The sequence below is a fragment of the Lissotriton vulgaris genome, chromosome 1_1 (assembly GCF_964263255.1).
Source record: "Lissotriton vulgaris chromosome 1_1, aLisVul1.2, whole genome shotgun sequence".
Classification (NCBI taxonomy): Eukaryota; Metazoa; Chordata; class Amphibia; order Caudata; family Salamandridae; genus Lissotriton; species Lissotriton vulgaris.
The window spans coordinates 308,278,591-308,350,679 of NC_141685.1; positions in this window are offsets into that span (position 1 = coordinate 308,278,591).

Sequence of the window (72,089 nt, forward strand, 5' to 3'; positions counted from 1 at the left end):
CACGAAGTGGTTGTAGGAGTCACTGGGCCCATGAAGTCACATGCGTTGCAGGTCGAACTCCATGAGGTTGAAGTCAGGAGCGCCGGTGTCGGCAGGTGTTGGGGCTGTGGTGTGAAGCGGAGTGGTGCGACGTTCAGTGATGAAATGTCACAGTGCTGGCAGCTGCGTCATCGCTGCTGAAGTGCTTTCTTCTATAGAATCAAGGTTTTGGTGCAAGACTGGACAATGCAGTGTGCTGGACCCACAGGTCGGCAGGCAGTGGCATTGGTTGATGAGATGGTGTCGATGACGCTGGCGTCAGTAGGCCAAGGGTGCGGTGTCAAACAGGGTGGCACATTCAGTTCAGGCAGCAGCATCAATGTCAGCTTGGAGCATTGTCAATGGAGAGACCCGGGCTTTGGTGCGAAGTAGGACGGTGCTCTCCACGAGCAGTGTCCACAGGTCATGGTGCAGGCAGCAGCATCGGTAATAGTGTTGTGGCATCGGGGATACCAGGATGGCGGTGTGAAGCAAGGCGGTACCTAGTGCAGTGCCCACAGGTCACGCTGCAAGCAGCAGCTTAGTGGCAGCTCTTCTTCCTGGCAGGTTCCTTAGTCCAGCAATAATCTAAAGTTCTGGAGTCCGGGCCCCAATATTTATACCACATTTGCCTTTGAAGTTGGTACAAAGAAAATTCCTCTGGCACACATAAACCAGTTCTGCTTGGCTCAGGCCAGGTTTACCACAGGTGGTGGAGACAGCTTTGTCAGGTATAGCATCCTGGCACTGGCCCACCTGCCCAAGTTCTATACCCTCAGGTTGACATGCGACTGGAGTGGGCTCTCCCACACCCTGTCCTTCTCCCTGGGGATCTACACCCAACCAGCTGGACAGTAGACATGAAGCTACTCCCAACATGCCACCCGGCACAACTAGATTGGAAACCAAATAGGACAAACAACAATTGTTGTAGCACATATTCATGTCGCAGAAAAGCTGGAGCTCTTACAGGGTTAATGAAACTGGCTTGGTATACAACCCTTACAACAAATCTTTTACCACACACTACCATTACAACGCAGTCATTACAACGCATACCTTTACAACGCATTGCGCTGGGGGGCGCTCTGGGATAGGGAATAAGTTTAATTTACTATCCAACACCTTCCCTAGTGTCCACGGGGACTGGAGTTGGAATAGTAAATTAAACTATTCACTATCCAGCACCCCAAAGCGCTATGCGTTGTAATGGTATGCGTTGTAAAAACCGCGTTGTAATGGTATGCATGGTAAAAGTATGCGTTGTAACGTCATACATCCAACTGGCTTTGGTTAATCCCACCCTACGGGTCAGTTGCTGTAACACCCAGCCATATCAGAGAAAAGCTTGAGATCTTACAGGGTGAACGAGACTGGATATGGTTAACCCCACCATACGGGTCACTCATTACACTCATGAATAGTACTTCACTTTAGCCAAACATCGAGTGACCAGCCCAAAAAAATAACGCAAGGGTCTCAGCAACAGTTAAGACTGCACCGCGCCTAAAGGAGGCTCACAATGCATCGCTTTCTGCCTTCTTAATAGGAGCTTGCTGGCAAAAAATTCACATAAGCGCCACAGGAGATAAAATGTTAAGACCCCATCACATTAGTGGAGGAAAGGAGTACCTTGCTGTCTTCGTGAACTGGACTTCTAAGCAGATGCAAACAGACAGGCAACGCAATTGTCAACTGAAACAGGAGCTGCAGACAGGGAACTGCACGCTAAGGTTACACCATGTAGTTCGAATCGTCGCCAAATATTTTGTAGTAATCAAGATCAAGACATCAAGCTGATGAAGGTAAGTTTATTACCACAATTGAACCACACAGTAGCGAAGCCCGGACACACAGGAACCCCTCCGTTGCCAGCAATGAATACATCCATTTAACTTCCACAACTCCCATCCCACGTTCCATCAGCACCTACAAAATAGCATTCTACTTAGAATGCGCAGTGCTGAGAATTCAGTGGTTTGCAGGTTCATTACATAAGATAGAACAGTGATGTTAAGGTTAGGTATGGTAATAATATCGTACTTTGCATTAAAAGAAAACTTTGAAATTCACTTAAAAAACAAAGGTTAAAAAGGGCGTTAAACTTGGTACAAATGTCAGTTAAAACATTCCATTGTAAACTATTGAAACCACTGAAGCTCACCAGTTATTTTAACTATAACTCGTGTCCGAAAGTAACTATAACTCACACTCCTGCCGTGTAGAGTGTTATAATGAATGATATAATTTGAGATGTTGCAGTGATGTTATCAATAGGGTCATAGAACATGTCATGAGTGGTGTAATATGTGAGTTATCAGAAGTTTCAGGACATTTAAATAGGCTTCCACCCTGATTGAAGCAGGAGGATGACATCACACCAAGCATTACATGGGGACAATCTGCTTTCAGGCAATAAACAGCAATGTATAGGAGTAGCTGAGGCGAGCCTTAGTTCAGTATTCCAACCCCGTGCATGGGGACACAGGGTACAATAGTAATCGTGGCATGCACCACTCAAGTGCATTAGCTGAGCATGGGCAATGGCAAAAGCTGCAGCAGAGGAAGGGGGAGCACAAAGGGTACTGCAGTGGGTTCAACAGGTGCTTTGCTGCCTTCTGGATGGGTTTTCATTATAGAACGACCATATACATACATATAAATACATCAGGTATGAGTGGTCTATTCTCAAGAAAAAGCCGCACCTGGCACTTGGGTTTGTTATGAGCAGCCTGGCGGAGTAAGAAAGGAACAGCCAGAGCTCTACAAAGGCTCTCTGAGGTGTTCCAATATAGGAGGCTATGTGGAGGAAAAAGGAGCAGAGAGGCACTGCGATGACTCTGCCACAAGCTTGAGTATCGTATGAACTGCCCTGGAGAAAAAAGCGTGCCACAGTGGGGTAGAAGGGGTAGGTGTGGGGGGGTCTGTAACTGCTCAATGCATGTCCAGATCCTAAAAAAAATAAACAAAAAGTCAACCATCAACCATGCATATATGTGAATGCACACCAAACACCTTTTAAAAAAAACTTCTTTTTTTTACTTAATTTCTTTTAAATGCCATTATATGATGGCTATTGAGTATGTGGGTGAAGGCATGGTGGTAGCTTGTAATGGTTTGTATTTGCCAATGCTTGTAAAGCTCTTTAACAATTTTAGCGAAGCCAAAATTAGTGAACCAGCATAGATAGCAGGCAGCAGTAAGTGGTCAGCAAGGGAATCATCCTGTACTGGGAGAAAGGGAGGTGCTGAGTGGGAACCACAGAGACAGCAAGGGGAGATAGAACAATGGAGAGGGAACAAAGGAGACTACTTAAAACCTCATGTATCCTTCCACAACATGCTATGGCTTCAGGACAGCCCACCCAGCCAATTGCGACTTTAAAGGTTAATAGTCAATAGTTAAAGGAGGCTGACCAAATGCAGACTCAACGTGTACTGTTTGTAAGTATATGTATGTACATATGTATGTATGTATGTATGTATGTATGCATGTATGTATGTATGTATGTGCATGTATTTGTGTGCTGGTGACATGAACTGCATGACAGACTGCTGAAGCAGTCTGCGGACGAGACATACAATAGAAATATTTCTAAAATCTCTCTCAGGGCCAACACTGGATGGCTCGATGTTATGGCTAGATCGTCGGCATACCCCAACATTTTTTTTTCATGCCCATTTAACGTCACTGCCAAAATATTTCTATTCTGCTCTATCCTTCTAATAAACAAATCTACATATAGAGCGAAGAGAAGCGGGGAGCAGGGGCACCCCTGCCTGTTCCCTCGCCCGATATTTATTATACCGCTCATCTCCCCCATAATTCTCAACCTTATTCTCGGATTATGGTATAATGCCCTCACAGCTCCCACATAGCCTTCCCCTAGATTTAACTTTTTCATAACTGCCCAGAGGAACCCCCATGAGACCCTATCGAATGCTTTCTCTGCGTCTAGTAATACTAACGCCATAGGGTCTCGTGAGGCAGCAGTTCCATCGAATAATGTAAATACTCTTCTAATATGTTCTGCTGTGCCTCTACCGGCCATAAACCCGTGTTGCCGAGGAGAGACAACTTTTCCAATTAAATTTCCGAGCCTGTTAGCCAACAGTTTTGAGAAAATTTTTACGTCGCTGTTCATTAGACTAATTGGTCTATAAGACCCGAGACTGGTTGGGGGTTTATCCTTTTTCAGAAACACCACCATAGTTGCCTCCCCCCAGGATTCCGGGGGTGTCGCACCGCTTTGTATATTAGCTATAAGATTATACAAATCCTCCTCTATTTCGGGTAAAAACTTTTTGTAGAATTCCAATGGGATAGAGTCTGTACCTACCGCTTTTCCTGCTGGTAAGCTTTGAATCGCTTTCTGCATTTCCCCCCTGTCAAATACGATCTCCAAAGCTTCCCTATCCTCCGCTGTTAGTTTCTCTAGTGTTACACTTTCGAGATATCTATATATTTCCTCAATATCTATCCCCTGATCAGATTTATATAAATTTTGGTATAAACTCTGGAAACTAGAACATATACCACCTGGTGTTGTTTCTGTACCCCCATCTTCCAGCCTGATTTCAGCTATATCCCCTTTGGTAGCTGCTTGACGTGTTCGAATGGCTAGTGTGCGGCCGATCTGTTCACTGTATTCATCTTGTTCTTTTTTCCATGCCAGATATTTCCCCGCAGCCTTGGACGCGAATATCTCTCCTCCTGCTGCCTTGGCTATAGCTAATTTAAATGTTATTTCCGTTAAGTCTAGTTTGGCCCTAATTGCTCCACTAAGTTCTTCTTCAATGATAGCAACTGCCCTTAACTTCCCCTCTAGCTCCTCCCTTTCTGCCTTGCTACGTTTGATTGAAAAACTAAGTGTCTCCCCCCTTACGCCAGCCTTCATGGTGTCCCAAACTATAGCAGGTGAGGCAGTCCCTCTGTTTATTTCAAAGAACCCTTTTATCCATTCTCTCATCCAAACTACCTACTTATCTTCCTGAAGCAAGGCTCTCTCGAATGTCCATTTTGTCATCTGCTTTTTTTGATTATGTAGTAATAAATCCAAAGTTAGAGGGTTGTGATTTGACATCACGCAAGGCAGCTTATTAATATTAGCTATAGATATAATTGAGGGTGATACCAAAAAATAGTCCAGCCTTGCTAGAGCTTTATGTGGAGCAGAATAGTACTGCCACCTCCTAGATTTCTTTGCGTTTCCCAGATATCCACTAGCCCATTATCTTGCATCAACTGTACCAATGCCTTGTGGCTTCTCTTCTTCCGTCCTAAGAATCTTGCTGGGTCATTTTTCCACAAGCCATTTAAACCATTAATATTTAGATCCCCACAGATTATTATTGGCATGGGCCAGTTAGACATTTGTGCATTCATAGAATTAATAGCCTCGGGGTCGTCAATAGTAGGAGCATAGATCGAGCAAAGTGTGAAATTAAACCCCTGAACCTGGCATACAAGAATTACCCACCGACCATAAGCGTCTACCTTCTGTTTATTCACGATTACGCACCCCCTTCGTGCCAATACCGCCACCCCTCGCGTCCTTGTCCCTTGTGTCGTATATGCAATTAATTGGTATCCCAGCTGTTCTAATAAATTCTTTTGAGAGACCTCGATATGTGTTTCCTGCAGGCATATGAGATCCGCTCGTATTGTCCTTAAATATTCTCTCAGTCCCCTTCGCTTTTTCCCATAATTTAATCCACATATATTCAGAGTGACTATCCACATAAGTAATCCTGTTTTAGCCTCCTTCCCCTTCTTCCTGCCCTCTGCTCTCTGACCTTCTCTGTATCTTGATGTGATGATGTTTTTCTCCCCTTTTCCCCCGCCACCCCCCCTTTCTCCCCCCGTCCTAGAAAAACCCTCCTCCATCTTACTCCCCCCACCTATTAGAGCAAGCAGACCGAAGGTCCCTGTGATGGAGTCTGGCCATCGGCTTCCCTCTGCCGGTCCTTGTCTACAGAGCTTGGTGCTTTGTTGAGATACATCTTAGAAAAATAGATCATTTCACATATAACCCCTATCCCTCTATCTTTCCCACCATATACACACCCATCTGTGCTACCCTTAAGAGGGAGAAAAAGAAAGAGAAGATAGCAGACAACAAAAAGAAGAAAAAAGAGAAATTAACCAAATATTTCCTTTCCATTAATCTATGTGCATATCCGGGCATTTAAACGACACCTCTTACAGGTACATCTTAGTTACCAAACATTGTCACTAGCTGCTTCCCCGGTACGCAGTGTGTCCATATAGGCTCTGGCTTGGATTTCAGGCGTAAAGACTCTAGTGGTGTTTTTATGAATTATTTTCAATTTCGCCGGGTTCATCAAATACGCCTGAAGGCCCATCTGATGACACGGATCCACTAGCTCTCTTAGTCTCCATCGTCTTTCCATAGTGCTATGACAATAGTCAGGTGTTGTGAAAAAGGACTGGTTCTCAAATGACCTTCTAGTATTAGGTCGTGTTTTAGCATAGATTTCTTCCCTTAACAGGAAATTACCGAAGAGGATAAATATAGCTCTGGGTCTCTGCACCCCTCCTTGATGACTCTTCTTCTTCATGATCATTGGGAATCTGTGCACTCTTTGAACCTCCTTGTCCAAGTCCCAGTGGTTCAGTTCTGGAAACGCACCTCTTATCATTTTCAGGACATAGGCTCTGATATCCTCTCCTTCAACGCCTTCCTCAACGCCTAGAATCCTCAGATTATTTCGCCGTTGGCGATTTTCTAGGTCCTCAAGTTTCCACTGAACGTCGACCATCTGTTTTTCAAATCCATTCAGTCTGGTCGTATCCTTTACTTGTTGATCTTCCAATGTACTGGTACGACCCTCCAAATGGGTCACTCATGCATTTGTCGTTGTACATATCTTTGCGACGTTTTTAATTGCCCCTTGTAAATTCTTTGTAGCAAGTCGTTTTTTTTCCCCTCCATCTTTGTGGCATCTTGCAGTTGTTTTATTGAGCTTAAGATTAACTGGAGCGTCGGTTCCACAGCCGCCATGTCATGCACTCCTCCCTCTGCAATATTCTCTGTGCAGGTCAACTGGGTTGCAGAATAGTCCCATCTCAGAGGGGCTTCTGTTTCTGTACTAGCGGTGCTGACTCGCCTCAGGCTGTTGCTAGCCTTCTCCTGTGATTGCGAGCTTCTCTGTCGCCTTAAACGTCTTTTCCTCCTTGCAGCTGGTGTCTTATTTTCCGAGGATCTGCTTTCACCTTCTGAGCTTAAGTCCGGGCTGGAGTCTGTATGGATCCCCTCTGCGCTTTCTTCAACATCGGAGGGTAAATCCTTAGGATCCTCAGACCCATCCGTAACAGAGTAGAAATTGTCCGCTGTCTCCAGGTTGTCTTCTATACCACTTGGACCACTTTGCCCACTTGGGCCACTGCTTCTAACGACCATTTGCACCATTGATTCCATCTGCAGCTCCGATTCGGTTGGGAGCACTATGTCTCTAAGATTCAGCTCCTCCAGACCAGACTCCAATGCGACGTGAGTCTCCATAATCTCCCCCCATTGAGCCTCGGATTGGGCCCCCTCTGTCCCTGTCCCTGTCCCTGTTCCTATTCCTGATGATGTCAATGATCTCCTCTGTATGGCTGTTAAGGTGGGGATTTTAGAGATCTCTCTGGAGGTGACTATAGGGTTGTCCGCCTTTTCCTCAGCACCTGATTTTGGTGTGCCCGCCAGGCTGGAGGGGGAGAAGTAGCCTGTTATAGCCTTGGATGTTCCTGTGTTCAGGGTTGGAACCAGTGTGCTCTGCTTTTTGCCCCTGGTTTTCCCGAAGGTACTTGCCACTTCACCATTCATATCTTTGCCCCCCACTGCCCCACACTCGCTGGGGATCTTGCTGGTTTCCTTTCTTTTGTCCTTGCATTTGGCAGGCTCCTTGTGTGCTACAGGCTGCTTGCCAGGGACCTCCACATCAGGTCCTTTCCCTCTCCCTCCTCGGGCATTTTTGGGGGCCATTGTTCTTGCCTCCACCTCTACCTCTCTAATGCCGCGCCTTGACCCCTTTGCCGCAGAGTCCTTTGTATGGTCACCGCAATCGCTGCAGCTGCACTTACCGCCTATGTCGCTCTCCCAGCTCCTACTGCTGCCACAGCCACTGCCACGGCTACCGCCAATGTTCCTCGGGATCTCCCGACTTCCCGGGGCTTCTCTGCACCGAGCTTGACCTGCCCCTTGCGCTCTGTTCATTTCGCGGGATCCACCCCGTGCTTCAGCGACTCTGCCCCAGCGCGCGCCGCCTGATCCTGCTCTCCGAGCTCCGCCAGAAAGCCTGGCTCCGCTCCGCTCCGAAACTCCGGCTCCGCCCCTAGCGATGAACCAGCGGCTCAGCTTGACCCCGTCTGCTCGGCAGCGGCGTCCTCCCAGCTCCGCAACGAGCCTCTCCACCGACGCTACTATCGCCAGCATCCACTGCCAAAGCTCCTCGCAGGATCCCAGACACAGGTGAGCACTCTGACCCATTTCCATGGGTGGGAGATCGGGATAGTTGGTCTCAAACTGCACCACCTTCTTTTTTCCTTCTTAGACCGGCATGGGAAGTGATCCTCACCAGCCGCCTAGCCAGACGCCATCTTGCTTGGGGTATGCCGACGATCTAGCCATAACATCGAGCGATCCAGTGTTGGCCCTGAGAGAGATAGAAGAAGAAGCAGCAATATATGGGAATCTGTCAGGGTATAAATTAAACAGGAATAAAACCCAAGTGGTAGTAAATCAAAAAATATCTATGGTAGACCCAAGAATAATGGAGACAGTAGTTTATTTAGGGATCAAGATAACATCTGACTTGTCAAAAGTGGTGGCAAAGAATCTGGATCCAATTATAAAGAAGGCTAAAACCGATTTTGATAGGTTGAATAACCTACATTTGACAACAATTGGCAGGTTCAATATTGTAAAAATGTTGTTCTTGCCAAAAGTCTTATACCTATTTAGGACTATCCCCTTAAGATTTAATAATAGCTGGTTTAAGGAGCTAGAGAGAGTCACAAACAGCTTTATATGGGCTAATGGCAAAACATGTTGAGGCCAAAAATTCCTGTCTCTGTCGAGAGAACGTGGAAGGCTAGCACTACCCGAATTTAAAATCTATTATTGGGCTACAGTCTTGCAATACATCAGAGGGATGCTAGGCGGAAATGTTATGGATAGATGGAGAGGTAGAGAAGGGGTCCCGGATGTATATGAACTATTAGTCAATGACTCTGACAGGTGGCTTTTATCATATGATGAAAGAAGTTATTATAAGAAAGTACGGTTTAAGACCCCATGTCAGTGTGGTCTGGGATCAGGAAGAAATTAAAGATAGGGAGGATGAATTATTATACACCTCTATATAGAAACTCCTCATTTCCCGCGATCTTTCACTATTCAGTGATGAAGGGCTGGGATATATATGGGGTTAAAATTTTAGGGGATCTTAGAGGGGCAGCTGGCTTAATGACATTCGAACATATACAACGGCTATATAATCTGGGAAGCAGAGACTTCTTCAAATATCTGCAAGTTAGGTCTGTTTTAGTAAAGAAGCAAGTGGGGGGAATTAACTTCCAAAGAATAGAACTTATGGAATATTTAAGAGATGAAACTGGATGCTCCATCTCACAGCTGTATGGTGAAATCTGCAAACATAAAGAAGACGATTGTAATAACAGGTTTGATAAATGGAGAAATAAACTAAATCTATCAGGGAGCGAACTGGAGAAATCGCTTATACTGTCAAACTCGGTGTTGAGAGTAGCAAATTTCCAAACCCAACAATACAAAACCTTCTTTGAATTGTATTACACACCCCACAAAATAGCTCAGTGGGGGGGGACTAGTGGGGTAGTATGTCCAAGGTGTCAATCCCCTCATGCGGATACCATACATATGTTTGCTTCATGCCCCGTTTTAGATACATATAAACTGTCATTGGAGCAATTCTTTGCTAACTCTCTGGGGATGCATATAATTCTAACAGATGAAGTAATGATCTTAGGGGTGACAAAGGGGGGATTGGATGTGATGCATCACAAATTTTTGTATCTAGCAATGACTCCCAGCAGATTATGTATTGCTACTCTTTGGAAAGACCCAAATCCGCCAACACTGCAACAACGGATCTCCCGGGTATTGGCTACATATATACTAGAGAAAGCCCTATATGAAAAAAGGGGAAGGAAAAGAAAAGAAGCCGGGAGAAGGATATGGGCTCCAGTATCAGAATGGAAGCAGAGTCTAGGAGAGATGTAAATCAGGCATTAAATAATGAGTCTGATTATAAATGGAATGTTTACTGATTGTATTATATTACTCAAGGACACATTTCTCTATTGTAAACGCGGATATCGCTCTTTCTTTTATGTCGGAAATTATTGGATTTGAGAATATTGATGTAAGGGCTATATTATCTTAATTTTTCTCTTTTTTTTCCTTTTCTCTCTCTCTGGAACATGTACTTCTGCGTATTCTTGATGATGATGAATAAAACATTTTTTTTTAAAAAAAGAAATATTTATAAAATATTATTCAACCCTTCCTCCTTTTTTAACTTTTTTATTCCTTTTTTCAAATATTGTTTTAAACATTGAGTAAACAAAATCAATACAAAAAGAAAAATGCCTTATATATTCACTTCACCAGTTATCGAGAAATGTTAGAGATATTGGCTTTGTCAAAGATTAACACCACTCTTTTTTTAAAGCAGATTTTATTGGCACTTGAGTCATATACAGTCCCTGAGGGTCGCATTTAGAGAATTACACAGTCATATAATTACATTGTAGTGTTCGTTCCCTCTGCTTTGGTATCTTTTCAAACCAAAAAAACCTCTCAACAAAATTAACTGATTTCAACTCCCATTGCCCCGAACAAGTCACTATCCTTCTAAGTTTATATTTTCCAGCGTTGTGCCTTGACTTCTTGCTCTATATGTACTATCTGTGTCTGCGCGTAGTGAGGGGATCTTACAACCTGCGTTCTACCTTATTCCATCTGGGCCCGATTCCCAGAATGAACTTAAGACTCAATCCTAAACTTACTACTATTTTGGTATTCACAGAATGCACTTACTACTTTTGGCATTCACAGAATGCACTTACTACTTTTGGTATTCATAGAATGAACTTACTACTTTTGGTATTCACAGAAGTTAGGCTTTTGTCTTAAGTTTGTCTTAAGACAAACTTAAGACAGACTTAAGACAAACTTAAGACATATTTAAGACAGACTTAAGTTAGGATTTTGTCTTAAGACTGTCTTAAATCTGTCTTTAGTCTGTCTTTAGTCTGTCTTAAGTTTACCTTAAGTCTGTCTTAAGTCTGTTTTAAGTCTGTCTTAAGATTATCTTAAGACAAAATCCGAACTTCTGTGAATACCAAAAGTAGTAAATTCATTCTGTGAATACCAAAAGTAGTAAGTGCATTCTGTGAATACCAAAATACTAGTAAATTTAGGATTGAGTCTTACGTTCATTCTGTGAATCGGGCCCTTTGTGCCTCCAACTCATTGACCATTTCCAGTAGTGGCAAATTAGCTAGGGCTAGCTCTGTCTCATCTAAGTCCAGAGCCCTCATGTCATCCAATAGTTTCCCCCCTGCTCTCGCAGATTCCAGGTTCCCTATGCCTCGATTTGCTGCTCTCAGCAAAATTATATTTTCTGCATCTGCCCACTTCTCCAGCTCTCTCTTCCAACATTCTATTCTGGGACCCCTTGCAGCTTTACAATTCCTTGTGATTTCCCTTTTGGCTAGTACGTATGCTAAATCTTGAACTCCCGGTGACCTTTGTCTTGGACGTGTGCGCCGGAACTAGGTTAGTATACAGTGACCTGGTGTATGTGGGACCTCTTTGTCTATAGTGTTCTCAATTATTGTTAGTACCTCCTTCCAAAATCCTCTCAAGCTCGGACAATCCCACAGCATGTAGAAAATATGTGCCTCTCTCTCCCCACATCGTGGGCAGGCCGCTTCCTGGATCCTAGTCCCTCTAGAGGCCGCCTATCCGGCATTGCGGGGAATAATTTAGATTTCCGCCAGTTCACCGGATTAACACCACTTTTACTCATTTTCATTGACTTTATACGGGAAAACATATTGAGGTAAGAAGGATACACTACTTGGAATTTCCTGTAATACTAGCCACTCAGTTCCTTTTATTGCAATAATATGAAACAAATTTCCACTTGTTCTGTTTTTTTTTCTACTGAACCCCATATTTTGTGAGGGTGAACTGCATCTCCAATGATTAAATATTTCGATCTAAATTACACAAGGTGACCCCGCACACTTCAATGTAATGACTTTATATATGTGGTCACATTGACTCGCCAATTGTTCTCCCAAGAATTCCAAAGTCAGATTTCTTCTGTAAACAAGTATCTTGTTTTCTAATTTTGGGATCTAGGGGATTGTGTCCCAGACCTCCAGCACCCACACATATGCACATTATAGGGATTTTGTCACCAGTGCGGGCAAAGTAGCCTTAATCCCCTGTTCTGGCTTGAATTTAATATTTCAATCTAACCTGAAATAAGTATGCTGCACATGTACAGAGAGCTTTAATGTCATGTTTCGAGAAGATCAGAGAAAGGTCTGCTTCGATTGCACACAGAGGCTAGGAATTAAAAGCGTTTTATGCCTGGACAATGTGCTTTGAACAGAAAGATAAGTTCCCAGTGCACACTTTTCATCGGTCATGCACATTAGCTAAAATAAATATTGAGCTATCAGAATGGATGGATTTTGGACTGCGGTCTTACAAGACACGGGTGAACCGAGATCTTATGCTAAAGTTTTGAACTGCTACACGTTTAGCATTTTGTTAATGTGCATCTTCTGTTGTTTTTTATTCATACTTTACTTTTTAGATGATGTTATGTATACTATGCAGTTATATATCATATTGGTTGATATATATTGGCTTCGTATATTAATCTACTTTTCAGTAATTCAAATAAGCATACAGGAAATCCCAGGAACTTAGAACAGCACAATCCCTCTCCTGCAGGCTGCTAGCACTTGACATGCCATATACTTACACAATGTAGGTGGGACAAGGTCAGAGGCCATCTTCAGCTCTGCCAGCCACAGCCCCACCCATGAAATGAACACTGGAGCAGAAGGGACAAGTCCCCAGTGTCACAAGCCAGTGCTCGAGAAGGGTGGCAACAACAGATCATACCAGTCTGTTAGAAATGCATTTTAAGAGCAAACAGATGAAACACATTTGATTTGTGTAGGGTTATGTTAAACTAGTTTCTGGAAGTATGGGGGGATGAGAAATGAAAGAAATGAATCTGTACTGTCCGCTTACTTGTACAGCTGTCTGGAAAATGTGATCAGCATGCAGATGCAGTCTCTTAGAAGATTGTCTGGTAGTTACTCCATGATGAAGTGATGAAGGTATCATTAGTTCTAAATTAGGCAAAATGGCTGTGGGCCTTTCTTCTGTCGGAGGACGGTGATCAGACCACGGCATCAGCGTAGAGGAGAGACACCCTGCCACTCCCACATGAGGATGATTTAAAGGATGTCAGTACTAGGGTAAACAACCTTTACAACGAAACTTTTACAACGCACTACCATTACGACGCAACTTTTACAACGCAAACCATTACAACGCATTGCGCTGGGGGGCGCTCTAGGATAGGGAATAGGTTTAATTTACTATCCAACACCTTCCCTACTATCCACGGGGACTGGAGTCGGAATAGTAAATTAAACTTGTCACTATCCAGCGCCCCAAAGCACTATGCGTTGTAAAGGCATGTGTTGTAAAAACCGCATTGTAAAGGCGTGCGTGGTAGAAGCATGCGTTGTAACGTCATACATCCCAGTACTAGCAGAGCACCAGTGATGAATGCAGAATGACAGGAAGGCTTACGTCAGACATTCTAAAGTTCCACAGATGTGTGACAAGTTATTCGAGATGCCAGAGGGTAAAAAACAATGACAGCTTCTCAGGACACGTTGTTGGTAAAGGTGGGTGGGGGACCAGCAAGGACACTGCAGTAATGACAATTTTAAGAACAGAGGGGCACATTAGGATGCCGGTGGGATCGCCATTGACAGGCCGTCGGTTGCAGTCCCGCCAACAGACATCCCTTCGGCTGACCGCCGCATTAGGTTGCAGGTGGTCGGACCCTTATCTATAGGGAGATGGACCCTGCCAATGCCAGGATCTACTGATCCCGACGGGGCAGCAGTCAGAATCATGATCCTGAATGGAGGCAGTGCCAGCTCAGGCAACGCCGTCAGGATCACAATGTCCATTCTCCACAGCCTTTTCATGGCAGTCTCGTGAAGAGGCTGTGGAAAAGGGACTTTGGGGTCCCAATAAGGGCCCTCTGTGAGCCACTGCTAAGTGGCCATGGAGGTACATGGTGCTTGGCACATGGTGCATGGATATTTGAAAAATGCCTTTTTTAATGCTGTTTGTTCTGTGGCCCTTTTTTGGGCCGCAGCAAAAGTTTAAAAAGGCATTTTACGACCACCTACACAGTGATCTGATCAAAATATGGCAGGTGGGAGAGCCAACTCCTTGTCAGCCAGTCTTAATCCCACTGTGATGGTGGTCGGACGCTTGTTCGACCAGCATCGTAATGAGGCCTTGAACGCCCAAGCAATCATGAAGGAGGGCTGCACTATAATATGACCATTGTGCCATTCCAACTTTTGACATCTTGCAAACAACTTGTGTTAATTACTGTCATGTGAAGCTGGAGAGAAATAATTTTTGTCTGAGCTCCGTCTGAACCAAAGATTGCTTCATGATTTGTGAGCTAAGCCCTTTTCTCTCCCCAAAGAATTGTGGGGTCACTGGGAACTTGGTTCAGCCCTGGACCTGTGTTATTCTGGCACCAAGATGACAGGAAGTCTAACGAAGAAGCTATGGCCACAGCATTGCTAAGCCTAGAGGGAGCCGAGTAGTCCAGACTACAGGATCTCTCAGGAGTACTTGTGAATGGGTTCCTCAGGGAACCCAGAAATGGTTTCAAACTGCTGCACTTTAAACACAGAGCTGGAAACTGGCATCTCCTAAAGAACCATTGGATCTTTCTGCATGTTGAACCTGCAAAGCGACTAGAAGGGGCAACGTTCTGGCTCCCTGTAGCGAGATAGTAGTCTAGACTGGAAGTCTCCCTCCTAAGAACCAGGCCAGTAAGAGTCCTTGGCAGCCAAAATTGTGTACCCTTTCATGTATTCTCCCTTGGATTGCCTCTAGGAGGAATATTGTTGCAGTATTTTGGATTTCATCGGATATTTGCAATGGAGGGATAGGTCCAGCGGTTCTTGGTGTCAGCCCTGGAGTATTGAAATGTAATCCTTTACTGTGACACAATTTCTGCTTTCACTTGCTGAGTGTGATTAAAATATAATTGTCGTCTTATAGCTTGTTGTAGTGGGACACCATATTTAAACAGGCTTTCGCAAAGCCAATGTTCTCAGCTCCAAAACGCTAAGCGATTGGCTTTGTCTAATTTGTTTTGATGCATGGGTACACACAGCCAGTAATCTTGCAACAAATTTCTATTAAAGGTAACCCACTTCAACATTGTCTCTGATGCTTATACATGTGGCACAATGCATATGCCTGTATACATTATGACGAATGAGCATGCATCATAATGCATGCACATGTGTGCATTGTGATGCATGTGTATGCATATGTTGTGACATATGTCTCTGTAAGACCTGGGGTCACCAGCTCTTAAGGGGGTAGCATGGCTCGAGCAGGAAGGCAGCCAGGGGCTTGCGTGTAAAGCAGCTACTTAACGCACTCATCCAATGAAACACACAGTGACGCAATAATGGAGACCACAATTGTAGTTGAAAGAAATCAAGATCTTTTATATAAGCTTATGAATAGAGCGATGCATTATTAATTCATCAGCATTTTAGGTAAGCATTTCATTAAGACATTTCATGAATCACGTTCAGGTTACATTTCCTATGAATGGGTGAACATTTCTAATAATTAGCTCATCTAGCAGTGAAACACTCACTAACCCCGCCTGTCGCATCAGACTCTCTGACAGGCACCGGGGTAACTGTATAAACCTGGAGGATCCTACAAGAAGCGACTATAGTAATGCATTTAAGTAACACATCAAACCTCTCATGGACGCTTTTCCTTAAAGGTAATAAAACATATCGGCAAGTACTTATCAGTCTAACAAAGAACTCCAAAGAACACAACCTTTAGTCATTTGTGACAAGCCTTTCTTCTTGTGAATTCCGGTCGGCTTGTGACCTAGATCAGATCATCAGAATACTATGGAAGCCCAACTCTGCAAGAAAATTCAGTACAGTGAATTGAATCTCCCTCTCATTTCAGGCTTGTAAATATGGTGCACTACGAACATTTCAGCTTGTAAATATGGTGCACTATGAACATTTCAGGCTTGTAAATATGGTGCACTAAGAACATTTCAGGCTTGTAAATATGGTGCACTACGAACATTTCAGGCTTGTAAATATGGTGCAGAGGGGGAAGTGTTTAATCTTCCAAACTCTTGAGGCACATTAACAGGGGGCCAACAGGGCCCAGTCTCAGTTAACACCGGGGGAGGGGCGCCCTTGGGCCAACTCGGCCTACCGCCCTCCTCCCCAGGGGGTTACCTCTCTTCTTCGACCCTCCGGGGCCCTTGCGACGATGCTGCTGCAGGCCGTCCCTCCCGTAGTCTCACTCGGCCTGGCGCTGGGAGAGCAGACAGCTGTGGGGCAGCGGCGCACGGGGGCGGGCCGGTCGGAGGGGGCTCCAGGGCTCCACGACCCCCTCCGGGAAGAGTCGGCCCTTCCCCGGGTGCTCCTCAGTCACTGCAGATGGACCCTGGGGTTCCCTACCACTGGGCCAGATCAGGGGGCTAGCTTGGGACACCTCACCCAGCTTAAGAGGCAGCACCTAAATCCTGTCACTCCCAGTAGCATAGGTTCCTCACTAGGCCCTCCCGCTTAAAACTCCTGTGTGGGTGTCCCAGGTCAGTGATGCCCCAACTGACTAGAAAGTTTCCCTCCCTTTCCTTGGGCCTCATTATGATGGAGGATTTTCCGCCTCCTCCGGGCCGGGGGAAGCCACCTCCGGCCCGGAGGAGGTGGAAAATCCTCTGCAGACTCACCAAAGACCCACCGCCGCATTACGATGGCTGGTGGGTCTTGGTTACTGTCCGCTGCTTTTCCGCCGCTGTCGGATTACAACCGCGGCGGAAAAGCTCTCATTTGACTGGCAGTGTCTATCAGATACCGCCAGCCAAATTAGGAAGCATTTGTAAACATGCTTTTCCGCGGCGGTTTTTCCGCCGTGGAAAAGCATGTGTACTTTTGATTTTGGGGGCCCGTTGCGGGCCCCCAGGGTGTTGGCGGGTGGGGGGTGCACATGGGGGGTACCTATGGTACCCCCCAGCATTTACTTGCACAAAGCGGCAGGCACCGCGCGATGCCTGCCGCTTTGTGCATGTAAATGTTAAACATGCACTTTTAACATTGCGGCGGGTGCTGCTTGAAACAGCACCCGCCGCAATGTTAAATATCCAGGATGTGACCGCCAGAGTGGCGGTCACATCCTAATCGCACATGAGTGAACGCCGCAGCCCATGCGGACGTTCCCTCATCCTCTGGGGTCGCGGACGGACGCAAGTCCGTCCGCGATCCTAATGAGGCCCATAGTGTCAGTTGGCAGTTGGCAGTGGCAGTTGGTGCCTCCCCTATTCTGGAAGGTTCCAGGAGCTTCCCTCGTTCTAGCTATGGGCAGGCTGGCAGGCTGGTATGGCAACATTGTTTAAGGGTTCCAGCCAGAGTGCGCCTATACAGACCACACTGCAGTAGCAGGGGTCAGTGGCAGCCATGTTGGGGGAAGAGAGCACCTGCACCCTGGCATTGATTAGCAATGGGACGGTGCCCAGAGTCCTAAAGCCAACAAGAAGTAGGTGGGAAAAATGAGGCAAGGGCAAAAAATCACAGGGAAAGACCACCCTAGGGCTGACAGGTCTAACAGTCTCCCAATTTGTTATTTTTTAATTTACCATTTTAACATGGTGGCAGTCTTGCAGGAACGGTATATTACAAGTTTTAAAAAAACAATGTGCACACTAATGCTAAAAAAAGGAAGCTCACTTCCCAGCAGGAATTTGTATCCTCAGAGCCCTGGTAAAAACATTTAAAATGGAGAGCATGATGAAAGCATGGCGGGAAGATGTGGGGACTCCAGAGTAAAATAAATAGAAGTAAGAGAACCAGCAGCACTTTGGGACTGCCAGCACAGTGTCAATAATTGAATAGTTCTTGTATAATAATATAAAAGAATAAACAGGGTAGCAGAGGCATGGCTCGGGGTTTGGAGCATCGGGGAGATAAATATAAAGAGACCACACAATGGGTGCATGGGAAAAAAGACAGCAAGGAAGCATATGCACTACAATGGATGGAGTGCTGAATGCAAAAGAAACAAGGATTGACATATCCAAAAAGACTGGCATTAGTTTCTAGCCTTTTGGCTTTGTCAGTGCCTGTTTTGTTTTGTCGTGGCTTTTGCAAAACATTTTTGTTGGGGAAGCTGTTGTGCCCAAATCAATCTTAAAAGAAAGTTGGTTAAAGGAAAAAATATTTTGGGGGGCGTGGCTAGGACGGCAGCGGAGATGGCTGCCTAAACGCATCGCTCGGCAGACAGAGGAGTGATTAAGACCACCCTCAGGAGTTAGAATCAAGTGATTGTAACCGGATCAACGGGTCTCATCTCACCTTAACAAGCAGCTTCACATGGAAATTCGACCTGAACCGCAGGAAAGATGCCTTACTCGATGTGATGCTGGGCGGCCCGGGATTCCAGTGGAAGAGCCTTAAGATGGCGGCGCACCACTCATCAAATTCCGAAGAGCCCGATGCCAGTCCTGGACGTGCGGACCCTGACTCACCCAGGACGGTTCTATCCCCTGTTCCCGCACCAGCGACGCTGAAGGTGGGTGCTTTGGTGGCTGACGGCGAACGTTTAAAACCACACAACCATCTTTCACGTAGTGCCTGACTTTAAAATGGCGGACATTACAGACATCCTTACTCAGCGCCGATCGGCATTAACGAGTCTTTGATATGCCCAACTTGAACTTAAACCCCATCAGCAACTATTCTAAATCCCTCAAACCTAGCACGGGGAATTATCACTCAAAACGCTTTAAGGACACACTACTCAATCAGGTGCTCCAGAGTTGAATAACGCACCCGGAGTTCTCAAAAAACGCGGCGTAACGCTGATTGAGCCTTTCCCAACCTGAGCTCTCTTCCAGCGCTGCAGACCCTGGTATATCTGCCGGCAAATGCTTATCATCCTGCTTCTCTCACACTGACGTTAGTAAGGTCTCCAGACTAACCAAGAAAACCCACCAGATCTGCTATGATCTATTCTGATACTGCCACCATCGATGCCAGCGCTACTAAAATGGCGGCGTGATCTACTGTGCTTCCCCTCCTGGCGCACAACATCAATGACGCTATCCATGTGTGAGGTATCTAAATCCTACTGCTGAAACAATACGTGGACACCAAGAAGAGTCACAAGGTGTCTGATCTCAAACAATTTTGCAGCGAGACATCATTGAGTTCATCAGCTCACCAGCCCGTGTCTCTATGACCTGTGCCTAAACGAGACACAACGTGTCCTACATCTCCTTACGTGTTCCTTGGCTTTGTATCACGCTAATGGCAACATAGCAGATGTGTAGTTTGTTCTGGGCCTGATCTTTCATGTAAATCGGCGTCACTTGCCTAATACCTGCCGCAAAACCTGCCTCAACACTCAGCCGCTCAAACATTCACACTCAAACTCAAACTCAAACACTCCAGCCTTGTTGTTGTTAGTCTATAATTCCTAATATCTTAATTCGCCTGATTTTACAGCTGGAATAGGTTAACCATAGAGGACCAAATCGCAGTCTGATCATATCGCTTGTTGTCTTATTCGACATACCATAACTCTAGACGTTGTGTGGTTACGTTACAACTGCGACACTACGTTCTGCGACAAAGCTCTATCACCAATGACGGCTATCACACCAAACCCTTCTGCAAACACCACGGCCTGACCAACAATGGCTGAAAGAGAAAGCAGGAACAACACTAAAAAGGTACGTCCGGAGCCATCACCTTCAGAATCCCCTATCAAAGCTAAATCGGACATATTCAGCCACCATGAAAATGATCCTAAAAAACTTGCCGAAGTTCATGACCTTGCCAAATCTACCAAGAGCAATACTGACACCATGCAGCTTGAGCCTACAGCAATCAGAGCGGACATGAGCACCAAGAATAAAAGCATCAGCGAGGCGGAGCAACGTTTTAGCGATGTGGAGGATATGACCTCACAATCGTCAAAGATAATAAAGCATCTCCAATGAACTATTGACGACCTTAGAAGACAAAACACCGAACTGGAAGAGCGTAACAGGAGAGGGAACATTCGCATCTTTGGTGTTCCAGGGAATTCAGAAAAGGATGCAGATTCATGTGTGGCATTCCTAGAGGCCTGGATTCCAAATATTAACGGGGATCACATTCCAGCATGGCTTTGAACTTGACAGGGTGCATAGAATACCGACCTTCAATGTCCAAGGGAAGAAGGGCCCTCTCCCCTTGATCTGCTAACCACTCAGATACCAACACGTCGAAACCATCCTGCAGTTCGCAAAGAAAAATCACCATGTCCTTGTGAAGGCCAACAAATAATATTCATGCAAGATTACTCTAAAGAAACTGTTGAGGTGCGGAAAGGGTTCCTCCTTCTGAGACAAACTGAAAGCAAAAAATATCCAATTCTCCTTTGTTGGACCCTCAAAGTTTAAAATTATTGAAAATGGCAGACCACTTTTCTACTCCCCCGCGACTTGGCGCAGCACTTGGAATGCTGTCCGATAAAGAACATGGACCTGTCAAGTGGCTCATCCAACAAGAGGAACACGGATTCCCAGGATTCTCCCAATGCCTGAAACACCTCATTATAGTCCGTCATTGGTATTGTTGTATGTTTTACTATTGTCTTTATCCATAATGACACGACTGTTTCCTATACTTGGTGTTACATTGTTAACGTTTGCTGCCTTGATATTATGGAGCTTATTGGCCATTCTTTATCCCTTCAGGGCAATTTTTAGCAACCTCTAGCAATTCTTAGTACTGCATTACATTGTTGCTAAGTGTTTTTTCCTGGGCCAATCTGGTTCGCAGATACAGATAATGTAAGATTTATAATAGGTCTTCTCACCCATGGGCACTGTTGACCAAGCTCGTGCCACCTATTTTTGCTCTAGATGGCAGGCTGTTCTTTAACTTGTTATCACCTGCATTCCTAGTTGTTCATTCTTGATCTAAATGAGATATAGGCCTCTGATCTTATTTTTCCTGAAGTAGTATTGTGTTTCATCCAACCCCTCTGTGCTGCCCCTAGACGGTACTGCCGTCGCACCTCCTAAGTTCGAACACTTGGGGAGGGAGGGAGGGGAGGGGGTGGGGGGTAAGGGAGGGGAGGGGGTGGAGGGGGTGGAGGGAGGGAGGGCTTGAGATTGGGGTTATTTACTGTACTAATGGTTGTTTCCTTCTGCTTTGTTTTTTGTTTCTTTTCTTTTGCGAATGTTATCACTTCAGTAGTACCTCACAGGTCATGCTCTAACCTCTGGTACCAAACCAGTCTTCACAAACATCCATACACTAAAGGGAATCCACGAACTCCTCAAGTACTTAGTCACATACCGCGCATTGAACGACTTTCAACTACTCCTTCAGCGACCCCAACTCTCGAAATGTCTAAAACCCATTCCCTAGCAGAAAATCTCACTATAGTCTCCTTGAATATCAAGGGCCTCAACCACCCAGTGAAAATATGGAAGGTTTTTGATTACCTTTCTAAAACTAAAGGGAATGTCATCCTTCTTCAAGAGACTAAACTCTCAGAGTAGGACATGAGTTTTATTACCATCAACTGGATCTCCCACACACTTTGCTCCTTGGCAAACCACAAGAAGGGAGGAGTGATCACCCTAATCTCAAATAAATCTAATCTATCTGTTACCTCACACACACACGACACTGATGGTAGACTACTAATTACCCACCTGATGAGAGACGAAGATTCCATTCACGTGGCAAACATATACAGCCCTAACTCTGATGCCCCAGACTTTTGGGAATCAGTCTCTCTAGCCTTAGAGAACATCCCTCAAGACAATTTTCTAATTGTGGACGGCGATTTCAATCTCCCAATGAACCCTCTACTGGACCGACAATCAAAATGCTTGTTCCAACCTTCACGTTCTCACGAGTCACTTACACGTCAGTGCACCAAATTCCTACTAAAGGACTCTTGGTGCCTACAGCACCCTGATGGGAGGGACTATACCTTTTACTCAGCCCCATACAACTCATACTCCAGAATTGATTATATTTTAATATCTAGCCCTTTCACCCACCTCATAGAGGAAACAGAAATAGCACCCAAGTTGATCTCTGTCCACTCCTGTATTACTACAAAACTCACAGTTTCCCAACTCTATTTTACCCCCAAAAGGCTGGCGCTTTAATTGGGAGATTCTATTGGATCCTGAAAGCAAACAACAAATAGAAAAAGCCATTAAGGATTACATGTCACTAAATGATTCCCCTGACAGGAACTCCTCCACCGTCTGGGACGGCCTGAAAGCTACAATTAGAGGGGTGATTATTGGCTTGAGAGCAAGGACCAATAAAAATCTTAACGAAGATCTAGTTAGGCTTGAAAAAGATATCAAGTCCCTTGAAACCACCCACTCAATTGACCTAGACAACACACTACTCCTCGAGCAACTTGTCAAAAAGAAATACGAATATAATACAATTGCGAGCAGACGTGCTGGAGTTTGGATTAATAAATTTAAAGCCATGAAATTATGCGAGGGAAATAGAGCTGGAAAGCTCCTTGAGAACTATCTCAAACAAAGACAAAAATTACTCACCATCTCATCGATTAAAGACTTCGCTAATAATACACACACCAAACAAGAAAAAATTGAAGCCACCTTTAAAACCTTCTATGAAGACCTCTATAAAAATAATATGTCATTCGACCCGGTTGCTTGCACTGATTACCTAGACAGTCTGAACCTTCCCAAACTCTCTGCCAAAGGCAGTTCCACAATAGGGTCCCCCATCAAGGACACGGAAATCTTTACCTCTATTAAATCACTCAAAAGCAACAAAGCCCCTGACCCGGATGGGTTCTCTGCAAGCTTCTACAAAGCATTTGATAAATCGCTCACCCCATGCTCTTAAAATTATTTAATTCGGTTGCCACCTCAGGCAGTGTCTCGGAATCAATGGGCGAAGCCACTATAATTGTAATTCTGAAGGAGGGAAAAGGCCCCCTTCTAACAAAAAATTATCGCCCCATCTCGCTTATAAATCTGGACTGCAAAATGTATGCGAAAATTCTTGCGAGTAGACTCAATGCCATTCTCCCTAAATTAATCAGCAACTCTTAGGTGGGATTTTCAAAACATCGATTGTCCAACAACAATACGAGACTATTATGCCACATCCTTGAGAAAGCCAAAATTACACCCTCCCCAACGGTGGCCATAACCCTTGACGCTGAAAAAGCGTTCGATAGAGTATCTTGGTCCTTTTTACAACATTGCATGAAAGCCTTCAATCTGGGGAACTCTTACATTAATATGGTGATGGCCCTTTACTCTTCACCGTCCTCTAGAATCGCCATTAATAGCACCCTATCGGACTCATTTTGACTACAGCAGGGCACCAGGCAAGGCTGCCCTCTCTCTCCAGCCCTTTTTCTCTTGGCCCTTGAACCGCTCCTATCAGATATAAAACAAAATAAAGAAATAGCGGGGTGATCTTCGGGGACACAGAGGGGAAATTAGCGGCATCGAAGCTCTCATGACCACCATTGATAGAAACTCACTACACTCTGGTTATAAACTGAACCGCGACAAGTTGGAGGTTAAGCCCCTAAACGTACATGGTACCATGAGACCCTACGGGTATGTAGCGCGCTTTATAAGTGTCACTGATTGATTGATTGATTGACCAGAGATATGCTTGGTGCCTCAGGGCTCACATGGCAAACTGGCTTTATTTAATACCTAGGAATCGAATTCGGCATCTCCCTCCTCGAAACCCTCCACCACAATGAATCCTTCACGCTAGATAAAATTAAATCACAACTGGATGGCTGGTCCCCCCGTTTCATAACTTGGTGGGGAAGGGTCAAAACCATCAAAATGATGATCTCCCCTTTAGTCAATTATCTCATTACTATGCTCCCTCTTACCCTGTCCCAAGACTTCCACCACAAACTAGAAACTATGCTGTCTAAATTCCTATGGAAAGGGAAAAAGGCTAGGATTAGCTTAAAAAAGCTATGCCTTGACAAATCCCTCGGTGGGGTAAATCTTGCAGATTTTAAACGATATCAGATTGCCTTCCTTGTCAAATAAGGCTCTTACTGGCTGTCTCCACCTGCTGGCTACTCATCTGTTTAGCTTAACGTTGGGAAAGCCCTCCTCAAAATCTTGCTCCAGCGTCCATCCTCACTGCTAAAATGAATACGGCCAGTTGCTCGAAATCCATCTTTAAAAACACAAGACTTGCCCTGCTAAAAATTGATCAACTCCTGACGAACCATGTAAGACACTCTGAATGGGAGTCATTATGGCACAATCACTCAATAGTATATAAAGGTAAACCACTACATAACGAACTTTGGATCAATACAGGTATATTCTTCCCACACCGACTGTTTAATAATTCTTACCCCCTCTCCTTTAAAGAACTCCAAGCCAAATATGACCTAGAAGCAATGGAGTTTTACAACTTTTTAAATGTTAAAACAGAAATTACCAAAGCAAAACTATCCAAAAAGCCACCCTCCCTCCCATGCTATCTAGCTACCCTCAATAAGTTGGGACACCAGGTCTCCAGGCTTTACAAAATTCTAAGGCCACAGCAATCCAATCTTAATAAAGATCTTCGACAGTTCTGGGAATCTCACTCATCGTTACCAATTTCAGACATGGATTGGTTCAAAACCTGGGAATCTACCATGAGACACAAAATAAGCCCTACCCTCTCCCAGACGAAGTTTTGGCTTCTCCATAAAGCTTTCTGGACACCGGCGCATCTCTTCCTACACAATATTAGAGACAACGCCACATGCTGGAACTGTAACAAGGAAGACGGAGACCTAGAATACCTACTATTACGCGGTGCCTGTGTTACATCTTTCTGGGATAAAGTATTTGCATTCCTTGCAAAAGTTTTCTCCTTCTCCCCCACTAGAGAGTTGTCTACCTTAGTTCTTGGCTTCATTGGAGCCGACTCGCTCTCGGATAAGGACAGGGCCTTAGTTGACCTTATGCTCACCGCTGCTGTGAAGATAATCCTGAACAATTGGAAAGACACTCGTAAAGCTTCCTTTAAATGTTGGTTAAACTGGATCACCAATCTGAGAGGTGCTGATAATATCTCACTCCTAACAGACAAATGTGAAATTCCCTTGACAATTACTTCAGCGCACATAAACCTCCATGATCTTTCAGCTCACTTCCCGACCTTCAAACCAGCATGACCACACATACTTACCACCGAGTCTAATCTGTAACTTACTTGTTTGCTCCGGGTATGCTATCCCAGAATCTCAGAAGACTGCATTACCTGTGTCCAGGTACTATTTATGATGTATATGACTGATGTTATGTTGTTTTTCAATTCTTTGCTTTTGTCTTATGTTTCTCTTAGCTTTTCAGCTTTTAAGTTCCTCTGAGTCTTGTGCTGTCATTGCCCATACAGATATTTTCCCACTCATTTGATTACTGTAACCCCCACCACGCTGTTTGTACCCTTCATGTTTGATGCTTGTGTTTTTCTTACTGTATGTCTTTAATTTGGAAACTAACAATAAAAAATTTGTGAATTAAAAATATATATATATATCTATTTTAGTCTTAAAAAGCACACATTGCGTTATGAGTCACTGACAGTGAAGGTAACTACTTGTGTGTGCTCCTTGTGAAAGGGCAGAATGCCATCACAGAGAAGTTAACCAATGTCTTAATTAAGTAGGTTGACCCCCACCATGGTATCACCAAGAGATTCTCTAACCTGGATTACTTGGCTCCCTCTAAGCTTTCTGATTGCCACAAGCTATATGCTGTGGTGGACAGAAGAAAAATGTGACTGGCACAATAGACCAATGGATAAAGTGGGCTGGTAGAAAGATCCTATTAGATCTGAGGGCCTCTAGTTGGCAATAGTATTCACCTTTGTCGAAATAGGGACCCTTACGTCTATGTCAGGATAAGGGGATTACAATCCTTAATAACCCCTGCTCACCCCCTTTGTAGCTTCTCACGAGCAGACAGGCTTATCTTATTTGTGAATATACACAGTAATACAGTGAAAACGCTACAGATGGACACAACACAGGTTTTATAAAAATAAGTATTCTTTATATAGACTTAACACAAGACCACAAACGACAAAAATCCACAATTCTACACTTAAGATTGCTTTAAAGATGATAAAAGTTACTTAGTTCAAGTTGATGATAAATGCGACAAAGTTCTCAACAAAGTACCTGGATGCGTAACGCAAAGTAAACAAAAGGCTGGCAAAAGGGGAAATGCGCTGGTTCCGTGATCCGGGGGAAATGATGCGTCGTGCCTCAATGCTTGCGCAGAGTAGGGGATGCGTCGCAATCCTTACCGGTGCGGAGGTGATGCGTAGATTCTCGGCCTGCGGGCCTGTTGCGGTACGCAAGATGGCGCCTTGATGCGATGCACTGATCCAGTTGTGATGCGAGTAGATGGCACCCTCGATGCGGCGATGCGATGATGATGCGTAGACGCCCTTGCAGCTTTGCGACGACTCTGTACTTTGGAGCCGCAACAGGCCCTGCGACATGCTTCTCCGGTGATGCGATGGCGGCTCTCTCGATGGCGTCACGCTTCTCCGGTGATGCGACAGCAGACAGCTTCGATGAGCACATGCTTCCAGGGAGAGGCAGCGAAGGCTCGCTTCACCGGCGATGCGACTATTTTAGCTGCGGCAGCGACACGCTTCCTCTCGATGCGTCGCGATTCCAGCTCCCAGCGACACGCAAATGTCTGGAGTCAGGATTCCCAGCAAGGAAATTCAGAGGGGAGCTAGAGATGAAGTCTTTTGTCCCTGAGACTTCAGTAGGAGGCAAGCACAGTTCAAGCCCTTGGAGAATATTCCGAAGATGATGAAAGTCCTTAAAAAGTTCCTTCTCCTTTCCTTGGCAATCAAGCAACCACTGCAGGCCAACCCAGCAAACAGCACACTGGCAGAGGGGCAGTCAAACTCCTGCAGCTTCCTTGGTTCTTCTCCTTGGCAGAAAGGTTTCTTGTTCCAGAAGTAATCTAATTTCTTGGGATCAGGGTCCCAATATTTATACCCCAAAATCCTTTGTTCTCTGAAGGCAGAGAGGCCTCTGCCTAGTCCAAACCAGTTCCTGAGCACTTTGTTTACATGACTCTCTTCTTCTTTTCACTATGCAGGGCAAAGACATCAGCCGCCCCACAGGAGGTGGAGCCAGCACAGTGGAGGGAAGCTACAGGTCTGGAGCACTTTGTTGACAAGATTCCTTCTCTTCTTTCACAGTACAGGGCAGAGACATCAGACAAGCCTCAGGAGGTGGAGCCAGCATTGTAGAGGAAAGGCCCAGCCCTATTCAGGTCCCAGGTGCAACTCCTCACTCCCATCTAGATGCAGATCTCCCTATTCAGCCTGTCTCCGGGAAACCTCCAGCCCTGTCACTCACAAACCCAGACAAGGAATACACAACCTAACAGAGGCAGGCCTGGACAGTTAGGCAAGAAAATACCTACTTTCTAAAAGTGGTATTTTCAAACACAGAATATTAAAACCAACTTTACTAAAGGATGTAATTTATCATTCTGAGTTCAGGCATATTAAATTCGAATTTCTACCATGTTGTAATAATGTAACTGCCCATTCTAGCCTATGGAGAACAGTTAGCCTTGCAATAGTGAAAAATGAAAATGGCTGTGATTCACTATTAGGACATGCTACACACACCAGAGCATGTCCTACCTTATACTTACAATGTACCCTACTCTTGGGCCTACCATAGGGATGTCTAATATGAGGCAAAGGGAAGGTTTAGGGACTGACAACTGGGTGCACTTGCTAAGTCGACATGGCAGTACTAGCCTGCACACAGGCTCTGCAATGGCAGGCCTGAAACACACTTTACAAGCTGCTTCTGTGGGTGGCACAATCAGTGCTGCAAGCTCACTAGCAGAGTTTGATTTACAGGCCCTGGGAACACATGGTGCACTGTACTAGGGTCTGACAAGTAAATCAAATAAGCCAATCATGGAGTCACTAATCCATGACAACAATTTACAATAGAGAGCACTTTAGCACTGATCAGCAGTGGTACAGTGCCCAGAGTCAGAAAATAGGTCAGAAAAAATACAGGAGGAAGGCAAAAGGTTTGGGGATGACCCTGCAAAAAGGGCCAAGTCCAACATTGGTTTTCAGGCACTAACGTGCCAAGAGAAATGGAGTAGGAGGTTCATGTTTAAAGGGAATAGTGTAGTGATGAAGGTCCACTCAGGAAGGATATAATTCAAGAAGTCTTTATTGTATATAACATCATGTCGGTAAGATCTTTTAAGGAGCCCCACCAGGAGCAGCCTGGCTCCTGCTCAGTTCATTGTCAACTGTTGCTCGACAGCGCACCAGCTTCCAACATTCCGAGGTGCATCATCAATCAACAACATTCTAAGCAGCACTCAGCACAAACACACTGGCTGAGCAGGAAGTGTGCATTGGATAACATTAACAATATGCTGGGATAAATATCTCCAGGATAGGAGGAGTAAACTACATAACTAAACAGATGCAGGATATTACATACTACCAAGAGATTGGAAAAATAACTACAAAAGGAATTATTAAAGCTGCATCACAAATACTGATGAAGGCAGTAATGAAGCCTGAGACAAGGAAGCAGGATACATTTATGGAATGCAAATTTTGGTATTTGACAGATTCAGAAGAGGAAGTAACAACAAAATAAAGAAAGAAGCACTCAGAGGGTGCTTCTACAATGTAAAAGGATATTAAGAAGCTAGCAGATAAAGAAGCTTTAATTGAAAAGTGCAAACAATTGGGATTAAAGTGGATGAAGGCTTATGTGATACAGGGTGCAAATGCAGAAAAGGAAATCTGAAGACCTGCATTTAAAAAAGAAATTATGAAACATTTTCGTTTCAATTTTTAAGGGCAGGTAGTGGTCTCTGGGACCGCTGCCTGCCCTTGCAAAATATTTTCTACTGCATTTGCAAAGGGGAAGGGGTCTCCGGGGACCTCTTGCCATTTACGAGTGCATTACCACCCTCTTGAAGAGGGTGGAAAATTGTGAGTGTTTTACGACCGCAATTGCGGTCGCAAACATTCATACATGGGCTAGAGAGTCGCTATTAGGAAGGCACGCCCTTGAAACGCCCCTTCCTAATAGCAAGTCACAATTCTTATTTAGCGAGTCGCAAAAAAAATGTGACTCTCTAAATAGGAATTGTACATGGCCCTATTTGTTTTTGTACGCGCAAACGGGTTGCTAACCAATTTGCTCATACAATTTAGGGGTGTACATCTGGCCATTAATCTTTCTTTTATCCTTCATAGAAGACGGATTAAAAACTTTTTACATGAAAGACTGTAGATCACTTCAGATCCAAGGGCATTACAGACTGTCAAAAGATACAGTGCATAGTTGTATGCAGCCATGCAGCATTTGGGTATCCCAGAAATGAAGGGGATAGTAAGTATGACAATTCATAAAATACAGAAGAATGGAGAAATAGAATAGCTTCCAGGTATAGATTGATTTAGGCAATATTTTATATTACCGAATAATATTTCTCTTTCTTACTTTATCAGATAAAAAAGAAATGAATGCATCCTGTATGATACTCAAAAGCAATAAACATGTAAATGGTATATAATCTAATTTGAAAATGAGGTGAAATGTATTTACACTGAGACATTTCAGGATATCGTGGTCATGAAAAGGAATATGCATATTTCACGGAACCAATACATTCAGAGGACATGACATTTCTACAGTGTTTCAGGAAGATAAGATATAGCTGGTCAGTTGCTTCTTTCTCTTCAGATTTTTGTGTTTTACTATATTAATAAAACTAGTGATGGCTATACGAGGAAATTATAGAATAAAATTAATAACCTGCTTGGGGCAACAATTTGATAGTGTTGTAAAGGAAGCAAAAACGCAGGAACATCTTGAAATTAAATTGGAATTAATGACAGTGTTAGGAAATGTCTAAACAAGCAAATTACAGTTTTGCAACCTATAAAGATGAAAGCTTTCTATGTTTTTTCATAGGTTCAGTGGAAACAGCACTTCACAATCGTTCAAAACATTCCTATACCTCAGATGATCTGACAGTAATGAAGGAGTTGAAATGCCATTGAGGTTTCCAGCTTCCACGACTTCAAATCTATTGCATAACTTATGATTACTAGGAACATGTGTTTCTATGCCTTGCACTATATTCTAAATCTGGTGCTATTTTGTCATTTGTACACTATTAGGAAACACAACTTGTATTTATACACAATGTGAGCTCTTACTACACCAAACACTTTCTTCTTCTTTAAAGTACTATGTTGTTGAATGTTATATGTTCTATGAACATACCGAAATTAATCTTAAACATGAACTTGTATGATGATTAACTACATGATGGGCCATTTTATCATAAAATGTTGTAATGTTGAAAACAATGATTGTCAATGTGGTTCATCAATTATTCCATTATTAATGCTTCACATTAACCACCATCACATTATATTGAACGAAAACCTCGCTGAAACACTGTTGCTGCTGTCACAAACCAGGGCTTTTGACTGATAACTGAAACATTTTCCTATAAAAAGTACACCCATGGAATTGTTCAATTCTTCAGAATTATAGTTGTCTGGACTTAAACATTTACTATTTATTTATTTCTGTCTACCTTGTGTGCTTAGACTGTTAATTATGATCAAAATTGACTTGCATCTCACTGTGTCAGTTAACTATGAGAAACAATGAAAATCTCTGAGCAGCATTTTTGGCAAGGATTCTAAGGGAGCTGTTGTATTTATGATCAGTTTTACATTACATAGTCAAAGTTCCTTTTGGAATGTTGTGCTTTGACTCTACCAGGAGTTCCATGTTAGTCACCTCATATTGGGCCCGATTCACAGAACTAATTTAATACAAAATCCTAAATAAGCATGGGTGGATTTCGCAGATCCACGATCCGCGAATTTGCGGATTTGCGGGTCCGCGGATTTTGCAGATTTTTTTAAAATGGGGGGGTCTTCTGTGCGAGTTCAAGTGCCTCTTGTATGTATAAATGGTCAGAGACTGATCAGAGCAGCAGATGAAGAGAAAGAAGCTCCTGGTCACAGGAACAGCACGAGGATTGCGCTCGTGAAAGTCAAGGATACAAAGGCTTCTATCCAGCTTCACAGCTGATTTTCGACGGTAGATTTGGGAAGAAGGCACACCTGCCCAGCCTCGACGACCCTCACGATTGTTTTTGGGCTGATGAATGAGTCACTGAATTTGAGCTTCAACTAGTTCCAGCAGCCATGTGTGTGTTACTATGCAATCGCACCGATGTGCGCAGGAGTCCCTTGAGTGAGCTGTCCATCCATCATCCTGTAACTATTTTAGGATGGCGCCGGCAAGCTGCCAGTGCCATCCTAAAATAGTTACTAAATTAGCTTCAACAGGAAGCACTAATAGATAAAATAAAGCAGGTGCTTCCTGTTGAAGCTAACTTAGTAACTATTTTAGGATGGCGCTGGCAGCTTGTCGGCGCCATCCTAAAATAGTTACAACAACTTCAAGCTTGAAGGCTTGAACTTTTGCCCCCCGGAACCGCCGCTCGTGGATTTTCGGTAAATTCGCGGGAGTTTGTGGATTGCGGATTTACTGAAAATCCGCGAAATCCGCGAGCGGAACGGATTTTGCGCTCACACTTAATCCTAAACTTACTACTTTTGGTATTCACAGAAGTTAGAATGTTGTCTTAAATTTGTCTTAAGACAAACCTAAGACAGACTTAAGACAGACTTAAGACAAAATCCTAACTTAAGTCTGTCTTAAGTCTGTCTTAAGTTTGTCTTAAGACAAACTTAAGACAAAATCCTAACTTCTGTGAATACCAAAAGTAGGAAGTTAAGGATTTTGTCTTAAGTTAGTTCTGTGAATCGGGCCCGGAGAGCTGAAGGCTGGGTGAATGAAGACAATTCCTATTCTCACATACAAACCTTGGGCTGTTATCTATTTACTACAAATTTGGCAATGAGCTTCACAACCTGATGTGTACAAACATCTTGGCCGATCTTCATTCTACATAATTCTGAACAGGTTAGGAATGTCTTATAATTATAATTGAGTAGTTATCTCACCTTACTGTCAAGTAATTGTTGGAGCACTCTTGGTACTCTGTCTCCTCCTCCCACTTTGTTATATGGATGGACTGACTCACTTGCATTGCTAGCTGGTGCTGAGGTGTGTGCTAAGGTCAGAGTGGTCCATTTTAAGCTATCTGAGCAGAATTGATGAAGCTGTGTGAGATGCAATGTCATTAAGCTGTGACTATTTACAAGTCTTTGCCTCACTTGCTGTGCGATGGTTTGTCAACTTCTGACGTGACAAAGGAGTGCTTCATTGCCATCTTTAATCAGGCCATGTCAGTTTCCATGTGATATCAGCGCCATCATGGATCAGGCAGGGAGCGCATCAGGGTCCATATTTTATCAGCACCATCTTGGACCATCCTGAGAGCACATGCATATCAACATCGTACCAGCGTCATCTTCGATCAGTGTCTACATTGCATACGAAGTCAGTCATCTTATAGTTATGCCATAGTACTATGGTTTTATCAATGTTTGGATTTATCTTTTCAATCTGCATTACAGAAAAGCACAAATATCTGAAGTCTCTCTTTTGCGCTATGTTTAAGTATTTGTGGTGAAGTTTTCATCACTAATTTTCAGGAGTGGCACAACTCTATTGATCATCATTGTAGCCTAGCGCATGCAAGCTTTTCAATTTATCAGCTATGGTACAGTACAAGTGGTCATTATTGGTGGCATCATGAAACACACATACATATTCTAAATCAATTCATATTAATTAATACATTAATTTTTCTTGTGGTCATTTTTCTCATCTGTGTGACAATATACAAAGTTTGAGCCATCCTCCCGCTTGTCTTCAGTTCTCAGGGGAAACACCAGTTAAATGGAAAACATGGTTTAGAGCATTTACTAAATATTTAGGTGTGATAGTAGGAAGCAGATTCAGTGCAGAACGTAAACAATATCTTCTAGAACATAATTTAGGATTTGAAAGTCAAGCTATTTTTAAACATTTTACTCATTTGGATGTAGCAGATGAAGGGGAAGAGGTAGACAAATTTCAGATTGGTGTGCGTAGACTGGAAAAACAATTTGATGAAAGAACAGGCATCAAAATAGTTCCCTGAAATAATTTTTCAGAAAGGGTTAGTCAAAGTAAAGCAGGGGGCAAGATGAGAGGCGCAAATTCTTTAAACAGAAATATATAAGTTATATATGTGGTTTCTCCTCACACCTCCCCAATTGGTGTCCTTGTCATTGTCATTTTTGGGGGGGTGGCCAGGCAAGATGGTCGAACTGACGTAATCCGTGTAGGCTCCCCTGCAAGGAAATCAGAAAGACGGGATATCTTCATGCATCGGGCCGGCATTTGGAGATTCCATGCAGTGAAGCTGAGATCGGCAGATAAAACTACCCCTGCTGTGACGGCATACAATTCAGGCACAATGAGGCGACATAGAAGGCAGGGATCAGAGAATTTGCGCCTACCTGCTGTGAACAACGGAGGTGACCTTTTCAATGAGAAGGTGGCCAGGTGTAGCGGAGTGCTGGTGAAATTCGGAGGCCACAGGTGGAATGGGATGCGCTCCTCCGCCCCGGCCACCACTCCAATTGCAATAGAAGAAGCAGAGCAGTGCGGCCAATGGTAGATGACCAGCAGTTAACCCCAGACATGGACCCCCAGCTGCGGAGCTCAAGGACAGGCAATGAGGGGATGCCATAGAAGTAAGGAGGCAAGTTTAGGGGGTAACGAGCACCACAGGGGAGGCCTAGAGAAGATCACCGAAGTGCCTGACTCCAAAATGGCAGCCTTCTTAGACATGCCAGACTGGTGGATCCCGAGGAGAGGACCTCCAATGCACAAGCCTGAAATGGTTGCTGGCAATCAGTGAAGCACACCAGGAATGCTGGACCTCCGACAGAGGAGGGTGCTGACTGGGGACTCCTCCTTGCCTGTACCGCCTGGGTCCTACTGCATATGAAAAATGCAGTGCTAGGGACTTCAGCCCCCAGGTCACTTCTAACTTGGGAGTTGTATGGCCACTGCCAGCCAGCAATAGTGCCTACAGCCAACACAGTTAGAGGAGGGACCCGGTGTTGCAGAGGTGCAGAGCCGCTGGGAGCATCGACCACCTTGCCTCAAGGAGGAGGTGGTCCCTGAATGCTGGCTATGCACTGTCTCCCTAAAGGAGTGGATCAGTGATGAGTAACCTGCTGGCGGTCTGAGATGTCTATTTACAGCATCTACAAAAGGCCGGATACTGGCTTTATGCCACCAAAGAAAATCCAACCCAACCAGGTCTCCAGTTATTTTACCCCCACCGCAGACTAAAACCAAAGCCCTTCATTAGAGGCGGAGTGTTCCTTGGTGTTAACTAAAGAAGACCTACTGGCCTCCCTGTAAGAATTTAAAAAAGAGTTAAGAAGGGCAGAACTTACAAGTGACGTCCAGACATCCCTTGAAGCACTCTGTGCTGATATACAAGTCAAACTTACCTCCCTCCAACAGAACGTGGACTAGGTGGGAACCAGCACACTAGACCTAGACACAAAAATGCAAGAAATGGAACACCAAGCAAAACAGACAGAGGAATAGATGACCGCCGTCAAGCCTGAACTTTTGATTTCCCTCCTAAAATGTGAAGATCTAGAAAACAGATCTCGGAGAGAGAACATAAGGCTGAAGGACCTGGAGGAGGGAGAAAAGGGGCCCGATCCAGAGGCATTTGTGGCAGGGCTATATGCTGGATTACTAGGTCCAACGGGAAAGAAAGTTAAAGTAGACAGGGTCCACAGAGTTGGGCCTCCGGGACAGAATGCCAAGGGGTGACCGAGGGATGTTCAGGCCAAACTCCACTCCTTCAAGTCAAGGAGGCAATACTTCAGGCATTGCCCCCGCCACCCTAGCACAGAGGCAACAAATTAGACCCATCACTGAGAAATTACGAAGAGACAATGTCAAATATCGATGGACATATCCTTTTGGCCTAGCATTCACCCTCCACAATGAAAGCAACCATCTTTCAGAACTGAGTGAAGCGGCACAGGTGATGGGCCTGGAGGTCCCCAGCTCGCAATCGACGGAGGAAGATGAATGAAATAAACGGGACCTGCAAGGGAACAAAGACAAGAGAGAGCAATGAAAAACGCAAGCCAGAAATTGTCAACTCCGCAAGTAAACCAAAATGATTAAGTGCAGAACTGACTCTAATGCTCCGGAACCCCAAGCTCCAGAGATCGAGGCTCAGGGATCCACACCAAAGAACAGGTGAACCAGGGGCAAGGGAAATCTAAACACTTCCGGTACATGCACTGGAAAGACACCCATCATCCGCAGTATTTTTGACATAGGGGGAAGCAGACCTCCAAAACTGCAGGTTTCGTTGAAGAGCGAAAAGACCAGTGACAGTTCAGGTTACAGTTAATACCGTCTTTTCTTGAAATTGGTAACTATATACACCTTACATTGGTGGACATTGACCTAGATGCCCCATGAAGTTTTCTCGAGAGATAAAACATTTTTTAAGTGGATTTGTTCCTCATTTGTTTATTGTTTAGAGTTTTGTCAGGATAAGTGTTTATGGGTTTGTAGTATGCAAGATGGAATTTATGTTTGGTGGAGATGAGGGGTTGTGGAGGGTTACGGGGGTCAGTGGGATCCACAAAGAAGACATGGGGGAGGCACGGGGGAAGATGGGACTCAGGCCGACAGCTATGGGCAGACAAAGAAGAGAACGACCTCTCAGCTAAGTAACCCCTAATGGTAATCACTACACCCACATGGAACATTAAGGGGCTCAACTCTCCAGCAAAGCAGCAAAAGTTATAGAAATATCTCTTAGATGCTAGATATGACGTGGTGGCGCTCCAGGAAACTCACTTTAAAAAGACAGAAGAACATAGGCTCCGGCAGGGAGCATATCCAGTTGCATACAAGTCTTCATCCCAAAGCAAGCACAATGGGATGGCGCTTCTTTTTCACTCTTCCCTGGAGTTCCAGCCAGAGGGGAGCAATATGGACAGGGAAGGGTGGTGTATCATTGTTAAAGGGAAACTCCAGGGGCGTTAGTGCACATTTGCGACTTTATAGGCCTCCAATATGAGCCAGAGCCCATTTCTCTCCTCTGTACCATCAACTGTGGGAGGGTTCACTGAGGGAGACATTTTTTTGATGGGAGATTTCAATTTCACTTGGGAGTTGGGGCTGGATAGCTCATCCATTCATAGGACGATCGTGAGTTCCTACACTAAATCACTGAAAAAAGAAATTGACGCGCTAGGACTATTTGAAGCATGGTGGGTGCTTCACCCTAACGACCTTGATTACACTTTCTTCTCGCACTCGCAACACTCCTATTCTAGAATTGATTACATATTTCTTAGCCAGGCTTTAGCGCCCGCTATGCAGGCAGCTACGACCCACTCGATCACCATCTCTGATCACGCGCCAGTCTCACTGACCCAAAAGGGGAGCAGGGACTCTGAAGGGCAGATGCTGGTTCTTCCCCCTTTTATTGATACAAGATAAAAAATCGAGAGAGGAGCTCAAGGATTTTTTTTTGTTTAAATTTGTTTATTGGGTTTTAGTTTGCATTTTACAATCAGCATGACAGTGATTATGCAGTACAGTGGTACATGTCCGTAGGTACACAGTATCAGTGCACGCCGAATAGCCTTCCTCATACAGTATTCATGTGCTAATCAGCCTATTCAAGTTGTTCGGTCCATTAATATTCCCCAAATAGTCCCCTGTAGTGCCAGTAGCTTACCCCTGAGGCGAGCAGAGACTGCCCGTGGTGAACGACCTACTATGCTTAGCGTGGTAATGACCCTGTGGTATGTTGATCTTTACTCAGTCGTCCCAGATAGTGCTGACGAGGCCGGCATGATACGTGTCTGCATGTGTCGTCATGACGTTCTGGTCTATAGGTCTTTCCAATAAACTATTGGTAGGGGGGATATCCCCTCCAGTCTAAACTTCTAACTGTTTCAACCTTTGGGGTTAACCTGGTGGGGTGGGATCTGGGGGGGAGCGGGAGGTGATCTGCTGTGCTGGGGTGGGGCTGTATCTTTCTTAGAGTGCATAGCACTGTAGCATGCGGGGAGTCTGTAGCGTGTGCTGGATAGCAGGGGTCACAGTCTCAAATGTTTGTTTTCCTGACCTAGGAGTTAATTTATCCACCACTCAGGGGGTCCTGGTTTTTAACGTGGTCACGGGGTGTGGAGCCATGCGGCGCTTGGGAAGTTGTGTGACTGTGTCAGTTAGGTGTAGGGACCGGAGTGGCTGTTCGGGTCTGGGAGATATGAGCTCAAGGTAGCCATACAGGAGTACTTCTTGTTTAATGATCCAAAACACATAAATCATAACAACAACTAGGACTCTTTCAAGGGCACAATCAGGGGTAAATGCATCACGCTAATGTTTGCCCTCAATAAGGAATGCACCAAAAATAGACTTGCCCTAGAAACTGAACTCCTTCACGCAGGGCAGGCACATAAGGCACACCCGAAACTCCCTTGGCAGCGGAAGGTTACAGCTCTCCGAGGTAAGATTTTGGCTATTTACGCCAATAGAGCAGAGTTCACACTCCTAAAACTTAAGCGCACCACATAGGAACATGGCAAGAAAGCGAGAACCCATCTTGCTAGGCAACTATACGTAAAGAGGGAGAGGGAGTATATTTGACCTATAAAGCTGGATACAGGATGAGTAGTCACGGAGGATGGGACAAAGCACAAGCCTTTGGGTCCTTTTACCAAAAATGCTCTATTCGGCGGGTCAAGGTAACGAGGCAGATCGGAGAGCATACATGGAAGGTGTTCCTCTTCCACAAGCCTCAGCATCCCAAAACGAGCTGTTACAACAACCAATCGATGAGGATGAAATTTGAGCAGCTATCACAGCGTTGAAGCTTCACAAATCCCCAGGGCTGGATGGTCCAACAGCCCACTTCTATAAAACCTATGGGTTGGAACTTATCCCTCATCTAGTTTATCCCTCATCAACCTTTTTAACACCATGGCAGACTCTGGGCCAGTCACCCCTTCTTTAAGCGAGCAAAGAAATCCTCAGCACACGTCATAGGTATATCAACAATTCATTAAGTGCACAATGTAAGCACAAATTATACACAAGTTATTTCAATTCTTATTTTCTTTCTTTATTCTTTTGGTCTTGCTTCAAACAGCCAACACCTGTTTTGTTGCTTACAAAGGGAAATCGTCCCGCAACTTTCTCAAGGCTGCATAAACACAAATAAAACACAGGCCAAATTAACACCTTACAAACTTTTCAGGTGTCAATTATAATATTCTGAAATCTCCCCGTGTCAGGAGTGGAAAACAACTCCAAGTAGACATGTAGTAGCATGCACAGAGTGGGCAATGTATAGCATGAGCCAAAAGAAATGCCCAATACCATGAACAACAAATAATATTATAAGATCAAAAAGATCCCAAATACCTAATGCGGAAATGGAGGAAAATAAGAGTGACAAGAAAGTGATATTGAACCTAAGCATCATTCCAAGACCGCTGCTTTACCTCCATGTGAAAAGCCATTATCAAAATATAGTGAGTCACACACAAGCTATCCTGTGACCGTGACTAGTGAAAGTCAGGCAAACGTCTATAAGGTGCATCCAAGTGGTGATGAAAGAATGATTACAGTATCCACCTATGTAACCCCAAACAGTGAATTTGTGGAAACTCAATAAATACTTAAGTCCTTTTTGATAAAGACCGCTGTAAAGTAAGAACAACCACTAGTTAGCAGACCATAAAAACAGGCTGCCCACTCTACAGTACTGAACTGCCACACACAATCTGTACACCTACTTCTTTTGTGGTGATATTTCCAACCCGCAAAGGGATTACTATCTTGCGCCACGTCAATAAGACAGTCCATGCATCTGAGGGATCCTATATTGTCCCCAAATCTTGAGCTCTAAAAATAGTAATAACAGGGATGTCTCAATGTGTAAAATCCTTACAAAAACAATGTAACCAGTTATATATGAGTAAAAGTACATGCTCATTCGAAATGCACAATTTCAACCAATGTGACATCTATCCTCATCCATTTTGGGAGGAGATACTGGCCCAGATTAAAGAAGTCCTGGGGTGTCCCTCACCTAACACAATAGTGTTCACATTGCTGGAAATCAGAGATGATGACTCTATTAAATACTAAACAACTGGAGATCGCTCTATACTATGGCTTTGTTTTGGGGTGGGGAAAAAGGCAATAGCACAGGGTTGGAAAAGAAAGAAGCCCCATCATTACTTCAATTCCACGAAAGATTGTAGCAGGCGCTTTTAATGCAAGGCGACAGGTAGGGTCCCTTATGATGTCTGAGCTCTTCCACAATTGGGATTTCAGAACCTTTGAAAACTGCCAAAGGCACTTTCACCTGTCGGCAACAGAACACCATCATTATACACATTTTCGACACTGGGCCCTTCAACCCAAAATACAGAAAGCAGCCACTAGAAGCTTTTGGCCCATAGAACAATTTGTCCGAGATGATGGATGGTCTATGGTTTGCATCTCGTTCCTGTACTCTCTTCTGCTAACCTCCACTGCCAACACGCACTCAAGCTACAAAGCTTTCTGGGAGAATATCATAGAATCCCCAATCGCAGACAAGCAAGGGGAGGGCTCTGGAAAGACATATCACGGTTCAATCCCTCTATGTGAATTCAGGAAGCGCATTACAAGATAGCTTATGACTGGTACCTCTATCCCACTAAGTTGGGGACGATATTTCCAGAAACTTCAGGCTTGTGCTGGCATAGCTGTGGACTGCAGGGAGATTTTAGACACATTTGGTGGGACTGTCCAGGGATCCGTCAATTTTGGGAGAAGATACAGGCGCAGATTAAAGAAAATCTGGGTTATCCCTTACCGTACACAATAGGGTTCACATTGCTGGGAATCCGAGATGATGACTCTCTTAAATACAAAACAACTGGAGATCGCTCTATACTATGGCTTTGTTTTGGGGCAGCGAAAATGGCAATAGCGCATGGTTGGAAAAGGAAAGGAGCCCCATCATTACTTCAATGGCACACAAGATTGTGGCAGGCGCTCACAATGGAGAAAATAGCACGAATTTTCATATATAACTATATGTATTTCAAATTCATATGGGGCCAGCTGGTGGCCTCCCTTTCCAGAGGAGCGCCCCTAACAGTATGCCCCACTTGCACAAGAGCGCTCAACCACTTCCAGTACTAACAGTCCTCCCTGCTCGGCCAGGAGCCAACACTACACTACATTCACCTTTTTACACGTGGCCTAGCCATCCGGCGCACTGACTGGATAGGGTCTTGTTTAATGTTTTTTTGTTTTTCCTTTTTGAAGAGGGAGAGAAGTTAGAAGATATATGGCTGTATAGATCACAGTGGCCAGGTTGTGGAATACATGAATGCCCACAGAGCTTTGTAGAAAATGTATCTGGAAATGGCTTTGTGTACTATATGGTGGGGGCAACACTTGGTTACACTGTGAAATATATTGATGAAAACTAATAAAAACAAGTTTGTGAAAGAAATGTAATTTCCCTGTTTGAACTCACATTGTATATTGTATCTGTTGCTGCAAGTTTGTGTGGTTTAGGGGGTGATCACTCAAGTGTGTGGTAATCAAGATCATATGGCTGAGATACCCGCCACCCCCTCTCAACACGATCCCCAAAAGAAGGGAAACCGGAAACAGTTCTTCAAAGTTTTTGGATGTGGGAGGGAGTGACCCTCCCGCGGCCGTATTTATTAAAACAAAAAATTAAACATTAAACGTTTCATATTATGTACAATTTCATTATCACATTTGCGATGTTTGGCTAATCTTAACATATTCTCTAATACAGAGGTTCTCCTAGCCGAACTAGCATCCTACAGAAACATTCTCTATAAACACTGAAATTGTACATCCTAACGTTTAAGGGCCAACGGCAAGGTCATAACCGGTGTCAAGATCCCTAACCAGACTTACCCCTCCCACTTGGGAAGGGCGACAGCACAGAGGCTTACCTCAAGTGCAACTACTAACAATTTCCCTTGACTTGTCGGGGGCACTTAAGACTCGACGCCATTTAAAGGTCGTTCGAATACTTGTGTGTGGTATCTAGAAGGTATCGTGGACCTCCCCCCACCCCACACAACTTACCGCATCTGCCGTCGCAGATGACCCTGGCCCCGGGAAATTCCTCAGGAGGGGGCTGTAACCCCTCCTACACAGGAAGGGGCCTTGACCGCCTTTCCTTAACTTCCGGCGACCCGCCCTTAGACGGGACCGCCTCCCCATTGAGGGGCCAATGGCCACCTCCCCCGAGCGCTCCCATCCGTGTTGGGTGACGCCCACTCATAGGGATCTACCAATTAGTGCTCACCGATCATGACCTTACCGCCTACCAAAAAATAAATACGACAATTCGAACCTATGAAAACATTGGTCGCTACGACCGAAAGAGCATGCTCAAAAAGCAACACTACATCAAGTCCTTTTAATCGTAACAACCTAAATGATATTCACCATACTTTATTAAGAAAAACAACAAAACTGATACTTTCACAACCTGTAAACGAAAAAGGAAGAACATACTTAGAAAATCCACTTTATTGCACAACAACTTGCTGTCCTCAGGGGCTGGTGGGTGGGTCAAAATTGGCTCTTTGTTCTGTCCCGAGCTCACGTGTAGCGAGGAGGTGCAGCTTCGGAGCACAAGAACAAGAGGACGTCTTCCGGCCTTGCGTCTCCTTTTATCCGTCTTCAGGGCGGGCGTAAACCCGCCCCTGCCCGTCCCGAGGGCGTGGCTGGCTGCGTCAGTGTCTAGGCCAGCCCACTCTAGGGCGGGAACAGGCGCGCCCCGGCTACGCCGCTTCGGGCATACCAGCCGAGACGCGCCTCCCGCCCAAAAATGGCTTCCCGGGGGGATCGAGGCACTCCGCCATACGTTCGGGGGGACCGAGTGGTCGCCCCTTTCCATATGGCTGAGATACCCGCCACCCCCTCTCAACACGATCCCCAAAAGAAGGGAAACCGGAAACAGTTCTTCAAAGTTTTTGGATGTGGGAGGGAGTGACCCTCCCGCGGCCGTATTTATTAAAACAAAAAATTAAACATTAAACGTTTCATATTATGTACAATTTCATTATCACATTTGCGATGTTTGGCTAATCTTAACATATTCTCTAATACAGAGGTTCTCCTAGCCGAACTAGCATCCTACAGAAACATTCTCTATAAACACTGAAATTGTACATCCTAACGTTTAAGGGCCAACGGCAAGGTCATAACCGGTGTCAAGATCCCTAACCAGACTTACCCCTCCCACTTGGGAAGGGCGACAGCACAGAGGCTTACCTCAAGTGCAACTACTAACAATTTCCCTTGACTTGTCGGGGGCACTTAAGACTCGACGCCATTTAAAGGTCGTTCGAATACTTGTGTGTGGTATCTAGAAGGTATCGTGGACCTCCCCCCACCCCACACAACTTACCGCATCTGCCGTCGCAGATGACCCTGGCCCCGGGAAATTCCTCAGGAGGGGGCTGTAACCCCTCCTACACAGGAAGGGGCCTTGACCGCCTTTCCTTAACTTCCGGCGACCCGCCCTTAGACGGGACCGCCTCCCCATTGAGGGGCCAATGGCCACCTCCCCCGAGCGCTCCCATCCGTGTTGGGTGACGCCCACTCATAGGGATCTACCAATTAGTGCTCACCGATCATGACCTTACCGCCACAGGTCCGGATAGTTGACCGGCTATCCGGACCCCCCACCAAACTCCTACCTAAAGGTCATGTTTTAACGATTTTAACCAAGCTAGGAAGTCACCTATGAGTAACTCATTGCCCACCCTCGACAAATGCACACCATCCCGCAAATACATACTGTCATCATTAATACAACTATGCGAGATCGAATGTAATGTCTTGGAACGGAACAACCGACTCACTTTGTTATTCAATTTTTTAACGGAATGATTCAAAGCAGGGATCGAGATAGCCCCCCGCCACACTTTTCGTGGGATCATATGAGACCACGCAATTGTACACCCCGGAACTCTCCTTGCTAACCAACTTACCGTGGAAAGCATAGCCTCCAGGAGAAGTCGTCTACCGGTGGTGACTAGATCATTGCCCCCCAAATGTACTATGACTATGGACGGCGGTGACCTCAACCGCTCTAACAAACCCTCAAAAAATGCCTGAAACTGGTCAATACAGAGACCGCCCCTTCCGTAGAAGGACACTCTGTACCCGTATTCCCCAGGTACGTGAATCATATCACCTGCTTTGAATACGTCTGCGGCCCGTCTCACGTATGAGTGGCCTACAACCCACACCTCCTTTCTCTCAGCCGGTGATGTGTGACCGCTGGCCTGGTGTTGGGTCAACTGCACAGTCCGCCCTGCCGCGTAGGCTTGCGCAACTGAAAACAAACAAAAGACAAGAAGCGTGAGTACATGATTACAGCTTCACAACATGTGCAGTCGCACATACCTCTTATAACAATTGGAGGACCAACGCCCCACCCGTTTCACTTGTTCTACATTGAGACCCCTGGCTGTAGCTTCTGTGGCAGCCCCTATACGAAAGGAATGGGTCCCAAATTCACCCGGGTCCAAGCCCGCTGCGGCAATGGCCATTGCAAGCACCCGCTGAAACTGAAACCTCGTCAGCGGGGTGGCGTCTACATGCCTCAACAATGTCCCCCCCCATGATGCCACCCTTCGTGCTAGGTAATCTTCTAAGCACTGAACCGGACACATGGATGACTCGGGGATCCTGCGAATGATCGTGCAGTCCCCCCTCCCATCTTGGTCAGTCTTGGACCTGAGAAAGGAGACAATCATCGCATCACCCCTGATCTGAACCTGCTCCCTGCACAAGCCCCCCGTCACATCCCGTTTGTTCCTTGCAACTAGCTCACTAACTCTCATAGCCCCGTGAAATGCCAGCATAAATGCAGTCCGGAACAAACAGATCTCGAACGGGGACGAGCATGTGTTAGGGAGTGTGGTCAGCAACTGGGACAACCTGTCTAGACCTATCGGTCGTCTTACGTCTGCTCTGCGACCCTCCAGACGTTGCCACCCTCGCAGCGCTTTCTGTACCGTAAAAGACGCTGTCGGGTCCAGGATGCCATGGGCCCTGGCAACAAAGGAAATGGCGGCACGATGCCTTTGGGCCGTGGCCACCGATTTCCCAGCCCTACGTAAGGACATCAGGAAAAGTACTACCAACTCCTCCTGCCCCCAAAGTCCCCCTCTCTCTGCCCCCAAAAAGGCTAAATAGGCCTGGAACGCCCCTTCATATGCCTTCCTTGTCCTGGGTGCTAGACTCTCTCCCACGAGGTGACGAAGTTCGGGGCACCGAGAGACCAGAGAGCTTCGGGGAAGGGTGCCGGCTCCGGGTCCGCTGAAGGAAGGAAGCCCGAGAAAGCCTGCATGTGAAAACGAGACAGTGCATCAGCGGCCTGATTCATCACCCCAGGGACATGTTTTGCTCTGAATACCACGTTCAGTTGCATACACAGTAAGACAATTTCTTTGAGCAGCCTCAAAATCAATTTACAACGGGCTGCCTGACTATTGATGCATTCTACCACGGTCATATTGTCGGACCAGAACACAACAGAATGATCTCTGAACCCTTCTGGCCAGGTTCTCAGGGCCACCAGAATGGGAAATAATTCGAGGAAAGCGATGTTACTTGTCAGCCCCTTCTCGTGCCACCATAGGGGCCACTTCTGAGCCGACCATTTTGTGCCGAAGATGGCGCCAAAACCTACGCTTCCTGCTGAATCTGTCCATAGCCCAAGCTCATCGGAGGACATGACTGGCTTGTTCCAGACAACTCGGCCATTGAAGTCCGCCAAGAATGCTAACCAAATCCGCATGTCCTGGCGGACCTCAGTCGATAACCTTGTGCGATGATGACCCTCCTTCAGGCCAACCATCGCTTGGGCAATTGAGCGGGAAAAGGGGCGAGCCATTGGTATCACTCTCAAGGCAAAGTTCAACTTTCCCACTAACTGTTGCAACTGATGCAGTGTAACCTTGGATGCAGTTAAACATACTTGTAGGGCTGCCCTAAATTTCGACACCTTGCTAGCTGGTAAACGGAAGCACCCCTCCCTTGAGTCCAACTCGATCCCCAGAAACTCGAGGCAAGTCGTGGGACCCATAGTTTTACCCGGTGCCAACGGCACGCCGAGATGACCCATTAACACACAGAATTTGTCTAAAGCCTGGGCACATTCGGGACTACCGGCGGGGCCAAGGAACAGAAAGTCGTCAAGGTAATGCATTACATTTCGGAAACCCGCTGTCTCAGTGAACACCCACTGCAGGAAAGTACTGAATTGCTCAAAGTAAGCACATGAAATAGAGCAACCCATTGGCATACACCTATCCATGTAAAATGATCCCTGGAACCCGAATCCCAAAAGACGCTGATCGTCTGGGTGTACCGGGAGCAACCGGAACGCTGACTCGATATCAGATTTCGCCATCAACGTCCCGTGCCCCAGGCGATTCAAGATGGCTACTGCCTCATCAAAAGATGCGTATCGCACCGAACAAACTTCTGGATCAATTGCGTCGTTCACCGAAAGACCTCGTGGAGCCGACAGATTATGGATCAAACGGAACTCACCCGGGTCCTTCTTGGGGACCACCCCTAACGGAGAACAAACGAAACCTGGTACCGGAGGTTCACTAAACGGGCCGGCGACCCGTCCCCGGCTAACCTCTTTCTGAATTTTCTCCTGCACTACCGATGTATGTTGTAAAACGGAAAGTTGATTTTTGCACGTCCCTACACCCTGAAAGTCCCCTACCGGGATGCGGAAACCATGTGTAAAACCGTTCCGTAGCACCCCGGCAGAAGCACGATCCGGGTATTCGCTGAGCCAGGGAATCATTGCCAAGGTATCAATCGGGGTTGGTAAAGGCGCCCCTCGGCCTAGCTTAGACCTGTTTGGCGCCCCCCTTACCCCCATTCTCACCCGTTCTGGCTCTGCACGATGACTCAGGATGGGACGACCCACACGTACTACACTCATGTTTGAACTTACACGATCCCGGAGGCCTGGTACATTTCCCCTTGTTGAAATTAAAACAGAAACCCTTTTTCCCTGTATTGCCTGCGGGCCTTGACTGGTCGTCGGTGTTCGTACTTGGTCGAAAGGGCGTCCCCACATTCTGGCGGGAGTAATCAACAACATTGCTCCCGACCAATGGCATTCTTAACATTCCTGATTCTTTCATTTTGTCCCAAGTTAACGAATCGTAACAATCCCAAGTCAAACTCTTGTTATGTTCCTTTTCCTTTCTGAACAGATTGTCATAACAAAACCAATGGTTACCTTGATACGTTGTCGAGTAACCCATAATTCGTGATTGGTAAACGGGAAACTCAGGGAGCAACTCGGGCCTACGTTCCCCCAAAATCGATGTGAAAATACCCCATGCATTGCCCCAGTTGCCAATGTTCTCATTAACCTTAAAGGCGGCCATTTTTGCGCGCCAAACACTCGGATGCATCAAGTCCTTCTGACTTTTCACATGCTCCACATCATAATGATCAACAAGCAGGGAAAAAATATTCACGTACTCTCCCGCCCAGATCTTTTCTTTTATAGCTAACGGCACATGTTGTCCCAATCTCTCTCTACGAGAGGGTGCTGACTCGTCCCTTGCAATCGGCAATGGCCGCTTACCTGCACCGGACGCAGCTTCTGCCGCTTGCGGCTTGTCTATCCCCGCCACTCCAGCTGCCTCTTTCTTCTCACGAAGCCCTTTTATCAGCGCCTGTGCCTCGGCAGCCGTGGCGCCATCACCACTATCCCCCAACCACGCTGCTAGCTGTGCTGCCAGCTCGGGGGGCATGTCTTCCTTGGATGTCGGGGAGACGACCCCCGGGATTGGATTCCCCTCTATCGGTACTGGGGTCGGCGCCTCGAGAGGGGCAGAGGGAACCGGGACGTCCCCACCGGCTGGAACCTTTCTCGGCCTCTTAGGTCTCCCTCCAGCCGGCGAAGGGCCCGAACCCTCCTCCCCATCTCGCTCCGCCAACCGTTTCTTTATGTCGGACATATCTTTAAAGAGTGCCCGAACCATCTGGTCAGTCGTCATTCTCTTTTCGCCTTTCCTGGGCATCTTCTTCGACGAAGTATCTGGAAGACAAAGAAAAAGATCAAAACGCTCAAAATTGGCTCTTTGTTCTGTCCCGAGCTCACGTGTAGCGAGGAGGTGCAGCTTCGGAGCACAAGAACAAGAGGACGTCTTCCGGCCTTGCGTCTCCTTTTATCCGTCTTCAGGGCGGGCGTAAACCCGCCCCTGCCCGTCCCGAGGGCGTGGCTGGCTGCGTCAGTGTCTAGGCCAGCCCACTCTAGGGCGGGAACAGGCGCGCCCCGGCTACGCCGCTTCGGGCATACCAGCCGAGACGCGCCTCCCGCCCAAAAATGGCTTCCCGGGGGGATCGAGGCACTCCGCCATACGTTCGGGGGGACCGAGTGGTCGCCCCTTTCCATATGGCTGAGATACCCGCCACCCCCTCTCAACACGATCCCCAAAAGAAGGGAAACCGGAAACAGTTCTTCAAAGTTTTTGGATGTGGGAGGGAGTGACCCTCCCGCGGCCGTATTTATTAAAACAAAAAATTAAACATTAAACGTTTCATATTATGTACAATTTCATTATCACATTTGCGATGTTTGGCTAATCTTAACATATTCTCTAATACAGAGGTTCTCCTAGCCGAACTAGCATCCTACAGAAACATTCTCTATAAACACTGAAATTGTACATCCTAACGTTTAAGGGCCAACGGCAAGGTCATAACCGGTGTCAAGATCCCTAACCAGACTTACCCCTCCCACTTGGGAAGGGCGACAGCACAGAGGCTTACCTCAAGTGCAACTACTAACAATTTCCCTTGACTTGTCGGGGGCACTTAAGACTCGACGCCATTTAAAGGTCGTTCGAATACTTGTGTGTGGTATCTAGAAGGTATCGTGGACCTCCCCCCACCCCACACAACTTACCGCATCTGCCGTCGCAGATGACCCTGGCCCCGGGAAATTCCTCAGGAGGGGGCTGTAACCCCTCCTACACAGGAAGGGGCCTTGACCGCCTTTCCTTAACTTCCGGCGACCCGCCCTTAGACGGGACCGCCTCCCCATTGAGGGGCCAATGGCCACCTCCCCCGAGCGCTCCCATCCGTGTTGGGTGACGCCCACTCATAGGGATCTACCAATTAGTGCTCACCGATCATGACCTTACCGCCTACCAAAAAATAAATACGACAATTCGAACCTATGAAAACATTGGTCGCTACGACCGAAAGAGCATGCTCAAAAAGCAACACTACATCAAGTCCTTTTAATCGTAACAACCTAAATGATATTCACCATACTTTATTAAGAAAAACAACAAAACTGATACTTTCACAACCTGTAAACGAAAAAGGAAGAACATACTTAGAAAATCCACTTTATTGCACAACAACTTGCTGTCCTCAGGGGCTGGTGGGTGGGTCAAAATTGGCTCTTTGTTCTGTCCCGAGCTCACGTGTAGCGAGGAGGTGCAGCTTCGGAGCACAAGAACAAGAGGACGTCTTCCGGCCTTGCGTCTCCTTTTATCCGTCTTCAGGGCGGGCGTAAACCCGCCCCTGCCCGTCCCGAGGGCGTGGCTGGCTGCGTCAGTGTCTAGGCCAGCCCACTCTAGGGCGGGAACAGGCGCGCCCCGGCTACGCCGCTTCGGGCATACCAGCCGAGACGCGCCTCCCGCCCAAAAATGGCTTCCCGGGGGGATCGAGGCACTCCGCCATACGTTCGGGGGGACCGAGTGGTCGCCCCTTTCCACACTCTTGGTTTTGCTTCTAGAGATTTATGTTCAAGTGAGAAGAAATATTATGTAATAAAGACAGAGTTGCTTGCATGTTGCTGGGCAATTCAAAGATTTTAGAGTTTTTTCATGGGGTAGGTCTTTTCTCTTGCATATGTACCTATATTTCGCGTAAACGTTATCAAAGATCGCACACCAAGAATTACCAAATTAAGTTAAAAATTGCTTCAATACAATTTCGAATTTCAACATCTGCCAAGTGTAAGAACATCAGAGCAGATTTTTGCAAAGATCTCCGCTACCTGATATTCTTAAATATTATATTTTTTTGAATGACAGAGAAAAGTGTTTGATAGATGCTTGACTGGTGGGAGGATGTTTAGAAGATGAATGGTTTTCTGAGTTGAGAAAGAAAGAGGCCATGAGTGTTGTTTCCAATTACATAGTCAATGTTTGGCTCGGAGAAAAACAACTTCCATATGCTATTCGTTATTTTTTTTAATGTCCTCCGGGCATAGCTAACCATGGATTATTAAATCCAGAGAAACACAAGACAGCGCAAAATTGCTGCCTTTTGTGCTGCCTTGCGTTTCTGCTCTCTCCCTGTCATGCAACTCAGCTCAGCAATTTGTCTTGCTGTATTGTGTTGCGTTACTTCCTAGTAAATCTGCCCCTCTATGGCTACCACAGGTGGTCTGCGCAAGACTAAAAAGGTTGAAAAGATTCCTCATAGATTGGGTTAGGATTGATTACTATTATTCTTTAAGTTATGTGGGCATTCTGGGCCCGATTCACAGAACTTACTTAAGACAAAATCCTAAACTTACTACTTTTGGTATTCACAGAAGTTAGGATTTTGTCTTAAAACAGACTTAAGACAGACTTAAATTAGGATTCTGTCTTAGGTCTGCCTTAAGTCTGTCTCAAGACAAAATCCTAACTTCTGTGAATACCAAAAGTAGTAAGTTTAGGATTTTGTCTTAAGTTAGTTCTGTGAATCAGCCCCATAGTTTTTTTGCACAATAATTCCATGCATTATTTTGTATATTGTGTTTTGCTGGATGATGTTATTTAATGTTCATTTCATTTACAAGTATTTTATTTATGTTTGTGATTTTGTTAAATCTTTATTTATTAGTTAGTTATACAATATTTTTATTTTTTTGCTTTAAAGTAAGGAAGATATTGTGTTATATATGCTCAATCCTACATTACATAGTCAAAATTCCTTTCAGAATGTTGTGCTTTAACTCTACAAGGAGTTTCATGTCAGTTGACTCCCGGAGAGCTGAGATGCTGTGGTGAATAAAGACGACTCCTTTCCTCATCTACATCTGTGAGCTGTTATATATTTACTACAGGAGCTCAGCTGGAGCCTCTATTAAGCCCCGAAGTGAAAGAAAAGAAAGACCCATATTTGAAAAAAGACTTCTTGAAATTATTATAGACACAGAAGCAAATGGTCAAATGTGCTTCAGCAGTAACTGCAAAAATTCATATTCACATAGGATCTCCAATTTTATATTTCATTGAAAAGGATCATAATTCGGAAATAAAAATACATTGACCATAAAGCAAAAATATTTGAATAAAGACACATTATTATGAGCAGTAATTGTTGTTGTCTAGCACATTGAAATAGAGTGTGCAATTTTTTGACCATCATCACTCGTAATTGTGCTAAAACCATATGAGCAAAAAGATTTTTTTAACATAAATTTAACGGCTGACTATTCCGACGTTTTACAGCTTAAATAGGTATAAATAGCACGGGGTGAGGAATGAGTTCTTAATATACCGTAAGAGAAAGTCTCATCTACTCAAAAGCTCTGAGGAGGACTCATGAATCCCTAAATGGCGGCTGGGGTGATTCACTGTCATTCAACCTGCACCCTCATTTCTTTCAGGCTTTGTCTCCCTTCTAGATGTGTACTTATATTTTCACCCCTTTAGGTTCTCCTCATGACATAAAATGGGAAAATATTTATTTTCAACCAGTTATTGTTTTTGTGAGGACTAATGGCATGTTGAACCTTGTTTGAATTTTCCCATCTTTTTCAGACGCGTTTCATGGTTCTCAGATATTATCCAATCATTGTCCACGCATTGGTTCTGCCTTGTTGTGGCTCAATTGGAGCTCATTCCTCATCTCATGTAAGCTCCTGTGATTATTCCAACTCTTTGGGCTGTAAAATCTTGGCCCAATGAGCCCAACCCCACTCAGTCTACACGGGCCGTCATCCTCACTCGACACTAATTCTAAGACACCAATGTTATTTCCTTTTCTTCTGTATTTACCAAAGTCCAGACATACTTGTTTGCTTCAACATGGATGCAATAAAGAGTCAAAGTAAAACATCAAGACTATTAGGAAGTTAAAACCTGTTCATCATATTGAGGCTGTTGCGGAAGACCAATGATTAGTGAAATCCATGGGAAATCTGCAGGTCACACCCTTGGACCATGGCAAGGAGGATCCAGGGGCGTAGCTTCGGGGGTGGGGGTATTTGGGGTGTTAAACCCCCCTTAGTAGATGTATTATTTAGTACCTAGTTGAGTACAGGTGCTTTGATTTGGGTATGGTGAGGTGTTTGTTAGATTTCACCTGTGATTTTTAAATACTCACTTAGACAAAGACACTCTCTCCTGTTTTGAAGTTCTTAAAAATGGGCATTTTACAAAATACTGTGTTTTAAGTACCTCTTCCAATCCACACTCCTTTCCCTTGGCCCTAAAACCTCCCACATGTGCGGCTTTTCATATAATAATTAACATGATATACCTGTGTGATTGTCGGAAAATCCCAGGCTCACCCCCCACCCCACCCCTCCATCCCAGTCTTACTGACCAAGCTACGCTCCTAGAAGGACCCGACTTCCTTCCTTCACCAATCAAATGATGTCAGTCCCATTCAGTTCGGTAGTACCATCACCTGTTATTTACAATGCTTTGAAGTGTCATATCTGTCAAAGGTAGCACTACATGAATAACAGGTTACTAGTTATTTAAAAAGTCCAATGTCAAGAAATGCTCAATTTACAAGACCCTTTCTGTTGTGGTTAGGAAATCCTTCTGTTAGTGCCTTATCACGTCTCACTCATTACAGAGCTCAGAGGGTCGGATGAAGGGGTAGGCAAGTCCAAGCAGGCCTTCCTTCTTAGCATTACTTAATTAGGGATAATCCCTCGAAAGATAGGAGCTATCAAAAGAACCGTCAGGGACCCAAGCGGTTCGGAGTTATGCGGCATCTGTTTGCTGGGCCATGATTTAAGAAGGGTCCTGATCACTCATTTATAACTGGCAATGTACATGTGTTGAAGCTGCTTCTCAATCCACGCTTCAGGCAGTTTTTATTGTATGACTGTGAAAGAAAAATAAATTAACCTTTGAAAATGATAAATGACATTCTTATTATCAGTCATGTTACTGAAGAGGAACATACAGCCTGATTCATCAAGCCGAAATAGGCTCGCAAAGGCCCAGATTCTGAGAATATGGCCCTTTGCGAGCGCTATTTTTGCATTTGGGATTCATCATTCCAAATGCAAAAATCGGTAATAGCGATTTCGCAATTTTGCGAGGAATTACATTTAAGGAATCTCTATTTGAGATTCCTTAAATGCAATTCATCATCCATTTAAAAATTGCGAATTCGCAATTTCGGCCCGCTATTTACCGCGAGGTCAAACCTCGTGGTAAATAGCGAAAACTTAGAAAAATGCTTTTAAAAGCATTTTTCTAAGTTGCATGTTGCACACACACATGCCCTTTGGACATGTGTGTGCGCAACACCTGTTTCAATTTGCATTTAAGGGGTGCTACAGGGTGTCCTTTGGACACCCCTGGCACCCTTAAAATCGCTATCTTATTTGCGATTAGCTAATTGCTAATCGCAAATAAGGAATACTCCCCATTCATTCCTATGGGCCTTTTGGCCCATAGGAATGAATGGGGAGTTATTCCTTATTTGCGATTAGCAATTTGCTAATCGCAAATAAGGAATGTGTAGGAATCGCAATTCTTTTTGCGATTCCTACATGAATCCCGTTTTGCGAGTCTGTAATAGCGATTCCTTATGAATCGCTATTATAGACTCGCAAAACGGGTCCTTCATGAATCAGGCTGTAAATTCATTTCTAACTGTTTGCATGCGCCAAAAAGCTCTTAGCACTCACCCAGCAATTGAGATGGGTGAGCCGCTAAATTATAAGGGAAAGCCAAGCCAAGGGTCTGGCTTGGATCTTAGCAGACATTTTCAGGGGTCGGCCGGGCCCCTGAACGGACTCTATGTAAATCGTACAACAAACTTCACATAAAATAATATAAAGTCTCTTCAACATTCAAAAAACTTAGGGGCATATTATCAAGAACAGGAGTTAAAATTGTTGCCGCTTTTTCGGCAGAAAACTGCTGATAAAGCAGCCATCTAACATGGGCTTCAATTGGAATTCCATAGAGCATATTATCAAGCCCATTATCGCCGCTTTATCAGCAGTTTTCTGCCGATAAAGCGGCGATAAATTTATCTCCTGTTCTTGATAATATGCCCCTTATTTCTTTAACATCTGGGCGCTTTAACATTAATTTGTCACATTATAGCGCAGCACTCAGAAGTGCTTATTAACAGTGATAGTTATTAAACCTGATCCATTCGTGAATTTAGAGGCAAGACAGCCAGCATGTAAAACCAGTATGTGGCCCAGATTATTAAAGAGCAACATTATAGTCTATTAAATCAAACAAAATAGGTTTTTGTTCAACTGGTATTCTAAACTCACACGCTTGAAAGTAATTTCATTTGCGAGTTTTAGTGTCAATAAATATATGCCTAAAATCGCACACTTTAAGTGGGGAATCAGCAGTGTCTATAGGTTTCCCGGTTGCACCTCATACAAACCAGCCACTGAATGGCACCTATTCATCTTTAGTTATGCTAGGGCCTGGTTTTCACCTCTTCGTCAGTTTTTTTCGTAGTTTTTTTATAGCTGAACTCAACTCAAAGGTATTGGAGAACTTTACATAAACACAAGTTACATTACCCAAAGTCATTGTGTATAGGCATGGGCAGATTTAAGTGATTTGCACAGTATCACAGGATGTTCAGCTGACGCGGAGACTTGAACCAGGTTTCCCAGTTCCACAGTCTGTAGCGCTGACCATAAAGCCACATACAGTGTAAAGGGATGGTGACAGGCAAAAGCTACACGATGCTCGGCTTGTAATGGGCTCAAGGTTCCACCAGGGCCTCAAGCGGAGCCAGAGCGAGGCTTCAAGCTCGAGCCTTGCTTGAGCTTTCAGTGGTTAACCCACCTCTACCCACCAACCTACTAATCAAGTAAAGGGTCTCATTTGAAGGTCCCCATGTGGGTCGAGTGTTAATTGTGCACACCTGAAATTAATGATACCATGGTTCCCGTTAATTCAGGGGCTGTAAAATTTACAGGGTAACCATAAGAGGCCTCTGACGAATGAAGCAGAAATTAGGGAATTAGAAATTCCAGTCCCAATTCTCGCCCTAAATGCAGGTTTCTTTGCAGATCAGCTGAGCTCTATGAGGGAAGCATGAGAGGTCTGCAGTAGCTCCACAGTCCTTATCATTCCAAATGAGAATTACAGGCTACAACTAGTGAGAGCCTTAAAGTCCTGGGGGCATATTACCAAGCAATAGCGATAATTATCGCTATTGCTTGGTTAGCGTGAAAAAATTAACGCTGAGCTGCGGCGATTCTTATCGCAGATAAACCTTGGAATGGATCATTGTAAAGTTTATATATGATTTAGCACAGTAATTAACCATGCCACTTTCTATGTACACATTTGTGTATTCCCCCAGACAGTGAGACAAATGAGACCAAGTGTTGGCAGGATGGGCGATTCTGCTAGGATGGCAGGAGTTGGAGCTTACATTTCAAAGGGCTGCCTCCTGCACACACAAAGGAACCTGACACTTGCCTTTTGTTATCCAAGACTTCTTGGAGACTTGGCAAAGGGAAGGGAAGTACTTTCAGAACCAAATGTGGGAGTAGGCCAGGGTCTTCCCCCACTTCAAAGGCTGACACCAGGTATAAATACCGGACCCTCTGAACACATCTTCAGTAGACTCCTGGACCTGTGGACACTACAAAAGAAGGGCTGCTTTGTTCTCCAAGGGACTTCTCTGTGGCTTGAGGCCTGTCTTGTTCTCCAAAAGACTGCACTGCTCCTTGAGGCCTGTGTTTCTTTCTGAGAAGGATGCCTGGATCTGCTCCATTCATCCCAGGCTAACTTGAGTAACTCCAAGAGTCAGCTGGCCTTCTTTTCTGCACTACCAGGACACAACAAGTTCGAGAGGCCTCCCTGCAACTGCCCAGCTGACTTGCTGCAACTGGACTTGCCTGGACCTGCAACTGGACCTCTTTTAGCCCTGCTGAATTCTGCAAGAGTGCGTCCCTGATCCCCAAAAGGTGTCTCACCAGGTACCGACTCTTGACTGGCCTCACAGTACACTCCTTTGCTTGAAAAGGTGAACTCCTGAAGTTTTGGGCTGTTCGCAACAGCGAACTGGCCCGTTTGCACCAAGACCCTGCCACCCATGATACCAATGAGGAGTTTCGGTGAACCCTACACTTCGTGCTACAGCAACCCCCTGCGTCAGAAGGCAACGCTAGATCCGCAGTTTGCGCTACAAAGTGATAGCCCACAGTGACCGCCCACGCAAAACTCCAGCAACGATCTTCCACTAAACCCAACAGGATCTTCGCGCTACAGAAATGCCTGCCTGCAACATCAGGCATGCTCTTTGTGCTATAGCAACGACCATACGTGATGTTCTCCCTTCTTCTCGCAGCCCTTTATACTGCAAAGTGGACTCTAAGCGGTCCAGACTTTGAGAAGGTAACTTTCTCAGCAGGACTAAACTAGTCCTTTTTTCTGGTTCATGCTACATCGCGATCTGAATCTAACTTGTGACTTTCTCCCCATTTAGTGCGACCAGATGACTGTGAGTGGCGCTTTGCACTTTTAGGTGCTATACTTACCTAAGATTTTGAAACTGAATTTCTCCGGTTCTACTTATTGGATTTTTGTCGTTTTGGTCTCATTTTATTTATTGCAATGTCTCTTGTTTTTTTAACTGTTTTGGGATTTCTCGTGTTTTCTGTTTTCACTTTATGACTGTTTGTGTGCTGCATACATGTGTTGCCCCTAAGTTAAGCCCCGATTGCGTTTGTGCCAAGCTACCAGAGGGTTAAGCATGGGTTAATTTAGTGACTTTTGCATTTTAGCCCAGCAGTTCCTAATCGGTGCGCTGAGGCATCCCTGTGCATCGACAAAACTAGCCAGGGCGCCCCAAAATAAATGCACATATAGAGGAGAAAATTAGGCGATTTTCAAAAAAAGAAGAAAAGATATTAACAGAAGAAGCATCTACCTCCTACAGGAAAGGAGCAGAGGCACAAAGATACAAGAAAATGGAATTTGGAAAAAAAATCATCTCCTGTCTCAAAACAGCTACAACTTGCTACCCGGAGAGAAGGATGAGGTAAAGCGAGGGACCAACAGCAGAGCCTCTCGTAAATGATGAGATTTAAGGGTAGTCAACGCTGCTCTATAAAATAAGGGGGATATGTACAAGAAAGTAGCGGAGCGCGGCGTTAGCCTCCTTGGCATAACGCCGTGCTCCGACTCTTCTGAAACGCAAGGCTGCACCATATTTACAAGAATGTGGTGCAGCTCTGCGATTCCCCCTGCAATGGTGCTAAGTTTCGCAAATTAGCGCCAACACAGGCACCCTTGTACCATAGTGCAAGGGTGTATGCATGGAGGGGAGGGTTGTTTGTGTGTTGGAAGGTGTCTCTTCCTGCACATCAACAATCCTAAAATGCCATTCTGTCACTGTCATGTGTGCTGCTTCATGCAGCCCACATGAAAGTGACAAAATTACATTTTTTTAAAGGTTTGTTTATGTACAGGAAGGGACACCTTTCTGTACATAAACAATCCATGGCATTTTGCACAAGGCAGCACACATGGAAAAAAGCAAAAACGAGGAGAAATAATGCATTTATCCTTGTTTCGCCAACTTAAAACCAGGATTTATCTGGTCTTAATTTTGGCACTACCTCCTAAGCACGCCACCCTTCTACATAGGGGCAGCGTCAAAATGAATGGGGTGTTGCTGTGGAACGCCCAGTACAACAGCCACTGCCCATGCCTTTCACACTAACCATAGTGTGAAAGGGGTCCTTAAGTGCAAGGCAGCTATATAAAAGGCGCAGCTCCTATCGCCCAACAACGTCGGTCATAGTGACGTTGTGGTGGCGATAGGGGCTTGTACATATGCCCCTAAACGTTCTGCTAAAATACTACACTCTTCTTCATTTAGAAGGGTCAGCCTTTACTGGTAATCATAAACACTGCCTGCAGCCCAAGAATATTAAAACCATGACAGCGAATCAGAAAAAGATCCTAAAAAAATAAACAATGGATTGGTAAGTAGCAGCTTTAAATAACTATGTCAGCCACGCACCTGACCTGGTGCACATCCCCCCACAGACCCTAAGTTGAACTTCACCTTTCAAGTGCTGATAAATGTGTGCTTTGCTGCACAAGTGGACAGATGCCTTGGATTGCATGAGAGTCCTTTGAAGAGCTGGGGTACACATGTGCAAGACTTTGGCACCTGGGACTGCTGGATACACAGTGCCGTGGAAGCTGCCAGGCTGGTGTAGGTAGGCGTGGGGCAGGGTACGGTCTGCTGATGGATCTCTACTGGGAGGCACATGACTGCCATTTCATGATTGGCTGGAGATGCATGTGCTGACCACCCAGCTGGCCTCGCAGCACCACTCACCCTGCCGCCTGCCCCAGCACACGGATACAGGCGACAGTGTGCATGGCAAATGAATGCTGTTAGATGCCCCATGCGAAAGTGAGCTTTCAGTTTCAAGGAATTGTGTGTAAAAGTTAGTGAAAACCGACTTCGGTGTAGTGTGCACGACCATCACTAATGGCAGCTCAACCCCATCACGAAGAGTCAGAAGAGTGTTGTGGCTCAGTTTGCTGTGTTCATTTCTTCTCTGTCTGATCTGCACCTTTTCAGATTGCAGCCGTGGAAGAGAAATGAGTTTCAGCCAAGTTTGTGCCCATTTTGGAATAGAACAGTAAGTGTAGGCAGGTTCCCTTTCAATGTCCATGACTCTGTTTCCTCAAAATATGTATCGTAGTCCATCTTAGTGGTTTTTGCTTGACCCTCATCCTAATGTAGCGCCCCAACGCGCTACAAAGGAAGGCCCTGTTTGAAATGTGTTGATTGTCCGGCTCCCAGGCCCTTGCATACCCCCATCCCCTCGGGAAAGGAGTCCCTTACTGTGCCAGAGACTTGGAGAGAGAGTGAGAGACCCAAGCCAGCACTGACATCTGTGGCCACCACCGTTGATGTGACTCAGGCCACCATGCAGCTACCAGCAATAACATATCACTGTAGCGCCCTGCCGTCAGTGACCAACACTTTAAAGTGGCCGCTCAACACTTTTATAACACGCGTAGTTCTGGTCGTCAATCGCCTCCTTCTCTGTCTCAGAGCTGGAGTGGTCCACGGCGTGGAGATCTTGCACGAGCCATAAGATAAGCCCTACCTTATCACAAGCCAAGTTCTGGCTCATGCATAAAGTCTTCTGGACGCCGGCTCGCCTATACGCACACAAACTCAGCCCTGACGCATTTAGCTGGAACTGCAAGAGGGCGGAAGGAGATCTGGACCACCTCATCCTCTAATGTGACTGCGTCTCAACGTTTTGGGATAGGGTATTTGACTTCATCCACAAAGTATTTAATATCTCACCTGCCAAAGAACTTCCCTGTCTGGTTTTCGGTTTTACAAAGGAAACCCAAATCCCAGAAACAGACAGGGCCCTCCTAGACCTCCTACTCACGGCGGCTGTGAAAGTCGTTCTAAACAACTGGAAAGATACAAAAAAGGCAAGCTATGCCTGTTGGCTACACTGGGTGATTAACCAACTAGGAGCAGATAACATTTCTTTCTTTCTACTCTCTTCTTCTTCCTCCTATCTACTTCGATCCTCTCCACTTTCTTGTGATCTCTATCCTCTCAGGAGCCCCGCCTAGAAAGGCTTCATGGCTGATTACCACATTACCTTTGTGACTGTCCCGAACAACATGAATACCATCGTGGGACATAATGCTTTTCTCTGCTAAATTCACGTCTTATCCTCTTTTGAATGATGTATAATCATATGTATTGGTTATATGTACATTGCAACTTCTGATTTTCATGCTACAAAACCCTGAAATTTCCAATAAAAACTTTTGAAATAAAAAAAAGGCATTTCTGAATATTTTATGGAGGTTAAAAGCCCCTGATGCAGAGATCTTGTCTGCACAGCAATTTTCAGGGACTAATAGTAATAATGACGATGTAGATGTGTGTTTTCCCTTGTCACAGTTTTGACTCCTCTTAAAGCAGCATAGAGGGTTAATGTGCCGGCTGCAAAGCACAACGTGTAATATGCAGAACACAGATTTGGATTTCGTATTGAAAGATCAATGAGGTGCTGCTTTTGTCCAAGAGGTGCTCCTGTTACTTCAAGTTCATAAGCAGCAGTCCTCTTAATGTAGCACAATGAGCTGTAAATTTGCATCAAGCAGCTGGTTACACACTTCTAGGCATACTTTGAACCTTATTGCTTCTTCCCCCTCACTTTTCTGTTATTCTGTGGTTAGTAAAAAGCATTGGCATCTTTTAGGTGTCGCTATTGCGAGCCCTGGCTTGCTCATTGCTACCCCAGGCATTGCTCTTGTGGCTCCTGGTCTAAAATGCTGTGAAACTCTGAACAATGATTGTTTTTTAAAACATTTTCCCCGCAGTTCGTTTCAAAAACATCAGCGCCCTGAGGCTGAGTTTACTGCAGGATTGCACAATTTCCAACTTGAATCTGTCCCCACTTTAGCTGGAATAGCCAGGATCTTTCTTGGCGAGGATTCAATGAAGTCCTTCCTCCGCTGAAAACTTTGGGGCAGATTTATGTCGGACTTGCGGCACTTTTGCGCTGCCATTGCGTCACTTCTGTGACGCAGCGGCGGCGTAAACCCTGTGCCACGTTGCGACACACTTACATCGTGACGCATCTATGGAGATGCGTCACGGTGTAAGGCCCTGCGCCACATGAAACCTGCGTCAGGTTTCATGTGGGTGTTTCAACGCAGGGGGGGGGGGCGTTCCGTCGCAGAAATGCCCCTGAAAAGTGACTCAGTGAAATCTACAAGATTTTACTGAGTCACTTTACCAACGCTGATGCGTCAAAACCCTGCGCCTGCTTGAAGCAGGCATAAGGTTTAACGCACCACGTTAGAGATAGGGCAAGTTGGAAACGTGCTGGAGTTGCGTGCCGCACGCAACACAACTTCAGCACTGCGCCAACTTCACGCCCTAGATGCTACATGCATCTGTTTATTCCTGCGCCATGTAAATGCGGCACATCATGGGTGGCGCAAGGATAAACATGCGTGCCGTGCCGTATCTTTCCTGGCGCATCTCTGCTGATTTGCAGAGATGCGTCAGGCAACATAAATCTGCCCCTTTATTTGTCGGCTCTTCAAATTGACGTCACACAGCACCAGACATTCACAGGCCTCCAATAGGAGGCATGCATTTTCGACTGGCCTATTCATTTCTGCACCAGTCCGATGTTTCTCCCAAGAATGCTCCATGCTTTGTTAACATAAATGAAATACGTTTATTTATTCAGCTCTTAGCGGATTTTTAATTGTTATGCCCTAGCTCTACTGAAATATTTTTTAAACATGTTTTAAAGATTTGGGACATTTGTTATTTTTCTTTCCTACCTTTTAAATTAAGGTTTTTTAAATAGCTACTTACCCATCACGTTTGCAAATAAATATTGGCCTCTTTCTGCTACCAGGGAACAATGACACTTGGAGCATTGTTTCCTCTTGTATGGGCATTGTTTCACACGACTTTGGGAGTCGTGTTCATCTAAGCCTGTGCCTGCTCCCACTAAGGATGTGTCACATTGCTCAAATTCATACACCAGCCTAAAACATTAATGCTCATAGACAGGCACAGAATATCAATGCACTTATATCCACATATATAATGATCTACAATACTCGTCCATGCACACATTCAAAAACACACCCACCTCGAACACAATAGTGAGAGACATATCTAGATCAGTCATACACAAGTACACAAAATAAAACATTATGATTATAAAATAAATAATACCTTCATCCCAATTATTTTCAGGGGGAAAAAAGGAAGTACTTTAGAGGCCAGGGTTACATCTTCCCCACCCGCCAAAAAGAAGAACATAATGGGGAGCTGTGGTCAACGACCAATAGGTTAAGGAAGCCACAGGTCGAAAAAGTTTGGGAACCACTGTTTTAGCATGACAAGGATTGTGATGGTTGCTTGAGTAGGGTTTCCACTCCCTCAACTAATAATCCAGTTTCTTACTTTTGAAGAGTGATAAAGACCTGTGTTTCCAAGCACTTTACATTAACACTCCCACGGGATCACCCCTCAACATAAGATCGCCCTATAAACTTGACACCGAATGGTCCAACTACGGAGACCAGTGGATGGCAGTCTTTTGGGTCAAACGTAGCTTTAACTACCACATAACTAGGGCCATAACCAAATTTTGTTAATCTTTAACACACATTATCAGAAAATGTTACCTCGTCTGTTTGAGCTAGAACCTTTTGTTGAAATTTGCAAATTATGCAACAGATGGTGGATAATGTGGATAATGTGGCAAGTGCACTATATAGCCATTCATATGCAGAAAAGGCTGCTGCCTCAGAATTGCATAATTCCAGTGGCCGTGAAAATATGCTTCTGCATGACTAACACATGTAAACACTGTGCCAATCTAAGGGCACAGTCACAGTACTGGACCACCCCATCTCAAGCATGAAATCAGGCCGAACCACATAGATCACACTATCAACCCACTCTGCCAACCAAGCATAAGAAACAGAGATTTGGGGCCACCCCAGGGGTTTATATGGACGCAATATGCTGTTTTACGGGATGGCATACAAGTACCACAAGACATTGCGGCATCTGCCCTGCCCGATATCGGGCGTGTCATCTACAAAAGAAACGAGACTTGCATCAGCTACAATCAGTTCATCTTTCCCTGAGGAAGAAGGCAAGACCTTCGAAACGCGTCGGATTTGAAAAGGGATGAACTTTGGCCTCTGGACACAGCGGAGGCTCCCTCTCTTACCTTGAGTGAATCAGTGTGCTGCTGCAGAATAAAGCATCGGTAATGCAATCCCCGTGAGTGTGGTGTGTTCTTCGAACAGTGAGCAGTAATATATATATATATATATATATATATATATATATATATATATATATATATATATATATATATATATATATATATATATATATATATATATATATAAAATGAAAGTATGTCTGTTTTTCCTTTATGCATTACTAAAGCATTCATCCGATCGGCATGAAACTTTAGGAATTTGTTGAGTACACTCCCGCAAAGGTTTCTGGTAAAAAACAAACAAAACAAAAAAAAAATGTTTGTTAAAAGTTGTTCAGTACACTCCCGCGAAGGTTTCTGGCAAAAAACAAAAAAAAGACAAATGTATCAAATATCGGCCCCCCGGCCTCCCAGGGCCCTCATAATCTTTCCAATACTGAACGTTTACAGTTTCCGGTGCAAATCGCTTTTGCAATGACCATCAACAAAGCACAAGGACAATCGCTGCAAGTGTGTGGACTAGATTTGGAGAATCCGTGCTTCTCACATGGACAACTGTATGTGGCCAGCTCATGCGTCGGAAAACCTTCTGATTTATTCGTGTACGCACTAGACGGAAAAACAAAAAATACAGTGTATCCACAAGCACTCGAATAAATAAACAATTAAAACAACACTTTAAAATGTTTTTAATATTAAAATTAATACGTTTCAATAAAAATGACACAATGTAAATTCAATGTTATAACAAGTTTCCTTAAATTGCCTTTCTTCTGAGATCGCAGCAATGAGCGAAGGGTAAACTAGTATAGATATATATATATATATATATATATATATATATATATATATATATATATATATATATATATATATATATATATATATATATGTGATGTGAGGCAATGTATGAAAAAGGCGGAGCCAGAGAATATGCTCTTGCAGGTAACAGCCTCGTTTTCAACTGTAGCGACAACCTGTAGTGCAGAAAAAGTGAATAATGCGCAGTACAAAAAAGCTTTCATATTCTCTGGGTCAAAGGTGAAAGAAAGCACTTAGCTATAACAAGCTCATAAATTCACTTCATCTGTCGCATATGGGGAGAGAGGGGAGAGTTCTGCGGTCAGAAACAATGAAAATACTCAATAGAAAACTCAGACTAAAGGTGACGCGGACAAGAGGGCTTTGGAGACGTAGCCTGTCAGAGAGCGTTCGGATGTATTTGACGTCCCGCGCGCACCGACGCCCTCTGCAAATGGCGGTCCCGTCACAACAAATCGCTGTCAAGGTGGCCATCTTGTTCTCGGTAATCCCATTCTGGGCATAGTTCCTGGAAACAGAAATCTGACGAATGTCTTCTGGGTGCGTTTTGCTTTTCAACAGCAATCTCGTCGTGCTCAGCGCACAACCCCGGGGTCACAGTCACGATTCGGTGTCCATTAAAGAATACAAGGCACAGAAAATGATGTTTCTACTGCAGGAAGGAGCTTGTTTTGACGCGGCTCGCCACCCCGGGGTGGCGCGGAGGCCTGCGTTTCATTTATCCTTTTCACCCTCATGGGCCTCACGCTTGGAAATAATAGTTCTGTGACCTTCTTTGATGTAATTTGCCAGTTTCGTGAAAATGAAAATATAGACTCGGAAGGGGACACAATGACAACTTGCTTCGACAAAACCAAAAGTCTTGGCTTTTCAGAGAGATTCGATTTTGTGTGCTCAGCGTGATGCTCGTTTATGTAAAAGTGTGACATAAAAGAGGGGCAGATATGCTACGAACGTGCAATTTGTTAGGGTAGTGCCATTGCTCGGGGTTTGTGTTTAAAGCCTCTATGCAGAGATGTGTCATTGGTTGCACCAAGCCTGTCAGCTTGATTTTGGCAGGTGTCACCCCCATTTTCGATTTAATTCCCCTGTTGCCTAAAGTGGATCACCCTCTTAACCACATCAATACACCAGCATTTTCACCCACAATACCCCAAGGCATTATAAAGCAAGATTTTGTGATTCTACAAAAGTCTATCTGTCTATATGGTTGCAGTTGATTATTTAGCAGGGGTAAAGTCTCTTGAGCTGAGGCACATGACCGGCCTCACTAAGTAAGGCATTTCCAACATCACAGAGGGCTTTACACTGATGGGTGCACAGTACACAGAACAGTGAAAAAGGTGTTGGAAGATGCATAGTTGCTAAACTGCCAAAAATATTATCAAAGGGGAACAAGAGAAGGGGCTAGAAATTATTTCCTACCTGATAGCAAAACTCACAGCCTCTAAACACCAGCCTACCCTCTGATGCCACCCAGGCAACAGAAGAGACATTGGCAGGAGAGAGGAGAGGGAAGCACATCTGGTGGTCATTAGAACAACAAGGGGCATATTTACAAGAGTTTATCGCCACAAGAATGCCACCTATTATGACGTTCCTGTGGCGATAAACGCTTTGCCTTACCATCACCACCCCCTTTTATTTACAAGGCGGCATTAAGTCACAACGTGGCTTAATACCACCCTGTGAATAAGGCCCCCTTTCACCCAGCACTTTATCGTGAAAGGGGCGGGCAATGTGTGTTGAGGTGGGCGTTCCGCCGCAACACCCATTGCTTTATGATGCTGGCCCCTTTTTACAAGGTTGGTATAAATAGGGGGACGCGCCAAAATTAAGACAAAAAAACCCTGGTCTTAATATGGCAAAACAAGGAGAAATTATTAATTTCTCCTCGTTTTAGCTGTTTCTATGTGTGCTGCATTGTGCTTTCTATGTGTGCTGCATTGTGCAGCACACATAGAAACAGCAAATCACCATAAATTATTGTTTATGTGCAGGAAGGCGTCCCTTCCTGCACATAAACAATCATAAAAAAATGAAGATTTGCAACTTCTATGCGTGCTGCACAATACAGCACACATAGGAGTTACAAATCACGATTAGTGATTTTTTATGTGCAGGAAGGGACGCCATCCTGCACATATACAATCATTTCCTCTAACACCGGCATTGGTGCAAGGCAGCTGAATTTAGCGCCAGTGCTAGGGAAAATGCTGGGGTGCGCTGTATCTCTGTAAATACGACTCACCCCTGCGTTTTCAGAATGTTAGAGCGCTGCGTTAGCAATTATAGCTTAACGCCACGCGCCGCCGTTCTCTTGTAAATATGCACCCAACGTTTTTGCGTCAGAGGGATAAGGGTGAGACAATGGGTACAGACCAAACCTAGAAATATTGACCACTTGACACCTCAAAAGTTCTACTTACTTCAAATCAGAAACCATTCCACCAATGGTGGATAAGTTTGTAAATTTAGGTGACCGTGCATCAATTAGCTAGAGTACAAATATCAGAGATAAAAAAAAATACCACCATAGCAGTAAGGAGGGCCTAGCACATGACTGACTGGCTCTGTGTCCCTTCAGCACCACCTTTTCTTGCCCTAGAAAATTATTTGTATGGCTTTGAGGGCAAGACTAGAACACAAATGTGTCATTTTGTACTGGATGTTAACAGGTTTCAAATGTACTTTTTGTTTCTATAAACAAAGTTTGAAGTGTGTTAATCTTGACCATCAGGAAAACCACTCTGCATTCTTTTTTCAGTGGAGATATGGGAAAAGCTTCAAGGAGAGATAGGAACATGACAAGTAAAGGAAAAAAATTGTTTGAGAAGCCACCAATGGTAGAGTTGGAAGCATTGGTTTCAAAGAACGAATAAAAGATGGGCGATGGGAGAAAGAGGAGGACAATTTTAGATACATGTGGGTTTGAAGGAGACAGTGAAGTCAAAGAGGAGACTGAATGAGATGATCAAAGGTGCATGAAAGGAGACATTCAATGAGACAATTGAGAAAATATAACAGAGGTGCCAGAGAATGCATTGGGAGCATCGATGAAAAAAAGAGTAACTTCGGAGTTTCAGTGCTGAAAAAAGTGTCAGTGAATGAGAGTGAAGGTAGTAAGTAGATAAGAGGAAACGGGGGGAGTGGCTGAAGGATCAATCTGAAAAAGATAAGGAGAGAGAATGGTGACTAAGTGGTTTGGAGGGGGGAGGAGTGAGAGGGATCGAGAAAGACTGCAAGGCTTTAAATAGGATCAACTGTCTACTACCAGGAAAGCAGAGCCACAGCCCCCACTGACATGGTGGGTTAGTGACCTACCCACCAGACTCAAAATCAGCAAAGAAGGTTCATGTCAGTTCAGTGATGTAATTGAATGGTAGAAGAGGGAGGGCGTTTCTCGGCATGGATAGGAGGATGTTTGTGTTTTGTTGATCTGTGAAACCAAGGATTTTTCAGGATCACACAAAGATCCAAGATTTGTTGCTTTCATTGTTGGGATTGCGGCTTGTCTTGACACAGCAGGGAGTATCTTGATGCAAATTTTAGGAAACATCCGGTCTTGAATGCAGAGAGTGAGTTGGATGTATGGGCGCATGATACCAATAAGCAGATAGGTGGGTCCAAGGATACAAGATGGATAGGAGATAAAGCAGGATATAGAGTTGGTGAGAGTGGAATACGAGATGAAATAGTCAGGGATGGCCCTTTCAGAATGGAAGAAAATGAAGAAGAAAGGGAAAGTGTATAGTGGGAGATCAATAAGCACAGAGTGGTCACAGAAGGGAAAAAAGCCAGTGAAAGGTGGATCAGGACATATGAGACACAATTATAAGAATTTCTTGTACAAATTATTCACCCTCAAGAATTGGTACTCTTGAAGTCTGCGCTGCCACAGACACCAATGAGGCAAAGCAAATACCACCTAGTAGGCATGTGCAAGGGACATTTTAAAAAATAAAGGTCTGTATTGGTGTTCATGATTCACATTCTCTTGGAGGAGAGATCTTATTTGACATGCACGCAACAGAAGCATGGGAAAGAGGAACAAAAGTAGTAACTGCTGAGGTATTTTGCAATTACAGGCTTAGAGAACATAAGGAGCAGAACCCATCTATGAGCTGTGGCAACAGACTAGAAGAGTACAGGATGAATGTGAGAGGGCCTCCTGCCCTTTTGCTGAGATGCCCTTTACGTCAGGCAACAGGAAAGTAAGAAAGTGACTGGCCAAGAAACAAAAGCCTTCATTGGCTCTTATAGTTAGATACTGTCAATGTATGTCTAAAGAAGGCTGCAGATTCATATTCAAGGCAGCCAGTGCAAGATGGCAGCGGTCTTAAACCGATTTAATTTAGCTTCTGGTAAACAATTCAGCCATGACAAAACTTAAGGAGGAACAGAATGGGGAAAGGAAGGTAGGAAGAAACCTCGAGACCTGGAAAGCTATCTAACATGATTAATAAAGGTTATGGGAGGGGAAAAGAGAGTTCCTCCTTCCTCTATTGTTGTTCTTGAAGTTGCAATGGCTGTGAGAGAATTTGATGACAATGATGGGCCAATGTTTCTTCAGCAGTGCCTTTCACAAAGCTTCAGGACATTTTGAATCATTTGAAGCAAGCAACTTGAACTCTTTTGCCTAAAGGCAGACGCAGAAGAGTTACTCTGACTTTCCTTTACTGTGGTAGCAAAGGTGTGAGTGAGAGGTTGAAGAATAAAGCCATCATTTTCTTGACTACCAACTGGTGCATTATACATTGTTAAGAAAATGCACACATTGTTTCCTGCCTGAGGTTTCTGACAATGAATATTAACTTCATAAAATCTGGGAGCCTTTCAATAACTGGAAGGAAAGTCAGGAAAAAAGTATTTAGGTATTCTCCTTGTCTTTAGCTTTATGAGGTTATATTTTAGTAAGCCAAAGCATTCAAATGTATTGAAATGTTAACTCTGGTGTAAAAAAAACGGCTTTATAATATTATGTATTTCTGAATTTGTTTTATTCTCTGTATATTCTGCAATCCGCCAATTTATCTTAGTTTTTTGTATTTTGTATATTGTGCTCTGTAAAAATAAATGGGGAGAAATATTTAATAAAAATAATAATTTAAAAAAAGGAATATTAACTTCATGAAAAATGCAGCAAGACTACAGAAATGAGATGCTGACACTTTGGGCCTGATTCACAAAAGTAACTTACATTTCTGTGTAGTAGGTTTTCTACTGTTTGGAATTCACAAACTCCCAGTGTAAGTTAATAGTAAACAAACAATAGTAAGTACATAACGATACATGGCCCAATACTGGTACTGCAACACTCTCCCATAGAAAACCTTAGAGGTAGGGACTTGAGATAAAACCCCATACACATTTTTTTTTAAAATAAATTGTATTATTTAAAACAAATATTAAAATATAAAAAAATCCAAATGAATGTTAAAATATATTTAAAAGCACGTATTTATTATTTAATTATAAAATATTTTACTAACCTATTTTGAATGTAAAAAAATTATGTAAAAATAAAAGATATAAAACGAACTTAATTTTCATTAATTTCAGACATCACTTTCAGTCATTATTAATGTACATTAGAATAGTAAGGGCCTCATTATCATGCCGGTCCAATGCTCGTCCGACCTGCATCACTTCTGAAATGGGACCGAATGATGAGTTGGCTGTCCCGCTTCCCTAATTAGGATGCGATCGCCTTCATGGTGGTCGTAAAGTGCATATTTCCTAGTGTGGCTTATGCTGTGGGCTGCAGCACAAGACGCAATAGGAAAAATACACTTTTTAAACATCCATGTGGTACCTTCCACACAATGCATGGATGTTTGGGGGGGCACCACAGGTGCCTCCGGGGCTTCATAGCGGAGTCTGCAGGGATACAGGGGGCCTACTAGGGCCCCAAAAGTCAATTTCTGACAGCCTTTCTATGGGAGTTGGACCTCCATAGCAAGGCTGTTGGAAACATACATCGTAATCCCCATGGTGGTGCCTGAGCAGGATCCGCCTCCATTTTGGGGATTAGGATCCGCACTCCACCCGAGGAGCTCCTTGAGCCTGACAGAGATGGAGAGGATTCTGCCCACAGGCATCGGTCTGACCACTTGTATCGTAATACGGTGGTCGTACAGATGCCTCAGATTTCTGACGGACTGCCATAAAAGAGCTGTCAGATGGCCTTCCGCCTTTGGATCTGCATCAACCATCTGAGGGGTCTGTGGTCTGTCTGAACCCGAAAGTGAGTCCCAAATAAGTAGGGTCTTAGCTTCTTCAGTGCTCAGACCATGGTAAAAGCTTTTATTTCAATTGCACTCCACTTCTGTTCCCTGGGATGTAGCCTCCTACTAATGAAAGCTACGGGTTGGTCCAAGCCCTCCTCGTTCAATTGTGAGAGTACTGCTCCCACACCATGCTCTGAAGCATCTGTCTGCACAACAGATTCCTTGGAGAAGTTGGGTGCCTTGAGCATGGACGCTGTGCATATGGCAGATTTCAGGGCGTCAAAAGCGGTCTGACAGGCATCAGTCCAGATCACTTTTCTTGGTTGCTTCCTTGAAGTCAGCTCTGTCAGGGGGGCCACAATGATGCGATATCCCTTGACAAATCGTCTGTAGTATCCAGTGAGTCCTAAAAAGGCTCTTACCTCTTTTCCAGGTCTTGGGGGGCTCCCAAGCCAGAATGGTGTCGATCTTAGGTTGTAGGATCGCCATTTGGCTGCTTCCTACCTGGTGCCCTAAATACACCACAGATCCCTGCCCTATCTGGCACTTACAGGCCTTCATAGTGAGGCCTGCCTTCTAAAGAGCCTTCAACACTTCACAGAGGTGTTGCAGGTGTTCCTCCCAGCTGGAGCTGCCCGCAGCAATGTCATCCAGATCAGCAGAACTTAACTCCTCCAGCCCGGACAGTACCTGGTTAACCAGTCTCTTGAACGTGGAAGGGGCGTTTTTCAACCCAAAGGGCATCACATGGAACTGGTAGTGCCCCTCTAGCGTTGAAAACACAGACCTCTCTCTTACATCATCGGTCAAGGCAATCTGCCAGTACCCAGACTTTTTTTTGTGTGAAATCTGGGGCAGCTAGTACTCCCTGGTCCTGTGGTGAAGTCAGAGTCTCCCACACACCCCCCGCCTATACCAGTTCAATCATTAGTGATTTGAGCCGTTGAAAAAAGTGCTGGGGAAGTGGAAGCAGCAAGTTAACGAACAAATAAAGTAGTTTGGGCAGTATTATCATTTTGGCGATTGCTATTTTACCTGCTAACGAAAGGGGAAGAGTTTTCCACCTCCTTACCCTTTCCTCTATCCACACTATAGCCTTTCCGTAATTAGCTGTCCACAGGTCTTGTAAATCACTAGTTATCCAGACTCCCAGATATCGAACCGGCTCCGATGCCCATGCTATTGGATATTTGATATCAAAGCGCTGTGTACCCGACGTGAGTGGCAGAATGACCGACTTAGACCAATTTATATGCACGCCAGATAGTCCGCAAAATCGGACCACCTCTCTCGTCATGGGGGCCAGGTTATCTTTGGGGTGCACCATGTACAATGTAATATTGTCCACGTACATGGAGACTGTAAGCGCTCTCGTTGTGAAACCAATGCCTCTGGCTGCATGGTGTTGGCATAGTCGTGCAGCCAGGGACTCTGTCGCAATGGCAAATAGTAACAGCGACAGAGTACATCCTTGCCGCGTACCGCGAGGTACAGCAAATGGCTCCGATATCTGGCCATTTATTCTTAGGCATGCCATTGGCTGTGTGTACAGGAGTTGTCTGTGTTGTATGAAAAGTTGGCTCAAACCGATTCTCTTAAGTAGGGGAAAAATAAATCCCCACTCCAGTGAATCAAATGCCTTTGAGGCGTCCAGAAGAGCGGCAGCTGCAGGTAATGTATGTGCCAAGTAGTGTAAGAGCCCAACTAGAGATGTTGCCCTACCTGGTACAAAGCCCGACTGGTCTGACAGGACTATCATCGGGAGTAGTGGTTGAAGTCTAGTCGCTATCAATTTAGCGAATATTTTCGCACTTAGGTTAATTAAAGAGTGCGGACGGTAAGAGTTGCAGCGCTGCGGGTCTTTATCTGGCTTGAGGAGAGCAATGATGATAGCCTCTCTCATCGATTTAGGGAGGATACCATTCTCCAATGCCTCCCGATACACTGCCAAGAGGCGAGGGGCAACTTCTTGAAAATATTCCTTATAAAACTGCGCAGTGAGGCCATCAGCACCCGGTGCCCTATCCGCCTTCATGCCCCCTATAACCTGCCATACGTCCTCAACTGTAAATGGGATGTCCATATATTGTCGGTGTACGTTATTGATCCAAACCAGCCCTATTGACTCAAAATAATCCTCTAGTTCTGAATCTGCGGGCTGTACCTGAGTAGAGTACAGCTGTGAATAGAAGTTGCGCATTATACGTAGTATGTCCGGGGGTGAGTACAAGATCAGCATCCAAAGCTAGGAGTTCAGTAATGTATGCTGCCCCTCTAGGAGGTCTCAGTAGATTTGCTAACGTCTTCCCAGGTGTGTCCCCCTCTCCATATTTCCTTGCGGTCGCGTATTTATGAAGGAATTTCATCTCTCTCTCAGCCTCTTCTCAGAAGGCCGTTAATTTACTACGGATATTTCCCAACTTCTCAG